Source organism: Henckelia pumila, unplaced genomic scaffold (assembly GCF_033568475.1).
Source record: "Henckelia pumila isolate YLH828 unplaced genomic scaffold, ASM3356847v2 CTG_270:::fragment_3, whole genome shotgun sequence".
Classification (NCBI taxonomy): Eukaryota; Viridiplantae; Streptophyta; class Magnoliopsida; order Lamiales; family Gesneriaceae; genus Henckelia; species Henckelia pumila.
Genome location: NW_027331790.1, coordinates 502,713 through 574,801, shown reverse-complemented (window position 1 = coordinate 574,801; position 72,089 = coordinate 502,713). Strand labels below are relative to the sequence as shown.

Sequence of the window (72,089 nt, the reverse complement as noted above, 5' to 3'; positions counted from 1 at the left end):
CAACTATCTGCATTGACTACACAAGTGGCTGCATTGAACAAGTAAGCATAGTAGATTCAGCAGGTGCATCAGTTGCCATGGAGGAGTCTCATCCTCCGAAAAAAGTTAACTACGTCAATCCTAATGGCTACAGAGGATATCGAGGTAATCCTGTTCCTAATACTTATTATCCTGGCTTGCGTAATCATGAGAAATTTTCTTATGCTAATGATAAGAATGTGTTGAATCTTCCCCCGGGGTTTAATACAAATACTGGTGAGGGAAGGCCATCTTTGGAAGATGTAGTGAGCACGTTTGTCACAGAATCTGGTAAAATAATGACGATAACTGAGTCTCGTCTCGATAGCTTGGAGATACATATGGTTAATATGGGTGCTATGATGAAATCTATGGAGACACAAATTGGGCAACTAGCGAATGCATTGAAAGATGATGACAAAGGTCAGTTCCCAAGTAATACTGAGGTGAATCCAATAGAGCATTGTAAAGCAATATCATTGAGTGGAAAAGAAGTTGGAATCCATGAATGTAAAACTGAAGTTGAGGAGGAAAAATTGAAGAGGCTGAAGTTAGTGATAGCAAACCTATGGAATTGAAGGGTGAATCTGAAGAGAAACCGTGTTTAAGCAAAAACTTCCATACCCGCAGAGATTCAAAAAAAAAGTGTTGGATGAATAGTTTGTAAAATTTATTGAGATCTTCAAAAAACTTCACATCAATATTCCGTTCTCCGATTCTTTGCTGCAAATGCCGAATTAAGCTAAATTTTTGAAGGAGTTGTTGTCTAAAAAGCAAAAGTTGGAAGGATTTGAGACAGTGAATCTGAATGAGGAGTGCAGTGCGTTACTTCAAAAGAAGCTACCATAGAAATTAAAAGATCCAGGAAGTTTTAATATTCCTTGCACTATTGGTTCTTCTTATTTTAATAAAGCATTATGTGATCTAGGAGCTAGTATTAATCTAATGCCTTTGTCTGTTTTCAAGAGTTAAAGACTTGGCGAGGTGACATCCACGACAATGCATTGTAGCTAGATGATAGATCTATCACATATCCACGTGTAATCATCAAGGATGTTCTGGTAAAAATAAATAAGTTTATTTTTCCTTCGGATTTTGTTGTGCTAGATATGGAGGAGGATGAAAAGATGTAATTGATTTTGGGGAGACCATTCGTGGCTACTGTTGATGCTAAGATATATGTCGAGAAAGGTGAGCTGACGATGGGTGTAGATGGTGAGAAGGTGATTTTTAATGTGTTCAAGGAGGCTGAAAATCCATCTAATAAGAAGGTGTTCATGATCGATCAAGCAAAATGGATGGAAAGCTGTCGTGCAGATGTTAGTGTTGTAGAATTTCCAAGAGAGAAGGATCCTCCGGTGCTAAAAAAAAATAAAAAAAAGAAATCAAAGTTTAAGAAGATTGTTGAGTATGTCTGGAGGGTGAAGGAGAAGGAAAATTCCTCCAACAAAGTGGCAATGGGCTAGAATCGAAACATAGTCGGGCTATGGACTTTAAAAAGCGCTTTTTGGGAGGCAACCTAAGCTAGTATTTTTATTTGATTTTTATTTGATTTTATTTTAGTTGTTTTGTTTTTTATTTTTATTTTTTATGATGAGACTAGACATCAATAATTATTTTGAGTTGTTTAGGTGGAAAATGTAAAGCGGTGAGAGTTTAGGCGCGACCCTGAAAGAAGAGCTATGCATGATCAAGATGATGCCGAGTACTGATGCTCGGTGTCCAAGGTACGTGTCCTTGTTTTTATTTAATACTGTACATTGAGGACAATGCACATATTTATGTTTGGGGGTGTGTGAAAATTTGAAGAATTTTTTGATGAGTTAGTTTGAGTTAAATGCATGATGTTGTAATTGTGTTGGCCTATGATGAAAAAACAAATTTGTGAAAAAAGGTCAGTTTTAGCCATATTTGATATTGAGTTTTCACATATATGCATGAATGCCATGATTTTTTATGCTCCTAGAAATTAGAGAAAAATTATGTGGATTTGTGATGTGGATTAGAGGAGTTGATTCTTAACTCTTGTGATTTTTGTTTGAAACTGAGGTAGATTTTTATGAACGCAGATGTGATTTAAGCAATTGTTTTTGAGTTCATTGAGTCTTTTTAGCCATTATTCATTTGTTAGCCTTGATATGGAAAATCCAAAATTAAAATGAACAGCTAAAAAGTTCATAGTTCAAAGAAAATGAAAAAGAAAAAGTAATGGTGGAGAAACTAAGGTGAGGGAAGTCCTTGAAAAAAAATACGAGACAAAAATATGGAGAATGTATGTAGTAGAGGGAAGCCAAGATAAATATCTGGCAATTCAATAGAAATAATATTTTTAGCTACTTAATACTGCTCAAATTGAAAAATATTCATTCTATTTGCTTGAATCTTGAGTTCTTGATTACCGTTGATACACATCTGGATACTTACCTCCTGCTAATATGCTCGTGCCTAAAAATTCACTGATAAATTCCTTCTGATCTGTGTAAATAAATATTGAACTTGGTTGAGAGTATTTTGAAACTTGAGGGCGGAGTTAATGATTTTTTTAAGCTTATGGATTGCATGATTTTATCGAAAGTTAGGTGGGTAGATAAGATTGGAAAATCACATACACACTAGAACTCTTGAGAAAATTAGCCGACATGTGGATTTAATTGTAGAATATAAACTTCGGAGTTCGACATATTACTTATTATTGTTTTGCTCGGGACTAGCAAAAGTCTAAGTTTGGGGGGATTTGATAAGTGAAATTTATGCACTTAATTTATATATGATTTGACTTGGCTTGTGTGATATATCGAGTGGATTTTATGCGTATTTGTTGTTGTTTTTGTGAGATGCAATTATTGGAGGAAAAGTACCGAGATGAAGCAAAAATATGAATTATAGAGCAGCAAACTTCAGAAAATTACTAGGGATGTTAAAGACATTTAAATCAAATCTCCGCTGTTCAAAATAAAGTTTAAGATTTTTAAAGTTTCTGTCAAAATTTCAGCTCGATCCGATGGTTAGATTGTGAGATATGATTTTTTGAAAAATGTCGCGCAACTGGAAAAACAATAGTAGCGCATCTGCGCGAGGAAGAAGGGCATCTGCACCTGATGGATGAGAAAGAGAGCAGAAGCACAAGAATTAGGAGCAGAAGCTTTAAAAGTCAGTTTCTTGAAGAAATCCATAGCTCTTCTATGCTTGAAGATGCCCTTCTGCGCTACAATGTGGAGAGGGAAAACACTTTTGTTCTTAATTAGGCTCTTCTGCGCTAGTTGACGAGAAAATCAAAAGACGTAAGCGCTTATGCGCATGATTTCAAGCTTCTGCGCTTCTGCTCTATTTTGGGAAAACATCAAAGTTTGGAAATTTTCAACTTCTGATATTTTGTGGGCTTGATCGATGGGTTTCACTTATATATAAAAGAGAACTTGTGGAACATAATAAGGGGAGAGTCGCACACATAGGGGGCACGCGATCAGAAGCAAAAACACACAACAACACAGCTGGTGCACGTGAAGAGAAGAAATAAGTAAGAGAGAAGATCGAAGACGAAGGAAGCGGAAGCTACTTCGGCTTTGTTTCTGTTTATCTTTTCTTCTTAAATTTTGATTTGATGTCTAGTTTCATAAACATGAATTTTTTTTGCAATATTTTGAGTATGAACTAAATTCTTTTAGTCTAGAGGATGACTAGCTTGGTAGAGACTACTTCTATTCCTTTTTGATTATTTGGATTGAATTCTTTTAGATTAATTATGTTTTCTAGAATTTATTGTCTTTTCAATTTGCTGGCCATAAATTGAATTGTTATATTTATTTAAAATTGTTACTCGGGAGAGGGGATTTTGAATAAGATCATTAGAATATACACTGTTAATATTTTTATAGATCATGAGAGTATATAACTTTAACGAAGCTTTTAAAGAACATAGTTTATCATGTATCATTAAGCCTAGATTTTTAATAGGGATATTGAAATCGAACCTTAATTGATATATTTTATTTGTTGCTCGGGACAGAGAAATAAAAACAATTAAGTGTTCTTGGCTATTAATTGAATGGAATTAATGAAAATAAATTAATTAGAAGTAGTTGTTGTCGAAACCATGTGAAATCAAATCCTCTAGATATTTTTATCTCATTGATAATTTTCTAAGTTGTGTGCGTGCTTTGCTATTTTTATTGCTTAATTAAGTCTGAAAACCAAAATTCTCTTATTTAATTTTCTAAATAAAGTTTAGCCTATTTTAATTACAAGTACTATATAATTTTTCAAAACATACTCCTTGTAAGAATGATACTTTATTCATTATGTATTAAAACTTGACAATCGTGCGCTTGCGAGCAAAAAATACCGCAACAACTACTAGAGTTTCTAGGTTGCTTGAGTAGAGGTATGTACCTACTATCTGCGATATCTTGGTTTAATATGCATGTTCTATGTTTGCATGTTTATATGGCATTTTTATGTGCATATATTATGTCATGATTATTATGTTGCATATATTATCATGTTGAGCCTATACCTTTATATAACCTGTAGTAGGGTCGCCCAACCCCAATTTTTTGAGTGGATAGTTGGACCCATTTGTACGGGATCAGGTCATCGATATCCATAGTTTTATTCTAGTGTGTGAGTCACCAACTGATGTGATGGTCTAGTGTGCTATATACCATGACGCCACTTGATTGAGCAAGAGTTTTATCGTGATAAGTTTTCGATATCCGTACATTTGCATTAGCATAATAGCATGTGTATACTCATAATTTCTTGTTGGGTGTTGTTATCGCTCACTTATTTGGTTTTGTCTTGGACATCCCATTCCACGGGACAGGGCTTAGTGTGGATGGACCCGGAGGTATCGGTCGCTAAGGTTGCAACAGTTCTGCGGTGGTGTTTTATTCAGTATCAGATTTCTGTTGAGGATATTTCAGTATTGTATTCTTCTGGTTGGTTTGTCTTAATACTTTAATTTTGTTTTTATTTTTACCTTTTTTTAAGACTTAATTCATGCTTAAGTATGTTTAGTAGGTCATTATGGAGCGGGTCACTATATTTATGGCATTAGAGCATGAATGAGATTTTGGAATTTAGGAAAACAGTCTGGGGATTAATATCTATTACCTTTTTTAGATGACAAATCTTGGCAATGAGAGTCACGGGTGAATTGGTGGACATTGGGGTGATGAATACAATCGCGAGCACCATCGTCTCCACCATGATGGACGCTGCCGCAACGATATGCGCAAGTTTGTTCATATGGGACCTAAGACACTGGTTGGAGGCGAGACTTCAGAGGATGTCGAGAACTGCTTAGAGAAGATGGATATATGTTTTCGTGTATTCCACTGTATTGAGTGGAAATGTATGGAGGCTGTCAACTTCTTGTTGGAGGGACGTGCTCGCAAATGGTTGAAGTCCACCTCCTCACCCATGTTGTACAACGCGGTGCAGCTACTTAGTGAAAAAATCACCATCTAGTTCTGGTTCTTAGGATTTAGTACCATAAAAGTCATAGGGACATTCGATGGGGAGACTAATATGAGACCTCATCTTCTGGGGCAGGTTTTAGTCAAGATCAGGCTCAAGAGGAGAACGAGAGGGTCATTGCAAGTACATTTATTTTATGTGATATTATTGCATTTTTTCTCATTGATACATGTGCATCACAACACCAACTGGCCATTCAGCTTTGGCCAAGTTTCTAATGATGGGTTACTCTTCAACATTCGAGTGTTTGAGTTGGCAGCAAATCTGATGATCTTAGAGATGGAGGATTTTGACTGTATTTTGGGTATAGATATTTTGAATTTGTACCGAGCTATTGTGTACTGTTACCAGAAGATTGTTTAGTTTCGTCCGATTGAGGGTGATAGTTGGTTTTTCTATGGTGAGGGAGCACGACCCCCTATGCCTTTAATATCAGCTCTGAAAGCTTTTAGAGCTTTGGAGATGGGCGGGGAAGACTACCTTATTAATTTAATTGAAACCTCAACAAAGAGTAGGGCTCTTGAAGAGTTACCCGTTGTTTTTAGTATCCTGATGTTTTCCTTGAAGAGATCCCAGATTTTTCTCTATTCAGAGAGGTTGAGTTCGGGATTGAGCTTGTGCCAGGTACAACTCTGATTTATCGTTCACCTTACGTTTGGCGTCGTCAGAGATAAGAGAGTTGCAACAGTAGTTTCAGGAGATATTAGACAAGAGACACTTCTCCCGAGAGTTTCATCTTTGGGAACACTAGTTTTATATTCAAGAAGAAAGATGGTTCCTTGTGTCTCTGTATTAATTACAGACAGTTAAACCAATTGAAGATCAATAATAAGTATCCTTTACTGTGCATTGATGATTTGTTCGATTAGCTCCAGGGTACTTCAGTGTAATCCAAGATTGACTTGAGGCCAGGTTATCATCAGTTGCAAGTCTGTGAATAAGACATTTCGAAGACTGTGTTTCGTACGAGGTATGGTCACTATGAGTTACTAGTGATGCCTTTTGGATTGACGAACTAACTTGCGGTCTTCATGGTTTTGATTAGCGGGGTTTTATGGAATTATTTATATAAGTTTGTCGTGCCGTTTATCGATGATATTTTGGTCGATTCAAATAGTGTTGATGAGCATGCGCAACATTTCAGGGTTGTACTGCAAATTCTTCATGATACGCAGTTGTATGCCAACTTCAGCAAGTGCGAATTTTGGATTGACCGAGTAGTGCTTCTTTATGTAATTTCTCGGGATGGTGTTTTAGTATATCCAAGCAAGACAGAGGCTATTCTAAGCTGGTTGCGTCCGATGATAGCTTCAGAGAATCATAGTTTCTTTGGCTTTGCCGGGTACTATTGAAAGAGTGGGTGCCCGGTGAGCCAACTTGTGGCTAAGGGCTTTGATGACTCTTTGTATAAACAATCTTTTGTTTAATATAATTTACACTTTTATTAATGGCAATGACTTTATCTTTCTTCATATTGTTATATTGTGATATACTATTGTTGTTTTGATAAAGACCTTGAATATACTATAGTGTATGTAAGATGTGGTAGAATATGGAGATGTCTATCATGAAACACATCTTATAGTCACTGTATATTCTAAACTGTTCCTAGTCGATTGAGCCGTCCGATAATAAGGATAAGGATCGCTCGAGTTTGAGACTAGCATTTGCGATGCAGAGTACCACGTTTCATTGGTAAGGAACATAGAGATGTTCGAAGCATGCAAATGGATATTCATGTGATGAATGATCGAACTACCCTATCCGGACTTTCCAAGTGGTTATAACTTATTTAGGGAGTGATAAAGTCCGCGGTTTTGGTTGTACACCATTAGTCCTTACTACTTGAAACATCATTGAGACTCTATATGCTAGTACTGTGCTTTGACTCGTTTACCGACTCTATTGGGGTCATCAGGTGTCGGGATTGGGTACAGTTACAACACATATAGGAGTCGATGCTTTGTTGTCAAGGATTCACCACATACTTGCGAGTGTGGATATCCTATGCGATCTGAGGAGATATTAGTGTGACGAATCTCTGGCCAGAGTACATGATGTGATTTAAGAAATGGTTTCTTAGTAGCACATGCGATGTCACTATTTGATCTTCAAGATGTATTGCATAGTTATCGAATCTCGAACGACTCTCGATATACCAATGGTTGTTGATTCGATCGGGATATATGGATGAAGGGACCGTACTGTACGCTAACCAAAATCTATTGGTTCTTGCAGGCACTATCAGTGATACCTAGGGAATCATGGGGCGATGTTGCTAGACGCTCTTACCATGATTCGATGGGCAAGTCGGAAATTGTTGTTACGAGTCACAAGGAGTTGTGAGCCCACGGCTAGCTGTATCCCTGAACCATTGAGGGTCACACAGAGTAATGTATTTTTAATCTCCGTTGAGATAGTTAAATTTAAAGAGTTAAATTTAATGATCAAAGAAGTTGGACTTCTTATTTAAGAGTAGAGGAGTAAGATTTCCTAAAATGACATAGGGATGGACATTTTTGGAAATCACTGAATTCGGATTCAGAAAAATTTATCTTGACTTTAAAAGGTGTAGAAATGGTTTCTGTGCACATTGGTGAAATCGGTTTATCAATCGGAGTCACGATGAATTTTATATTAATTTCTGAACATGCGGGCTTTGCTTGTCGGGCTTGAACTTATGACTAATGGGCCCTAAGCTGTTAGTGGCCTACATTATAAATAAGTTATTGCAGTACAGAAATTACATACAACAGGTCACAATTTTCGAAAAAACCCTATTTTTCTCTTAGTAGTGGCCGCCCCCCTTCTCCCCTCTGCTCGGAAAATCCAGTCTGTGAATTTTGAATTGCAGTCTGGTTTAACGGATCAAATTCGTTAATCTCTTCGTAGAAACTTCTGATAGATTTTCTAGTGCAATCTATCAGAGGGATTAAATATCCGTTCGTGGACCTGATTGAAGAACAGTTCGTCCATCAGTTCCAGGGATATACAACAAGAGCAGAGCAATCTGTTGGTGTCCAAAATCTCGATTCGAGATTGAAGGTAAAAATTTATAATTGTTATTTAATTTTTACACACACAATTTAATCGTAAGGTTTTGATACCCACTATGGAATCGTTCCATATAAAATTTTTAAACTTCCGCTGCAACGGGTATCAATCCTGATTGATCTGATCGCCGCGTTCTCCAACAGTGGTATCAAAGCCAGGTTGCTCAGATCAAGCGATTAAATTAATCGATTGTACAAAAAATTTTTGAGCCTCGGTTTTTGAAACAAAATAAATATTTTAAAAAAAAAAAAATTTCGGGCAAAAACCCGGGCAGCGATTGGATCGCTGCCCGGGGGGGGGGGGGGGCGCGCCCGGCGCTGCCCATGGGCAGCGATCGTCGCTGCCCGGCCCGACCCCATTAGGGCGCGGGCAGCCCGGGAATGTCCCGGGCGGCCCGCGGGAAAAATTAATTTTTTAATTTTTAAATTAAATTTTAATATGTTAAAATTCTATTTTTGGTCCGATCGAAAATTGTTTTTGATTGGTCCACGAGGCGTCGGATCGAATTGTTCTAGTCCGAAAATTTTAAAATTGATTTTTGGATAAATTTGAATTTTTGGAAAATTTAAATATTTTATCCGTTAAATTGAATTTTGAAATTAATTATTTTTGGTACAATTGATGATAAGATATGATCTTATGGATATATTGAGTAAAATATGATTTTATGTATAAAATTGGATTTTATAGATAAAATATGATTTTATTTGATAAAAAGATAAAATATGATTTTGTATGTAAAATAAGATTTTATATATGAAATATGATTTTATCCTTTTAAATTTAAATTGCCATTGCATGTTATCCAATAAATTAATTTTGAATTAAAAGTTATTGGATAAGGATGATCGATTACCATGACCAATTTTGTAGGTGTATGTTAGGAATTTACATTTGTTTTTATTGTTGTTGGATTTATTAATGAGCCTGGTTATGGCCCAATATGAATTGTCATATGTAATAAAAGTGGGCTTGGTTTATGGCCCGTTCCCACCCCTTAAAAATGTATCCCCTATTTGTCATTGTTATTTATTGTAAATACATTAGATTTATTGGGAGATCAAGATTTGAAGATGGAGGTGGGCCCAGCAGACAATAAAGACAGAAGAAATGTAAATTGGAAGCACAATGTAATAGGATTGCATTGCATACTGCATATTACCTAGGATTGGACTAAGACTCGTGATTGGCAACCACGGATCGATTAGAAATGGAATCGATCATCCTAAATAATATGTGATATTATTGTTGTATGCATGTTTTAGACAAAATTGTGTGAATCCGGCAAGCATACAAAATTTTAAAAATGATGAGACAAATTTTCATAATTGAAATCCCTCATTTTAAATATGATTTAAAATTGATATCAAGATAAATAAAGGAAATTTAAATTTGTTTAAATGTTCCTACCTTCCATCAACGATCAATGTATGAGATGCTACCCGCGGTCCGGCTCATATTATTGGGGGGGCCCGTTTTTCGGAAAGCTGTACATTGGATTGACACATGTTGTAAGTTGGGTGGAACTCCCATGGGATCGGCTCATATTATTGGGGGATCCACATGGCGACCGTCCATCACAACTTAATATTGATGGGTCATCTTGACATGTCACAATAAACGGCGTCATATTATTGGGCCCTTATTGGACATGAGGTAAAAACATGGAGGTTGCTTTGGAAGCAATTGGGCTCTACCTTTTGAAAATTATGGTTGACTGATATTATTCGGGACCATAGATTGTCAATTGGACTCCATGTTCTCACTAAGAAAAACAGTTTCCCATTTTCACTAGAGGGTAGTGAAATCGTTAAAATAGTGGGAGTGAGATTCATAAAATAAATTTCGCCTATTTTATGTCTTAGTAAATTACTTAAACAATCACTGATATTTGTCTGTTTCTTTTCAGTATTTCATAAAGATGAATTCGCGTAATCCACTTTTCTCGATCCTCGAACAAAATAAACTGACTGGCGCAAATTATACGGAATGGTTCCGTAAGTTGAAGATTGTCTTGACTTCGGAGAAGATGCTCTACGTGTTAGAAAAATCTCCTCCGAAGGAAGCACCAGCTGACGTAAGTCCGGAAGAGTTAGCCAAACTTGATACATGGTGGGACCATGATATCAAGGCCAAATTCTATATGCAAGCCTCGATGTCTGATGAACTCCAGAGGCGATTTGAGGACACCGTGAATGCTGCTGACATTCACGTACAACTCAAGGAACTTTTTGGGGCTCAATCGAGGGCTGAAAGGTTCGCTACTGTAAAGGAGCTAATGACGTGTCGCATGCGTGAAGGGACTTCGGTCCGTGATCATGGGGTACGAGTGATTTGGCTCATACAGAAGTTGGTAACCCTTGATTTGGTGTTGGAGCATGAACTCAACGTGGACTTACTACTTCTGTCTCTTCCTTCTTCGTTTGACGGATTTGTGGTGAATTTCAATATGAACAAGATAGAGGCCTCCCTTGAAGAGATGGTCAATATGCTTTGTTACATATGAATCCACATTAAAGAAGGATAAACCGGCTTTCTTGGTGGGCTCCTCTTCTTCTGCTAAGAAGGGGCCAAGCACAAAGGGTATGAAACGTTCTGCCCCACCCAAGAAAATCGAACCCGAGAAGAAGTACAAGACAAAGGCTTCAAACATGGAAAAATCCAAAGATGTTTGCCATTACTGCAAGAAGCCCGGTCATTGGAAGCGTAGCTGCAAGGAATATCTAGAGCAGTTGCGAACTGCGAAGGGTATGTTCTATATTGAAATAAATGTTTCACTTAATACTACTTCTTGGGTATTGGATACCGGATGTGGATCTCACATTTGCAATGATTTGCAGGTGATGACAAGAAGTCGCAGGCTTAGAATGGGTGAGACCCAGCTGAGGCTCGGAAATGGTTCCAGAGTTGAAGCTAAAGCTGTGGGAGATGTTTATTTATTTTTGCAGAACGGTTTTAAGTTACTTTTGAGAGATGTTTTATTTGTTCCGGATTTGATTAAAAACATTATTTCTGTTTCTATGCTTGATAGAGATGGTTATTCTTGCAATTTTGTGAATGGGATTTGCAATATTTACAAGAATGAATGTTTGATTGGAAATGGACAACTTGAAAATGATCTATACAACTTAAAACTAAAAGACGTTCCAATAAATTATGTTGATAAACCGGAAACAACAAACAAAAGGAAAATCGATAGCCAAAACCCGGTAAACCTTTGGCATGCTAGGTTAGGTCATATTTCCTCAAGGAGGATGAACAAGCTAGTGGGAGAGGGCATGTTTGATATGTCTGATATTAACTCTCTACCTACTTGTGAATCCTGCCTAAAAGGAAAAATGACTAAATCTCCTTTTAAGGGGAAACCTGAGCGTAGTCAAAATCTGTTGGATTTGATCCATACAGATGTTTGTGGTCCATTTAGAGTTGGTACTCAATATGGCCACACCTACTTCATTACCTTTATTGATGATTATTCTAGGTATGGGTATTTATATTTAATGAAATATAAGTCTGAAGCATTTGAAAAGTTCAAAGATTTCAAGGCTGAAGTAGAAAACAAGATAGGTAAAAGTATTAAAGCACTTCGATCGGATCAAGGTGGAGAATACTTAAGTACCGAGTTTTTGGACTATCTGAAAGAGAATGGGATTCTCTCTCAGTGGACTCCTCCTATGACACCACAGCTGAATGGTGTATCGGAGCGTCGTAATCGAACTTTGTTGGACATGGTTCGATCCATGATGAGCTTCACTGAGCTTCCACCTTCGTTTTGGGGCTATGCGCTTGAAACAGCGGTATTGTTGTTGAACAACGTCCACACTAAAGCAGTGGACAAAACACCATACGAGTTATGGAATGGCAAAGCTCCTAAGTATTCGTACTTGAGGATTTGGGGATGTCCTGCTTACGTGAAGCGGACAGTGGGAGATAAGTTGGATAGTCGATCCAGCTTATGTTATTTTGTAGGGTATCCGAAGAATTCAATCGGATATTATTTCTATTATCCTGCTGAAACAAAGGTGTTTGTTTCAAGGAATGCCACCTTCTTGGAGAAGGAGTTCTTATTGGATAAGAAAGGCGAGATGATGGAACTCGAAGAAATTCGAGAAGAACCCGAAATATAAAATAACGATCCTACACCTCAGGAACCATTGATAGACACGCCTGTACCTAGAAGATCCGAGAGGACTTCTAGACCTCCTATTCGATATGGTCTTCTTCTTGAAGGGGATCAAGATGAACCCGATGTTGGATGTGATCCAAGAAACTTCAAAGAAGCAATTTCTAATGCGAATTCAAATTTATGTCTTGAAGCTATGCAGTCGGAAATAGATTCGATGCATACAAACCAAGTTTGGTCTTTAGTAGATCCTCCCGATGGAATTGTTCCAATAGGGTGTAAATGGATCTACAAGAGAAAGCGTGGGCCTGATGGTAAGGTATTGACCTACAAGGCGCGATTGGTGGCGAAAGGTTATACTCAAAGACAAGGAGTTGACTATTATGAAACCTTTTCACCAGTTGCAATGTTCAAGTCCATAAGAATCCTTATTGCCATAGCTGCGTGGTATGACTATGAGATATGGCAAATGGATGTGAAGACTGCTTTTCTTAATGGAGACATTAAGGAAGAAATCTATATGAAGCAGCCTGAGGGGTACACATCCATGGGAAGCGAGCATAAGGTATGCAAGCTTCAGAGATCAATTTATGGTCTAAAACAAGCATCAAGAAGTTGGAACCAGAAATTTGATGAAACAATAAAGGATTTTGGTTTCATCAAGAACCCGGAGGAACCATGCTTGTACAAGAAAGTAGTTAAGGATGTTGTGACATTCTTAGTACTTTATGTTGATGACATCCTACTCATTGGGAATGACGTAGGGATGTTGCAGTCAACAAAGATATGGTTATCAGGTAGATTCTCGATGAAGGATTTGGGTGAGGCATCCTATATTCTAGGGATACAGATCTATAGAGATAGATCTAAGAGAATGATAGGACTCACTCAATCAACCTACATCGACACCATATTGAAACGGTTTTCAATGGATGGGTCCAAGAGAGGACATCTACCCATGTGTCATGGAGTTTCTCTATCCAAGTCTATGTGTCCCAAGACTGATGAAGAGATAGAGAAAATGACACATGTACCATATGCATCAGCCATAGGTAGTATCATGTATGGGATGATATCTACCAGACCGGATGTAGCATTTGCTCTAAGTGTCACGAGCAGATATCAAGATAATCCCGGTCAAATGCATTGGAAAGCCGTGAAGGACATTCTTAAGTACTTACGAAGGACTAAGAATATGTTCATGGTATATGGAGGAAGAGAACTAAAATTGGAAGGCTATACCGACTCTAGCTTCCAAAGTGACGTGGATGACTCGAAGTCAACCTCTGGATTTGTGTTCATGCTCAATGGCGGTGCTGTCTCTTGGAAGAGTTCCAAGCAGGACACCACAGCGGATTCCACCACAGAGGCAGAATACATTGCAGCATCAGCTGCTGCTAAAGAGGCTGTTTGGATGAGGAATTTCGTCCAAGAGTTGGGCGTCATTCCTGAAGTTGTTGGTCCAGTCCGGTGTACTGTGACAACACGGGTGCCGTTGCTCAGGCAAAGGAACCAAGGTCTCATCAAAGATCCAAACACGTACTGAGGAAATACCACATCATCCGGGAGATTGTGGAAAGAGGAGACATCACTGTCGAAAGAGTGGCCTCTACAGACAATATCGCTGATCCACTTACTAAGCCCTTGCCAGGACCATTATTTGACAAACATCGCGAAGCAATGGGTCTACGTAGTATGACTAGTTGGCTATAGGGCAAGTGGGAGATTGAAAGAGTGGGTGCCCGGTGAGCCAACTTGTGGCTAAGGGCTTTGATGACTCTTTGTATAAACAATCTTTTGTTTAATATAATTTACACTTTTATTAATGGCAATGACTTTATCTTTCTTCATATTTTTATATTGTGATATACTATTGTTGTTTTGATAAAGACCTTGAATATACTATAGTGTATGTAAGATGTGGTAGAACATGGAGATGTCTATCATGAAACACATCTTATAGTCACTGTATATTCTAAACTGTTCCTAGTCGATTGAGCCGTCCGATAATAAGGATAAGGATCGCTCGAGTTTGAGACTAGTATTTGCGATGCAGAGTACCACGTTTCATTGGTAAGGAACATAGAGATGTTTGAAGCATGCAAATGGATATTCATGTGATGAATGATCGAACTACCCTATCCGGACTTTCCAAGTGGTTATCACTTATCGAGTGGATAAAGTCCGCGGTTTTGGTTGTACACTATTAGTCCTTACTACTTGAAACATCATTGAGACTCTATATGCTAGTACTGTGCTTTGACTCGTTTATCGACTCTATTGGGGTCATCAGGTGTCGGGATTGGGTACAGTTACAACACATATAGGAGTCGATGCTTTGTTGTCAAGGATTCACCACATACTTGCGAGTGTGGATATCCTATGCGATCTGAGGAGATATTAGTGTGACGAATCTCTGGCCAGAGTACATGTTGTGATTTAAGAAATGGTTTCTTAGTAGCACATGCGATGTCACTATTTGATCTTCAAGATGTATTGCATAGTTATCGAATCTCGAACGACTCTCGATATACCAATGGTTGTTGATTCGATCGGGATATATGGATGAAGGGACCGTACTGTACGCTAACCAAAATCTATTGGTTCTTGCAGGCACTATCAGTGATACCTAGGGAATCATGGGGCAATGTTGCTAGACGCTCTTACCATGATTCGATGGGCAAGTCGGAAATTGTTGTTCCGAGTCATAAGGAGTTGTGAGCCCACGGCTAGCTGTATCCCTGAACCATTGAGGGTCACACAGAGTAATGGATTTTTAATCCCCGTTGAGATAGTTAAATTTAAAGAGTTAAATTTAATGAAGAAAGAAGTTGGACTTCTTATTTATGAGTAGAGGAGTAAGATTTCCTAAAATGACATAGGGATGGACATTTTTGGAAATCACTGAATTCGGATTCAGAAAAATTTATCTTGACTTTAAAAGGTGCAGAAATGGTTTCTGTGCACATTGGTGAAATCGGTTTATCAATCGGAGTCATGATGAATTTTATATTAATTTCTGAACATGCGGGCTTTGCTTGTAGGGCTTGAACTTATGACTAATGGGCCCTAAGCTGTTAGTGGCCTACATTATAAATAAGTTATTGCAGTACAGAAATTACATACAACAGGTCACAATTTTCGAAAAAACCCTATTTTTCTCTCAGTAGTGGCCGCTCCCCTTCTCCCCTCTGCTCGGAAAATCCAGTCTGTGAATTTTGAATTGCAGTCTGGTTTAACGGATCAAATTCGTTAATCTCTTCGTAGAAACTTTTGATAGATTTTCTAGTGCAATCTATCAGAGGGATTAAATATCCGTTCGTGGACCTGATTGAAGAACAGTTCGTCCATCAGTTCCAGGGATATACAACAAGAGCAGAGCAATCTGTTGGTGTCCAAAATCTCGATTCGAGATTGAAGGTAAAAATTTATAATTGTTATTTAATTTTTACACACACAATTTAATCGTAAGGTTTTGATACCCACTATGGAATCGTTCCATATAAAATTTTTAAACTTCCGCTGCACCGGGTATCAATCCTGATTGATCTGATCGCCGCGTTCTCCAACAACTATCGGTGGTTCATCAAGAATTTCTCACAGATTGCTAGAGCATTGACACATTTGACAAGGAAAGATGTTATTTTTGTCTGGTCGGCTGAGTGTAAGCAGAGCTTCATCGAGTTGAGGAGACATCAAACTACCTCTTTTGTTCTTGCTTTTCCATATGGTTCTGGAGGTTACGTGGTCTATACAGATGCATCTCTTCAAGGGTTGGGTTGTGTGCTGAGACAGAATAGACAAGTGATTGCCTATGCTTCCAGATAGTTGAAAACCCATGATGAGAATTTTCCACTGCATGATTTAGATCTTGCATCAATTGTTTTTGCACTCAAGATGTGGTGACATTACTTCTATGGTGAGCTCTTTGAGATATACTCTGACCAAAACAGTTTGAATTACTTGTTCACTCAGGCTGAGTTGAACATGAGGTAGCGTCGTTGGATGGATCTTCTCAAAGATTATGATTGCGAGATCAAGTACCATCCATGTTCGGTGAATCCAGCAGTAGACGTGCTTAACCATAAGGTGTATGTCAGTGCTCTTCACACCAATGCAGTGTCCAGTGCAATTCAAGAGTGGTGCTCTTTGGGTTTCACTTTTTGCCACAATAAATAACAACAAGGGATCCAAGTCTTTTCATTGTTATTTGAGCCAACATTGTTTGCCCGCATCCAGCAAGTGAAATTTTCAGATCCTAAGACGCTAAATTTATTCAAGCTTGCTCAAGGACACAACACCTCTAGTTTCCATTTCCAGTTGGATGGATTGTTGTATTTTTTAGCAGAGTAGTTGTGCTTGATGATTCAACTTTGCGTGAGGAGATTCTATCTCAGGCCTATCGTAGTAGATTCACTGGGCATCCAGGCCTAGAGTTTACTTTTGATTGTGTGACCCGATTGTACATTTATGAGATTGTACGACTGTATGGGATACCTCTGAGTATAGTTAGTGATAGAGATCCAAGGTTCACCTTACGGTTTTGGGGTAGATTTCAGCGAGCCTTGGGCACTACCTTGAGTTGAGTAAAACATATCATCCAAAGACTGACAGTCAGTTAGATAGGAATATTAGAACATTAGAGGATATGTTGAGGGCTTCAGTGATTGATTTTGGATTATCCTGGCAGGATCAATTGCCGATGATAAATTTTTCTTATAATAATAGCTTTTATCACAGCATTGGAATGACACCATTTGAGGCTCTCTATAGTCATCGTTGTCAGACACCCTTGTTTTGGGATTAAGTAGGGGAACGACTGGTTGAGGAACTAGAGTTTATTCAATGAATTGTTGACAAATTCAAATTGATCAAGAAAAGAGTTAGAGACGCGCAGGACAGACATGACAGTTATGCCAACACCAAGCGCAGACCTCTGCATTTTGAGCCAAGATTTTTTCGCGAGTTTCACCTTTTTGGAAGGTGATGATGTTTGGTATGAAAGGGGAAGTTAGCATCGAGATTCATTGGTCCGTTCGAGATCCTAGAGAAATTCGTAGATTTTTCTTACCATTTAACATTATCTCTGTATCTCTCCAGCATTCACAATGTGTTCCACATATCTCTAATTCGTCAATATATGGCAGACGAGTCACATGTACTACATCCGAAGAAAGTCAAGTTAGAGCTCGACTTGTCATATGTGGAGAGACCGCTCAGGATTATCGACGAGAAAGAAAAGGTTCTTTGGAAGAAACTTATTCCCCTAGTAATTGTTCAGTGGTAGTGTCGAGTGAAGAGGTGACTTGGGAGTTAGAGAGTCGTATGCGTTCTGAGCATCCTGAATTATTTTGATTGTGTTTTCATTTGAACTCAATGATGAAGTTAGAAGTGTATGGAGAGAATTCGTCTACTCATATGTAGGTGCATAAATGGATCGTGCATGTTGGGATAAATCTTTGTTTTTTCCTCCTGGATTATTGTATTTACTTGTGGATACACTTTTAGTTTTGTCGAAATACTTGTGGATAAATGCATTTTTGGGTTATACTTGTGGATTTGTTGATGCATAATTGTGGATTGGTGGATTTATGGATGTTGGTCGTTTTTTTGGATGGATAATTTATGAATTTATTTAATGTATTTTATTTTTTTATATATATATTTATATATTGTTGTATTATTGTATATAAAAGTGTTTTAATAATTTTGATGTAGTGAAACATATGTTTTACTTCACTATTTCAATAATTGTGAAGTCATTACTTATGAATTGCTACACTACCGTACAAAACAATGAAGTCTTTTTGAGCAATTACTTTGTCAATAAATGTAAATTGTAAAGTAATATAACACCAAATACTTCGACAAATACAAACTGAGGTAAAGTTATAGAATAAATTTACTTCACCACAATACATAACCTGTGAAGTTGCATAGAAAATTTACTTCATCAGTCATGTAATGGTGAAGTCATATATCTTCTATGACTTCGTCACTTAATAAAATTGATTAAGTTAAAGACATTCTTTTACTTCGGAATCGGTCCAATTTTGAACCGATTTTGGATCCGTGAACCGACCAAAGACTTTGGTAATTTTTTGGCTACGACTTCGGTAATAACAAGAAGTAAAACAGTACCTTATTACTTCACGTGCGTCTAATTCGGAATTTATCTATAACGACTTCAGATAAATGCGAATTAAATCAAGGAAATTATACTAGTGTTGATTACATCAAGGAACACATCATACATCGATTTGACATCCCAAAGTCTATCTTTACAATCCAAGGAACTATGTTTTTGGGATCTGAGGTGAAATATTTTGCGGCGGATTATGACATCAAATTACATTGTTCTTCACCATATTATCCTCAAGCCAATGGACAAGCAGAAGCTTATAATAAGGTGCTAATCAAAATCTTACAGAAAATGTTGGATGATAATCAAGGGATTGACCTAGATTATTTTCTGAGACACTATGGGCATATAGAACCTCAAAAAGAAGTGCTACTGGGGTAAGTCCTTTCACATTGGCTTTTGGACATGAATTTGTTTTACACATGAAAATCATGGTTCCGTCTCTAAGATTGGCCATGCAGAACCACTTGATCCCAGAATTGTACAATGAGTCCATGATCACAGTGCTAGAGGATCTAGATGATATGAGAATACAAGCCCTTAACAGCCTCATGATCCAGAAAAAAAAAGGTGGCTCGGAGTTACAAAACAATGGTGAAATTAAAATCATTCCACGAAGTGGATCTTGTTTGGAAGGTATATTACCCATAGGAGCAAAAGACAAAAAAACTAGGTAAATGGTCTCCAAACTGAGAAGGACCATTCAAATTTCATCGAGTTCTCTAAGGAAATGCCTACTGGTTGGTAAGTGTTGAAGGGAAACTACACAAAAGATGCATCAACGGTAAATACTTGAAGCATTATGTTCCCAGCGTGCATGAAGAACATGAACCAAAATCAACGTAGATGGCTATGAGGGCCATCTTTGTAAATATTAAGACAAAAAATGTCTATGTAAACCTTATAAATAAATAAATAAAAGTAGGCTAATAGCCACTTTTGGTGCTAGTGTGCACATGATGATCCACTCCTAGCCTGTCTTGGTTCCAAGTATGCGCAGACCCAATACACTCCACAACAAGCCCAACACAAATCTAATTATTTGTTTAGTCCAAAATTAGAATTATTTCCCCGGCCAAATTAAAATGAGTTCCTTCGGCCCAGTTCCTGAAGATCATGCAGCCCAACCATTTTGGCCCATAAATAAATGTCCAAGTTTGAAATTTGTAGCAGAAAATTGAAATTGGCAGCACAATGTGATTCCAAATTGAAGACCAATTCAAATTAGATCATGTGATAGTGGAGAGAAAGGTGGCCCATATGAGAGGTTGGAGTAGTGGGTAGTTACGCAAATTTTCAAGGAAAATGGACGACAAATTCATTCAAGAGATACACACACAATCAAATCACAACAATCTCAAGCTCCAAAATCACTGATTTTACAAAAAATATTTATGCATATTTTTTAGAAATTCATCGTATACTTCTTATTTTTTCAGAATTCCAGTACATGTTTTCAGCTTATATTTCGTAGTTCCTCGAACATCCTTGCACTATATTTTTCTATTTTTATGGAAAGAATTTGTCATTTTCAAGTTTTTAGTAGCAAGGTTAAAATTCCGATTGCTATTAATAATTTTTTTTCATTATTCCTTGTGTTCTTCAGTGTTTAATTGGTGGAATTGAGACTGATGACGAAATCGGGAATCAAATTTCACTTGGTTTAGAAGTTAGATTTTACTTTCATTTTTATTTTATCTCATGACACGTACGTGCCTAGCATGACCGCAACACAACACCAACTCGAGCCATTTTTGTGTACAAACAACTTCGTATTGACACGCTGTTACTGATACATGACATCTCATATTGAAATACTGCACTGATATTGTAAAGTTCAAAAATCCATTAAACTTGCTCACGATTATTTAAAAATAAATTTTTAATGATTTTATGCCTTAAATTGTTTAAGTTATGATTTAATGATTATGATTTCATGATTATGTTTATCTTACATTTAACAATTTTGATTAAGCAAATGATTCCAGGTAGAGTTCGATTCTGGACTCGCGGGATGAGGCTAACCTATGAACGCGATAATAGAGTACATTTTTACGAGTATTTTAAGTATGATATTGTTGAGTTTTTTTATAAACGAGTCAAAATATAGCATTTTTATCAGACGAGTCGAGATGTGTTTCTTTGACTGCATTTTAAGCAATCAATACACGATGTGAATTAATTGTGAAAACTACACTTAACAACCTTATACCCTACATGTTAGTGATTCCCTTGACATATTCTATCAGATTTCTCCATTATCCTCCTATCCCTTACACGTTTTTCTCCTCCCCCTCACTATTCATCATCTCCTTCATCAAATCCTTCAAAATTCAAGTGAGTTTTTGGTACTAGTTTTTAGTTCGTCCAAGGTTTAGCTCGACACCGAAGTTCCGGATCAACTACTCCTCCATTCAAGGAAAGTTTTTAAAGAATTTTTAAACCACCATTCAAGATATATATTTTTTGATAAGAAATTATGTGTGTTGATGAGTTTTATGCATGATTTTAAAGATTTGAGAAACATAAAAGCATGATGTTTATGATATCGTAATATGTAAGTCGTTCTTGTGAAATTATTGATAAATAATGTGTGTTGATAGATTATTATGGTTTAGAGTTGGAAAAGGACTGATTTTAAGGTGTGTGTGAAATTTTAAAGCGTTGAGTTAGTTTGAGTTAAATCTTTGAAATGTTGCATGTGCTAGGTTGTCTTGGATTAGAGACACTTGTTGAAATTTTGTTGATTAAGCCTATTGTATTAATCCAAATGCAATGAGGCCAATTTTATTTTAAAGAAAGCTTATTTATCTACAACTTTCATATTTTGAGTTTTGTCAAAATCATTTTGGAAGATTGGCCAAAATTGCCCCGAATTGTGTCAAGTGGTTTGCATTTCCGATAGTGACACATCTCGGGAGAATGAGCATAACGTTTTACTGAAAAATACAATTGTGGTTAAGTTTTTGGAATTAGAAATCCAAGATCAAGGGCTACAACTTTTATGTTTACCACTCTTCCAAATTCCGAACGACAAATATAGTTTCAGCGCATACAACATGCTTCTCCAGAATAGGTCTCGCTCGAGCGAGAGTTAGTGCCGCTTGAGCGAGGATGGTTCTATCCAAAAACTATTTCCATGCATGTTTTAAGTTCTAAATGCATGATTATGATGTATTAAGGTGTTTTAAGTATGTTTAAGAGTTCTTATGCAAACAGTTTCAAGTTTTACGTCAAGAACGAAAAGAACGACTTACATGGACCGATTACGTTATGTGATGCATGTACATGTTTATGTTCATTCATGAAAGCTATATTCAATATGCAAGTATGATTTTAATCATGTATGATATACATGAAGTTATTGAGTAAGTTTTTAAGATCACGACATAAAAGTTTATGAAAGGAATCATGATGTTATGATGAATGTTTTATGACATACTTGTCATACGAAGATGGAATGTTATGATGAAATGATAATGATATGATATGAAAAATGAATGATATGTCAATGCATGAAAATATTTTGATGTCTTATGTGTCTTTGTGGTGGCAATACAGGAACGGTACTCCGGTTTGGGCTCCGGAGGGGCCCTCCCAAATACGGCTCAATGTACGGGTTAGGTCCTCTGGGATGAGCTCCGGAGGTGCCTCCGAAAATGAATGAACGAATGTTACGAGGCGTAATGCCATATGATTTTTGATCAAGAAGAAAAGATGAATGTGCCCATTATGACGGTTGCCACAATTTCGCATAATTCGTCACCAAATGATAAGTTTATGTTATGTTATGTTACGTTTAAATGATAATTGAAATCTCATGATTTTTACTGCATACTCTTGCTGAGTCTTTAGACTCACTATATTTGAATGGTGCAGGTAATGAGGATGACATTTATGAATATGTCGACGAGTTCAATGCCGGGCATGAAGAAGAGCAAGGAGTCGGACCGGCGGGCGATGCATGAGTGTGTTGGTGTCAAGTTAATGAACTAAATGTTGTTATGTTGATTGAAGAAAAAACGCTTTATGTTTCAAATTGTCATGATTTGGTTTGTAATCTATTCTGAAATGTTTTAAGTAAGGTTTGATGTATGCATACATCTTTCAAAAATTTTCTTTTCCGAACTAGTTTTAACGTCATGTTAGTTTGTAACATCTTCATCGGTTGAGTGTGTTACAGTTAGGTATCAGAGCAGTTCGCTCTGGGTTTTCTTGAAACACTCATGCATACTCGCCACGACTCCAATGCTCCGTCTTCATGTCTTTAAGTTATGTATCTTATGTGATTATGTGTATGATAATGCGATGAGATTTATGTATCCATATTCTATGTTAAATTATATTTACGTTTTGAATCATGACTGAGCGGTGTGGATAATATTGGACTTTAGGATTATGGCATCACGAAGGGAAAACAGCACCAACACCAATGCCAATTCCTCAAACAACAACCATAGTGATTGCGGACCCGATAGTGAGAACAATCAAAACAACCAATTTTTGGCTGGATTAACTACTCTGCTTCAAGAGCAAAGCCGTGCTCAGGGAGCTCAAATACAATAGTTGCTTCAAGCCCAGACAGCTAATGCTGGAAATAACCATCCTGCAGTTAATCAGAACCCTATCTACAAAAGGTTCTTAGAGTTGGGACCACATGAGTTCAAAGGAGAGACTGATCCTTTGATAGCGGAACAATGGTTACAAGCTATGGAGACTGCTTTTGAATTCATGCAGATCACGGATGCGGATAGATTGAGATGTGCTACCTATATGTTCCGCGATGACGCTCGTGTTTGGTGTAATGGAGCCAAAGCAGCGTTGAACCTAACCACCCTTACTTGGAATGGATTCAAGGATGTGTTCTACGGCAAATATTTCACAGTGAGCACCCGAACCCGGTTGGCCAGAGAGTTTTTGGAGATCCGTCAAGGAAACATGTCGATTGCGGAGTATGTGAAGAAGTTTGAAAGGGGAAGATACTTTGTACCGATGATTTCTGGTGATTCTGCTGAAGAGTTGAAACACTTTACAGAAGGATTGAATGCCTTCATCAGAAAGGATGTTAGACTAAGTGGAGCAAAAAATTACAAAGATGCGGTGGATCAGGCCATGCTGTCCGAAAAGGACAGAAACAACATTATCAGAGAGTCACAGGCAAAGAGGTCTAGTTATCAGAGTCGGGACCAGCAAGGAAGTTCTAGCAGAAAGAGACCATACCAAGCCCCACCCCAACACCGACCGTACTAATAACAGCAGCCTCGACCTCAGGGGCAGAAACAATTCGCTCTACCAGCACCAAAACCGGCAAGTGCACCAACAGCTTGTCAAAAATGTGGAAAACTTCACTCAGGTCAATGCATGGCAGGGACTGGAGTATGTTTCCTTTGCAAAAAGCCAGGGAACTATCGAAAATATTGCCCTCAATCCAAAGAACCGATAAGAGGACGAGTTTTTGCAATGGCATATGATCAAGTGGATCCGAATACAGCTATAGTTACAGGTATGATTAATGTTTCCAGTAATCCCGCTCATGTCTTAATTGATACTGGATCTACACATTCATTCATATCTTTTGAATATGTTAATAAATCGGGTTTAGTACCGGATAAGTCAATATCAGGATTTAGTATATCCTTGCCTTCAAGGGAAGAATTGAGTAGTGATTTGATTATCAGAAGATGTAGTGTACAAATGCAGAGTCATGAGTTACTTGCTGATCTTATTATCCTGAATATGTCTGACTTTGATGTGATATTTGGGATGGATTGGTTGTCTCGATACGAGGCTACTATAGACTGTAAACGGAGAACGGTTTCCTTGAAAACTAAGGATGGAGAACCGTTTCTATTCCATACCACACCGAAACATAATTCATCTCTTTTAATTTCAGTGGGTAAGGCATGGCAACTGTTGAATAAAGGATGTGCTGGTTTTCTTGCAATTGTCACTTGCAACCAAGAATTACCTCGACCAAAACTTGAAGACGTCGAAGTAGTGATAGATTTCCCAGAAGTATTTCCTGATGATATTGCAGGATTACCTCCAGCTAGGGAGGTAGAATTTGGAATTGAATTAATGCCTGGAGCCCAACCAGTTTCCAAAGCACCAAACAGGTTAGCACCGACTAAAATGAAGGAATTGAAGGAGCAACTACAAGAGCTACTCAATAAAGGATTTATTAGACCGAGTGTATCGCCTTGGTGTGCACCGGTATTGTTTGTCAAGAAGAAAGATGGGTCTATGAAACTGTGCATCGATTATAGAGAGCTGAATCAAGTAATAGTGAAGAACAAATACCCACTGCCAAGGATAGATGATTTGTTCGATCAGTTAAAAGGGGCAGTAGTGTTCTCCAAGATCGATTTGAGATCAGGTTATCACCAATTGAAGGTGAAAGATAAAGATATTCTTAAAACGGCTTTTAGGACTCGTTATGGCCACTACGAGTTCTTAGTCATGCCGTTTGGAGTTACCAATGCACCGGCAGTATTCATGGATCTTATGAACAGAGTGTTCCATCCTTTCTTGGACCAGTTTGTCATAGTATTCATAGATGACATACTGATTTACTCTCGTAGTTTTGATGAGCATCGTCAGCATCTAACTACAGTCTTGCAGATTCTGAAAGAAAAACAATTATTTGCTAAATTCAGTAAGTGTGAATTTTGGCTGGAACAGATTGCATTTTTGGTTCACCTAGTTTCGGCAAAGGGAATAGAGGTTGATCCAGCAAAGATAGAAGCAATTAAAAATTGGGTTACTCCAAAAAATGCTACAGAGGTACGGAGTTTCTTGGGATTAGCGGGTTACTATAGGAGATTAATTCAGGATTTCTCCAAGATAGCGTTGCCACTAACATCATTAACTCGCAAAAGTGTGAAGTTTGAATGGTATAATCTGTGTGAGAAAGGCTTTTTAGTGTTGAAGAAAAAGTTGATGACAACACCAGTACTAGCCATACCAGAAGGCACAGATCGATTCGTAATTTATACAGATGCTTCCAAGAGTGGATTAGGGGCTGTCTTGATGCAAGATGGAAAGGTAATAGCATATGCTTCACGACAGTTGAAGATTCATGAAAATAATTACCCTACCCATGACCTCGAATTGGCAGCAGTTGTCTTCGCACTGAAACTGTGGATACATTACCTTTATGGTGAGAAGTGTCAGATTTTCACCGATCATAAGAGTCTAAAGTACTTCTTCACCCAGAAGGAGTTGAACATGAGGCAGAGAAGATGGCTCGAATTGGTGAAAGATTATGACTGTGACATTAGCTGCCATCCGGGTAAAACTAATGTAGTAGCAGATGTTTTAAGTCGTAAATCTGCAACTTTGAATAGAATGACAACTCAACAAGAGTTGATTGTAGATTTTGAACGACTCAGATTGAAAGTAGTTGAGCCGATGGAAGTTTGTGTCTTATCAACCTTAACAATGGTTCCAAGTTTGCTCGACAAGATTCGAACAGGTCAGGCTTCAGACCAGCAATTATTAACTTGGGAACTTAAAGATGAAGCTAAAGGGGGTGCATTGCATACAGTGAAGGATGGGATCGTGCACCACAAAGGGCGAATGTGGGTACCAGCAGTAGATTCACTGAGGGAAGATGTGATGACTGAGGCTCACACTGTACCATATTCAATTCATCCAGGGAGTACAAAGATGTTCAAGGATTTACAGATGCTATACTGGTGGCCAGGTATGAAGAAAGACATCGTTAAGTTTGTTAGAGAATGTTTGACATGTCAACAGGTGAAAGGTTAACATCAAAGGCCAGCAGAACTTCTGAAACCATTACCCATTCCCACTTGGAAATGGGAAGATGTCACTATTGACTTTGTGATTGGACTGTCAATTACACAACGAAGAATGAATTAAATATGGATAATAGTTGATAGGTTGACAAATTCAGCTCACTTCTTACCAGTTAGAAACAACTTCTCGATGAATCAATATGCAGAGTTGTATATTCGAGAGGTAGTTAGATTGCATGGAGTTCCAGCAAGGATAGTCTCTGATAGGGATCCTAGGTTCACTTCAAACTTTTGGAAGAATTTACATCATGGATTGGGAACAAAGCTAGCTTTTAGTACAGCTTTTCATCCGTAGACAGATGGACAATCTGAGCGAGTGATTCAGATATTGGAGGATTTACTCACGGCTTGCATGATTGACTTTGGAAATAATTGGGAATCAAAAGCCTTTAGTGGAGTTCACATATAACAATAGTTATCAAGCTACTATTGGAATGGCTCCTTATGAGGATTTGTATGGTAGAAAGTGTAGGACTCCATTGCATTGGGATGAAGTGGGAGAAAGAGCAGTATTAGGGCCAAAAATAGTGCAACAGACAGTCGATATGATAGCAAAAGTCAAGAACAGAATGTTGACAGCTCAAAGTCGACAGAAAAGCTATGCCGATCAGAGGCATAGAGAGTTGGAGTTCCAAGTAGGTGATCACGTGTTTTTGAAGGTATCACCTTGGAAAGGAGTCTTAAGATTTGGAAAGAAAGGAAAGTTGAGCCCAAGATAAATAGGACCTTTTGAGATCCTAGACAAGGTTGGAACAAGAGCTTACCGAGTAGCATTGCCTCCAAACTTGGAAGGTGTACACAACGTATTCCATGTCTCGATGTTGAGAAAGTATATCTCAAATCCTTCCCACGTCATTCGCCACGAGCCAGTTCTATGGACACCAGACTTGTCTTATGAAGAAATACCTATCCAAATTTTGGATACACAAGTTCGGTAACTGAGAAACAAAGAGATCAAGATGGTAAAGGTCTTATGGCGCAATCAATTAGTGGAAGAGGCTACTTGGAAGACCGAACAAGATATGCGTAGCCGATACCCAGAATTATTTGGTAAGTCGAATTTCGAGGACGAAATTCTTTTAAGGAGGGTAGAATTGTAAAGTCCAAAAATCCATTAAACTTGCTCATGATTATTTAAAAATAAATATTTAATGATTTTATGCCTTAAATTGTTTAAGTTATGATTTATTGATTATGATTTCATGATTACGTTTATCTTACATTTAACAATTTTGATTAAGCAAATGATTCTAGGTAGAGTTCGATTTTGGACTCGCGGGACAAGGCTAACCTATGAACGAGATAATAGAGTACATTTTTACGAGTATTTTAAGTATGATATTGTTGCGTTTTTTATAAAAGAGTCAAAAGATAGCATTTTTATCAGACGAGTCGAGATGTGTTTCTTTGACTGCATTTTAAGCAATCAATACACGACGTGAATTAATTGTGAAAACTACACTTAACAACCTTATACCCTATATGTTAGTGATTCCCTTGACATATTCTATCAGATTTATCCATTATCCTCCTATCCCTTACACGTTTTTCTCCTCCCCCTCACTATTCATCATCTCCTTCATCAAATCCTTCAAGATTCAAGTGAGTTTTTGGTACTAGTTTTTAGTTCGTCCAAGGTTTAGCTCGTCACCAAAGTTCTGGATCAACTCCTCCTCCATTCAAGGCAAGTTTTTAAAGAATTTTTAAACCACCATTCAAGATATATCTATTTTGATAAGAAATGATGTGTGTTGATGAGTTTTATGCATGATTTTAAAGATTTGAAAAACATAAAAGCATGATGTTTATGACATCGTGATGTGTAAGTCGTTCTTGTGAAATTATTAATAAATAATGTGTGTTGATAGATTCTTATGGTTTAGAGTTGGAAAAGGACTGATTTTTAAGGTGTGTGTTGAATTTTGAAGTGTTGAGTTAGTTTGAGTTAAATCTCTGAAACGTTGCATGTGCTAGGTTGTCTTGGATTAGAGACACTTGTAGAAATTTTGTTGATTAAGCCTATTTTATTAATCCAAATGAGATTAGGCCAATTGTATTTGAAAGATAGCTTATTTATCTACAACTTTCATGTTTTGAGTTTTGTCAAAATCATTTTGGAAGATTGACCAAAATTGCCCCGAAGTGTGTCGAGTGGTTTGAATTTCCGATAGTGACACATCTCGGGAGAACGAGCATACCGTTTTACTTCAAAATCCAATTGAGGTTAGGTTTTTGGCATTAGAAAGCAAAGATCAAGGGCTACAACTTTCATGTTTACCACGTTTCCAAATTCCGAACGAAAAATAGAGTTTCAGCGCATACAACATGCTTCTCTAGAACAGGTCTCGCTCGAGCGAGAGTTAGTGCCGCTCGAGTGAGGATGGTTCTATCCAAAAAATATTTCCATGCATGTTTTTAAGTTCTAAATGCATTATTATGATGTATTAAGGTGTTTTAAGTATTTTTAAGAGTTCCTATGCAAACAGTTTCAAGTTTTACGTCAAGAACGAAAAGAACGACTTACGTGGACCGATTACGTTATGTGATGCATGTACATGTTTATGTTCATTCATGAAAGCTATATTCAATATGCAAGTATGATTTTAATCATGTATGATATGCATGAAGTTATAGAGTAAGTTTTTAAGATCACGACATAAAAGTTTATGAAAGGAATCATGATGTTATGATGAATTTTTTATGACATACTTGTCATACGAAGATGGAATGTTATGATGAAATGATAATGATATGATATGAAAAATGAATGATATGTCAATGCATGAAAATATTTTGATGTCTTATGTGTCTTTGTGGTGGCAATACGGGAACGGTACTCCGGTGTGGGCTCCGGAGGGGCCCTCTCAAATACGGCTCAATGTACGGGTTAGGTCCTCCAGGATGAGCTCCGGAGGGGCCTCCGAAAATGAATGAACGAATGTTACGAGGCGTAATGCCATATTATTGTTGATCAACAAGAAAAGATGAATGTACCCATTATGATGGTTGCCACAATTTCGCATAATTCATCACCAAATTATATGTTTATGTTATGTTATGTTACGTTTAAATGATAATTGAAGTCTCATGATTTTTACTGCATACTCTTGCTGAGTCTTTAGACTCACTATACTTGAATGGTGCAGGTAATGAGGATGACATTTATGCATATGTCAACGAGTTCAATGTCGGGCATGAAGAAGAGCAAGGAGTCGGACCGGCGGGCGATGCATGAGTGTGTTATGTGTTGAGTGTGTTGGTGTCAAGTTAATGAACTAAATTTTGTTATTTTGATTGAAGAAAAAACGCTTTATGTTTCAAATTGTCATGATTTGGTTTGTAAACTATTCTGAAATGTTTTAAGTAAGGTTTGATGTATGAATACATCTTTCAAAAATTTTCTTTTTCGAACTAGTTTTAACGTCATGTTAGTTTGTAACATCTTCATCGGTTGAGGGCGTTACAGATATCTTTTGTCTTGTTATAAATGTATAAGCCTGGTTTATTATCTCACTAAGTCCTTAATAACTTAACCTCTTTTTTCTTTCTATTTATTGTAAATTCCATATAATGGATTACATTATCTCAAATAAGATCGACATTATGAAAGTGATGTTGGATTAGCACACCTATTATGACACGAGTTCCTGTGGTTCTATTAGTATTTTGGTTTTCAGTTGGGTAGAGTTAAGAATTTTTTACACTTCCGCTACTGTATGTTTGATATAATGATTTTATTTCAAGATGGGTCCCATAATAATAGTGCGAAAATTTTTTTAACAAACCGAATTCATGTCGTATAAAGAGTAGAAAGTACTAAACAAGATTTGAAAATATTATGAATGGTAGAATTTTAAGACATACATATTCTTTTAAAATACAAAGTCCACTTACCAAAAATTCAGTAAACTTTCAGAAAGGTGAAAGACATATCGAACAATCGGTTCAAAATAAAAATTTGGTCAGGATATTCATAAGAACGTTATCTAAATTGTGAATAATGAAGATTAGGTTTCGAAGTCATTTGAATCCCTTTCTGGTCCACGGACAGATGCTGCTTTTTTGAACTTAAGAAAATATCTGCAGTGTTTTACCCATTCTTCTCACCTACCTCACTCAAAAATTGAGAGAGTTTGTGGTGTGATTTTTCTCATGGTTTGAGAATCTATTTATAGTCACAAACAGTTCTCAAGATCAACTAGGATACTTAGGTTTCAAAGTTTGAATACAAATATCTCATCAGATTTGACTCCTTAGTTGGAGATGACTTAATACATCCAATTTGCTTATCTTGCATATATTTTATCTGGAGGTGCAAATTTCAAAAAAACCAATCTTTTATATTAATTTCTCTCGGTACAATCACCTTAAAGAAAATCAAAATTATCAAGAATATCAAGAAAAAATATTTCATTAGCTTTTAGTCTTTAAAATAAATCCGGGGTTTCACAATAATCCTTGAGATGATCCATCCAACTACGATGTCCCATGTTTAATACACCATGAGTGAACAAGTATTTCAAATTCTTGTGGACAAAGTAGATCTCATAACACTAACCATATAAGAAGTGATGCCAGATTTTTAGCGCAAAAGTAATAGCTACAAGCTCTAAATCATGCACGGCGTAATTGTCCTCGTGAGTTTTCAACTTTTTGGAGCCATAAGCAATCACATGTACATATTGTTTCAAAACACACCCCAAACCCTGAAGAGAATCATATGTATAGACCACATAGCCACCAGAACCAGATGGAAAGGCTAGAACATGCGTGGTAGTTAAACATCATCTCAACTAGTGAAAGCTCTATTCACAATCGGCTGACCAGACGAAAGGAAAATCCTTTCTCGTCAACCTTGTCAATGGTCTAGCAATCTGTGAAAAATTCTCAATGAATCGATGATAGTAACCTGCTAAACCCCAGAAACTACGAATCTATGAAGCTGTCGTTGGACGTGTCCAGTTCAGAATAGCCTCTATATTTCTAGGATCAACTAAAAAAGCATCACGGGAAATCACATGACCAAGGAAAACCACTCGATCAATACAGAACTCACACTTTCTTAACTTGGCATAAATTGTTTTTCTCGCAGAGTCTGCAACACAATCCTCAAACATTGTGCATGATCATCAACACTGTGTGAATAGATCAAAATATCTTCGATAAACACCATGACAAACTTACCCAGATAATCCCGAATAAATCTATTAATCAGATCCATGAAGACTACAAGTGCGTTATTCAACCCGAAAGACATCACTAGAAAATAGTGACCATACATCGTACGGAATGTTGTATTTAGAATGTCCTCATTACGGACTAGAAACTGATGGTAACCAGATCTCATATCGATCTTGGAATACATTGACGTTCTATGAAGTTGGTCAAACATAACATCAATGCATGGTAAAGGGTATTTGTTCTTGATCGTCACTCGGTTCCACTGTTTGCATTCGATACATAGACGTAATGGACCGTCTTTCTTCTTGAAGCACAACATTGATGCACCCCAAGCTGAAATGCTCAAACGTATGTATCGTTTATCCAACAGATCCTGCAACTGTTGCATCAAATCCCTCATCTCTGACAAAGATAGACGATAGGGTACATGGGAAATAGCGGTTGTTCCCGGCAGAATCTCAATCCTGAACTTAACCTCTCTAACAAGAGGAACACCTGGGATACCATTAGAAAACACATCTGGAAACTCATTAACGATTGGAAGATCATCGATACCGATACCACTTTTGGAATCATCAATTGCATAAATGAGGTAGCCTTCTTCGCTCGACTCTAAAACACGATAGGATTTCAGAGCCGACACCAAGTGCTTCGGAGGTCGCGCTCCTTCATCGTAGAAAGACTAACTATCATCTCCAACCTAATGAAACTGAACAAGTTTTTTGTAAAAATCCACAATATCTTTATAATTAGTAAATAGATCTATACCAAAGATATAGTCAAAATCCTCCAATGCTATGATGAACAAATTCGCTATCAACTCATTAAACTTGAATTCTAAAGAACATCCCAATACTAGAGGCTAGGCAAAAACTGAATGGACTATCGGGGTAGACACAAAAAGTACCACATCTAGAGAAACATAGGTAAAACTATGACACTTAACAAATCGTGTAGAAATTAAGGAATGTGATGCACCAATATAGTGAGAACCAAAGCAGCTATACCACATAAAAGAAATGTACATGCGATGACCCTCTCATTCTCCTCAAGAGCTTGATATTGATTCAGAGCGAACATCTGGCCTTGGACACGGGGTTGAAGATTAGAGCCTCCAAATTACCGTCCTTAAGGCCTCTGGTTAACGATACATAACCTGGGAACCATAACCGGACGTTGATCTTCCACTTGCCTACGAACAATTCTTCTTAATATGGCCAATCTCACCACACCGTAAATAGACTCTTACATCTTTATGTCACTTATCATATGGAAGATTCTTGTTACAATGATCACACTGGCCTTTCTTTATACCAAAATGGAAAACACCTCCATCTACTACTCCTCGGTGCAATGGAATACTCGGAAGCATCCCTCTATGTGCTCCAACCAATCCTCTGCAACCCCGACAGTATCGCCTCCGACCAACAGTTTTGGTCCCATGAAAGTCCAATCGGCGGTGACCATCATGATGGTGATGGTGTCTTATACGGTGTCCATGATCATCCTCTTCACCCTAGCATCCCACACTGCCATGACTCTTGTAGCCATGGCCCGCCGCCTACAAGATAAAATAAAGATCAACCTAAAAAGAAATTTCCTAGATCCCAAAAATCTCATGCATGCTCAGATACCATAAATTTAGTGAACCGTCTTGGATCATCTACTAAAAAAATCTAATGACATGCAATTAACTTATAGAACTGTAAATACCCAAATGTTATACAACCAAATAGAAATGAGTATGATAAACCAAGTCAGCGAAGATCACCACTCTCCGTAAAGCTGTGACAGATTCATCAACAACCACTCTCGTTTGGTCTGTTCAACCTAAGATATGTCCCGTTGAATGGGGTGACAAGACAAAAGAAAAGGACATTAGCGATGAAAGAAATCAATAATAATGTATAAGTATACACAACTATGAGTGCAAATATACGGGATATCGAGAAACTATCTCAGTAAAACTCTGTTGGTCGAGGGGCTCCATGATATGTAGAACTTTGTGCCATCACACTAGGAGGTGGATTCAACACCATCAATCTATGGATATTGGTGACCTTACTTTTACAAACTGGTCCAACCATCCACTAAAGAACGAAGGGGCTGAGCGAGCCCAATACAGGCTATCTCAAGGATACAAGCTCAACATGAAAATTTATGCAACATAATATTCCTGACAATTAATAATATATGAACATAGAAAAATGCAACACATAGAACATAAATACTCTCAATCAGGATATCTCCGATAGTACTTTTGTACCTCTAACAAAAAACCTAGCAGCACCAGGTCAAAAGTACAAGTGTAGTGACCCGCTCTGGAATCACCAACTAATCAAACTTAAGCATGCATTAAAAATATTAAAGAATAATAACTCAATAAATAACCAACAGAATCTCAAACGGTTAAACAAGCCAACCGGCGGAATACAACCGATACTAAAATCAACTAAAGTAACTATTATATAACCAGATCAAAAAACAATACTAAAATCCACAAATGGAATCCTGATATAGAACATCCCACGGCACTGCATCAACGCAACGATCGCTACCTCCTTGTCCATCCGACCTAAGCCCTACCCCGTGGAATGGGGTATCTAAAACCAAAAACTGAGGACAAGAGCTAACCACGCTAAATAAAATACTATGAGTATAAACATGATATGAACTCTAATGAAAATGAACGGGTACCGGAAACCTGTCACGATAACAACACTGCTCAAACAAAGGCCCCATGGTATGTAACACGCTAGGTCATTGCATCAGGAGGTGACTCACACACTAAAAGAAAAATGTGGATATAGGTGGCCTGATCCCGTAATCCAATGGGTCCAACAATCCACTCAATAACCGTGGGATGAGCAACCCCACTACGGTTTATATCAAGGTGCAGGCTCAACATGATAATGCATGCAGCATAATAATCATGACATAATATATGCATATAAACCATGCCATATAAATATGCAAACACAGAATATGCATACTCAACTATGATATCTCGGATATTACGTCTGTACCTCTACTCAAGAAACTCAAGCAGCCTAACAACTCGGGTACTCAAGTCTAAGCCTATAAGCAGATAATCAACATATCACTTATTTCTCAATAAAATCCTTAACTAGACTAATAATACTCATTGAAACTATTCATAATCTAGACTTATATATGCGTCCGTTGTTAGCACTATGATGGTGATGGCCTCAAACTTTAGGCACAAGTTTGCTACGATCTTGGTAGCACCTCGCTATTGACTGTCCCTCAAAAAGACGCCCAAAAGCCTTCAAAGAGAGAGAGAGAGAGAGAGAGAGAGAGAGAGAGAGAGAACGAGAGTGAATTGGAAATGGAAAGTGAAGCTCTCAGTGCCTATTAATAGGCCAAGATGGGACCTTCCGATCCCTGGTTCGGAGTTTCAAAACTGACTTCGGATATTCCGATCTCTCCATCAGAGCTTCCGATTACTAGGCACCGAATGCGTGTCCCTGATTAGACAACAGACTGTTGTTGATGCAATTCGGAACTTCCGAACTGGGGTTCGGAGCTTCCGAACTCTCTCGAGTCAGTTCACCAATCAGAAAGCCCATAATTTCTTATCCAAAGGCGATCAAACCTTTCGATTGAGAGTTCGGATCTTCCAAACTCACCCTCTGCCTCCAAAGTACATCGCTGCTTCCGAACTGTCCAATAACTTGAAGCCCTCAAAACCATTTCTAATAGTATTGATTCCTATTTCAACATCTTAAATCAAATTGGAAATCCCTTAATCATGTTTATAAATTTGATTAACTTAATTAGGAATATGGCTACTACATTCTCCCCAATTTATGAAATTTCTTCCTCGAAATCAAGACTAGGAAAATCAGAACAAAATATCACTAAAAACAAGTTCTCAATACAATACTGAAGTTTACAATTACTAAACTATGCAAAAGAAAATACAATCAAAAAAACTAAAGATGTTCAGAACACATATGACTCTCTATCTCCCAAGTCTCCTCTTCAGTTCCTCGACGCTTCCACTAAACCATGTCTAAAAGAATGCGCTTATTCCAAAGAACCTTGTTTTTTATTTCAATAATCCCGAGCGGTCTTTCCATTTATGAAAATCAGGCTCTAACTGAACCTTCTTCGGATGCAAAATGTGCGACTCATCTGCAATATAGTAACGAAGTAAAGATATGTGGAACACATCTTGAATGCTTGAGAGATATGATGGTAATGTCAAGCGGTTAGCCACATCTTCGTATTTCTCTAGTATTTTAAACAGACCAATGAACCTCGGTGATAACTTGCCCTTCAGACCAAACCTCACCACCTTTCAAAAGGGTGATACTCGCAAGAAAACATTTTCCTCTAGATCAAAATGAAACGGTATGTGCTTGGTGTTCGCATAGCTATCCGATCTATCTTGTGCAACCCTGATCCTTTTCTTGATCAACTGACTTTATCCACGATCTGTTAGATCAACTCCGGTCCCTCAACATGTCTTTCCCCTACTTCATCCTAGAATAATGGTATCCGACAACGGCGACCATAAAGAGCCTCAAACACCATGACAATACTGCGATGATAACTATTTTTATAAGAAAACTCTATCATCGACAAATGATCCTTCTAGGATAAAACAAAATCTATCACTAAAGTTTTCAGTATATCCTTTAATAGTACTCTCGGACTTACTGTCACTCTCTGGATGATATGATGTACTCAAACTCATAGTAAAACCCAAGGCTCGCTAAAAGATATGCCAAAATCGTGATGTGAACCTCGAATATCTATCACTGACTATGCTCAGCGGTACTCCATGAAAATGCACAATCTCCTGAATTTAAAACCTCGCCATGTGATCAAAAGTGAACTCGCGGTTGTACAGAATAAAATGTGCAGACTTGGAGAACCTTTCCACAACAACCCAAATAGAATCACACTTCCTGGAGGACATTGGAAAGTGGGTGGAAAAATATATCGTCACATGCTCCAACTTCCAATTTAGAATCTCCAAACACTGCATCAGACCACCAGTCCACGATGCTCATCCTTGACCTCTTGACAAACAAGGAATCGAGATACATACTGATAAACATTTTGCTTCAAACCTTTCCACCTAAATCTCATACGTAGATTCTTGTACATCTTTGTTCTAGCTAGGTACACGGTGAATCTACTACAATGATTCGGAGAAAAAATCTCATCACGTCAAAGTAAAATTTTCAGGCACAACTACTCTACCAGACGAACACAACAATCCATCTGTCTGAAAATAGAAACCAGAGGTGTTGTCTCCCTGAGGAAGCCTGGCTAACTTTTATGTCTTCTAATACAAACTCTAAACTTTTCGGATACGGGTAAACAACATTGGCTCAGTTAACAATAAAAATACTCGGATCCCTTGTTGTTCTTTCTTGTGGCAAAACGTGAAACCCAAAGAACACAACTCCTGAACGGAACTAGACACTACACTGGTGTGAAGATCACTAACATATATCGTACGGCTAAGGACTTTTGCAGCTGGATTCGTAGAACCTGGATGGTAATTGATATCACAATCATAATCATTGAGAAGTTTCATCCAATGACGCTGCCTCATGTTCAATTCATCTTGAGTGAACAAATAATTTGAACTATTAGGGTCAAAATAGATCTCTAAATGCTCACCGTACAAGTAATGACGTCAAATATTGAGCGCAAAAACAATCGCTGCAAGATCTAGATCATGCACTGGATAATTCTTGGGTTTTCAACTGTCGAGAAGCATAGGCTATCACATGCCCATTCTGTGTCATCACACAACCCTAACCCTGAATAGATTTATCTATTAACACCACGTAACCTTCGGAACCAGATGGTAAAGCAAGTACTGGCGCGGTAGGCAGTCGACCCCCTCAACTCATCAAAGATGTCAGTACCTCTACTAAAAAACTCAAAAAACCTAGCAACTTGAGTACTTGAGTCCAAAACTATAAGCAGATAATCAACATATCAATTATTGCTCACTAAAAACCTTAACTAGAATAATAAATACTCATTGAAACTATTCAAAATTTAAACTTATACCTCCTTCCATTGTTATCCCTTTGATGACAATGACCTCAAACTTTGGGAAAACTTTGCTATGATCCCGGTAGAGCCTTGCTATCGACTGGCCCTCAAGGCGATGCCTCAAAGGCTTTAAAATAAATAAGAAATAAGAGATAATAATGAATTGAAAATGGAAAGTGATGCTCTCGGCCCCTATTTATAGGCGAATATCAGACCTTCTGATCCCTGGTTCAGAGCTTCCGAACCAACTTCATAGCTTCCGATCTCTCCATCTGATCTTGCGATCACTAGCCACCGAACGCGTGTCCTTGATTGAATAACACATTGCTGCTAATGGAGTTCAGACCTTCCAAAATCTCTCGAGTCAGTTCACCAATTAGAAAGCCCATACTTTCTTATCCAAAGGCGATCGGACCTTTCGATCCTGAGTTCGGAGCTTACAAACTCACCCTCTACCTCCGAAGAATATCGCTGCTTTCGAACTGTCCAATAACTTGAAGCCCTCGTAACCATTTTTGATTGTCCTGAATCTGATTTCAACATATTAAATCAAATTGGAAATCCTTTAATCATTTTTAGGAAATTGATTAATTTAATTAAGAATCGGGCTACTATAACAAGCCTATAATCAATGAATACCATATCACTTGTAGCTTACTAAAAGCCTTAAATATACTAATAGCTACTTCCAAAAGCTATTAACAGTTTATACTTACATCTGCGTTGTCGGCCCTTTGATTTCGAAGGCTCCACTTCTTGGTAACAACTCTGCCTTAAATCCAGAAGCGTCCCGCTAGCGCCCGACCTCAAGAAGGCATAATGGAAGAGAGAGAGAGAGAGAGAAGTGAATTGGCAAGAAATTCATCCAGTCGAGATACTAGGAATTCTGGGAAAGGCAGTTGAGTAATTCCAATTCTTGGATTGGGGTGTTACAAGTTTTTTTAATACTCAAAATCTTCTAGTGGAATCCTTCTAAGAAAAAAAGGGATGATGTAAGAGTTTTCATCTTCGAACATCCATAAACAAACACTCGAGCTCTTACATTTCAGTCAAATTTTTACGCACTAGCTTAGTAATTTTGATACATTGTTCTAATATGTTAGTTGACATCTTTCCGTAAACTTATATATATTTGTTGATCAATTGATATAGACAGTCGAGAAAGTAGCAGTTCAGTTGCCAACCACAACTGAACTCAGTTTAGAAAGATTATGCATTGGTGTCTACACAGATTTTTTATCCTAGAAATATGGTCTAGTGTTTTTGTGGTACCCATCCAAGAAATTTCTCATGAAAACCTTTCTTGCTTTATGAATTGGTGGTCTCCCCAATATGCTTCCTTGATTTCATCTCTTTTTACGCCTCAAGGAAATATATCTCACTCATTGGCTATGTACTTTAATATGATATTTCTTTCACCATTCACATTGGAAGGTCTGATGAGCTGATCGGAGCTTCCAAAGTCAACTATTCGGAACGTGGCAGTCATACAGGATCAAAACATACGATTCTGAGATTGGAGCTTCTGATCATCGCCTATAAATAGGCCATGAAGAATCAGGTTTTCTTGCCAATTCACTTGTCTTTATCTCTCTCTCGTCCCTTGTGCTTTCTTGAGTGTTCTTAGCAGCACCTCAATATATAGCACAAATTGATCCTACAGTTGATCAAATATATTCTATGAAGTGTGTGCTTGATCAGTTGACTAGGAATGGTTATGGTTGGCGGAAGTGATATGGATGGTTGGTTCTTGTGTTCACTCAACTGCGCTCTCCCATTTTTGTTAGCACGAATGATCTTCTATTTATAGCTTCCAACGGTAACTTGATTCAAATTCTAGCCGTTGGTTTGACTTGTCTGCTACCTTGTACCTTTTCTGACACAAAGTACACTAATGCATCTGTAGCTCGATGGTCTCAGTCTTGTACGGATAAATTTATCCAATAACTTAATGTAAAACTGAGTGATTTCCGTTTTACCAAAAGTTATAGTTGGTGGTAATGTTGCAACTCAAGTCTTTTAAACCGCACAGCAGCCCAAGTGTCATGGTTAAACCGCACAGCAGCCCAACCATCATGGTTCGATCTCTCTACCTAGCAGAGAAAATTATTGCACCCCAACAATCTCTCTCCCAATAATTATACTACATATCAATAGTAATCGAACTCTTGACTCTGATACCAATTTTAGGACCGAGGGCATGCCACTTTACCAAAAGCTATAGCTGGTGGAAATAGTGAAACCAAAATATTTTAAATCCCACAGCAGCCCCATAGTCATTGTTAAACCGTACAGTAGCCCAACCATCATGGTTATCTCTCTCTATCCAGCATGGACAATTATTGCACCCCAACACTGAGGTAGACTTATGACTTCAGTCGTAGTTTGGTCAGCTTATCAGCTTTCCTAAATGATCAGTTTAGGTGGCTATCCAGTCTTGTTAATATATTTTAGCCTTGCACGATTGAATCCAATTAGATTTGCTAGTCCAGTTGTGGTTCTAGCTCAGAGACTGATTAGCTATCTCCAATTGACTTGTCCAGTTTATGTCTTCAATTTCAATCGTAGACAAAGTCAGTCGCCTGATGATTTTGACTATGCGTTTTATCAACAAAGATACTATGAATGTTCCAACACAGATAATGTTGAGCTTTGCAGTGGCCAACATAATTTAAGATTCACAATTTCACCCCACATATCATCATCAAAAGGATAAGGGAAATAGAAACTATATCTTGGAACTTTGGGAGGGAAATCAAATTGACGGAGAAAGAGAAGGGGATTGTAAATTTCAAATGGAATATTGACATTTGATGAAGGAAGGTTGTTCTCACATCATCCACAATTTGAGAAAAAACTTGTTTTTGTGAGACATAAAATGAGGGATTCACAAATACTCAAACATGTTTAGGTGCACAGGAAGATAGTAACATCTCCCCTCGTCAAGAGTGTGAAAAAAAGAAATCAAAAGGATATTAGACAATGTGGTGGTACAATGTGCTAGATTCTTGCTATCTGATGGACCTATACTGCTGAATGAGGGGCTCTTGATATCTGAGTAGGAGAAAAACGGAATTGGAAGGAACCAGGCCACCCCTTAAAGCTTACGCAAAGTATCTTTTAACACACGTTTGTTCAAACCACGGTACACTGAACCCAAAAACATAACTACCAGGTCAAGAGCATTCCTGATACTCAACGAACGAGCTAGAGTAAATAATCAGCGAAAGGACGAACAGACGCAAGGAAGAATAAAAACTTGCAAAAAAGAACCCATAGAAATAAAATTTGTTTCTCATAATTCGGGGTCCCGGAAGTAGTGTAAGTGTTCTCCTTGAAAAGAGAGGGAAGATATTTATATGGAATCAATCCTTTCACATCCAAACCTAAGACAGGAAGCGTCAGAAATCAGAGGATATCATGAAGGGTGATTGACATCGGAAGACTAGCAAATAAAAAAGATTTACTAAGGGGAGCCCAAAAACGGAGAATACTTCAAAAATACTCATTTGTATTAGGAAAGGGGCTTTGATGAGTTGAACTAAGTAGTACAATTCCTAGGTTTTCCACATAGTTCCAAAATGAGGTTCTAGCCTATCTACCCAAGTAACCCATTCAACAGTAAATTAAACAAGGACAAGGCTTGAATTTTTCAACCTTGGAAGGTGACTTCAAGGATCAATATAGACACAATGAGATTCAAAAATAGATGCAGAGGGAAGAGATTAAACACGGGCCCAGGGAGAGTAACCTATACATGTGGAGGGTGGATCATAGTGGCCAGGACTTCAGTGAACTCAAGCTTGTTAGAAGATAGATTCAAGGGTCTAGAATAAAATCATTCAATAAATTCTCATACCCAAATGAAAACATTGCAAATAAAAGCAAGGGGAAACCATACTTGATCACTTCTAGGGTTTTTGAGACATGAAAAGAACTGTTCGTAAGAACAGAAACCGTGGACAAATGGCGGACCAACTACAACAACAAAAGGAGGGTAAATGAAAATTTTTGTTCACTATTATTTATGTTTTATAGGACTTCTAAAAAAAAACTCTTTTAAAAAGGGAAGGAGAACGAGAGGACCATACTTGAAAAAGAGAGCAGAAGAAACTTCGAGGGAAATTTCACGAGTCAGCGATATGCAAAAAGCGAAGGAAGGAGAAGTTAGAAGATGAAAGGAGAGAGGAGTGACACGAGAAAAGAGGAAGAAATGATAGCAAGAACTCTGATTGATGGAATTGAAGCTGGCCAATTTCTTGGGAACGTGAAGGGAGGAAGTAAAATTTTGAAAAGAAGATAACATTATCTACTCAAGGCCTACAACAGTTCCTGGTACCCGAAGACCCAATATACTAAAATACAATCTCAACTTATAGGATCAAAAACAGTGTGTAGAGGGGGGTGAATACACACATTTTAAATATTTGAGATACAATAGCTCGGTTCTTTAAATATTGAGCATCGATGAATTAAATCGAGTTTGGTTTTCAAATCAAGCAAAAGACACTCAAAATAATCCTTCGTAGAAACTGATTTAACATTTTGGAAATCATTTTAAAAGGATACAAGTTGAAATAATGAAAACGGTTTGGTTGAAAAATTTTATCAAACACTTTGTATGTTATGAAGAACACATAAAATGCTTCAATAATGCATCTTAAAAATCAGTAGCATAAGTAAAATAAATGCGATAATTAGACTCGGATTTGTTTATGGATGTTCGGAGATTTCAACAACTCCTACTTCACCCCTTATTATTCCTTGGAAGGATATCACTAGAAGACTTTGGTTTATACAACTTATTTGTACAAACCCACTCTGGTTTAGGACTTACCAACTGCCTAAACAAGAACTCCTAGCCATACTCGATTGTAGGCCGCAACCTCATAATTCGCATAATGTTTAGCGTCTTTATGCCAAGATTACAAACACAATCTTTAACGTCTTTGTGTTAAGACTCTTACTCAAATAATCTATGAATATATCTCTCGAATATGTGACTGAGTTGCGTTTTCTTCAACTGATATACAAAGATTTCGGACAAGGAAGAGTTTTCTATAAACTTGGTTTGGTGTGAAGAAATTGGCAGTGAACGCTCATATTTCTTCTTGTTCTTCACACCTTGGGCTTTGCTCTCAATTATCTTGATGAATCTGATTTCGATTCCCTATTCCTTAAATCTCTCTTCCAAGACTTGTTTTTGAACTCCAAGATGTTTTATTTATAAGCTCCAAAAATAATATAGCTGTTACACACAGAAATAGAGCCGTTAGAATGCTTTTATATTGTTTCTGTACTTTTTTTGGAGTGCTTGACCGCGTTAATCGGTGTGAATAAATTCAACTGGCAAGCGTACCAGGTCAAGTAATAATATAGTGGACAAAGGTCCAAGTGTCGAACCCACAGGGACTGTATAAAAATGATTACCAAAATCTATTTATTTCTACTTAATCTAGACTAATGAAAAAGAAGGATTTCAGATTTTAAACTAATGAATAAAATTGCAAATAAAATTAAATTAAATAAAAACGCAGCAGAAAACTTTGGATTACTTAAAATTTGGGAAAAACTTCGATCAAGGACACACGTAGGTACCAGACAATTCGTGTAACAAGCAGTCAATCTAAGATATCAGACTTAATCGTAATTCACTGGAATTTTCTTAATTTGTTCGAAGGACTATTTCTAGAACAATCAAACCTATTCAAATATTGATGAACTAATCTTTCGTAATTCTAATCAAATTTAAATGCATAAATTGCTGTGAAAATTCAGTAAAAACCTAAACCGCATAATGAAACCGAATTCTATTTCTAGTCAGTTTTACACTATGTTGATTCTATTTCTAGTCAGTTTTACACTATGTTGATTATCGAAGTGATCAAAATCGAGACCTCCTCTGTCGACTTGGAATCAATTAACAAGCAAACAAATAACTGGCCAAGAAATTTGTAAGACAAATATAAATTCGATAATTAATAAAATCAAATCAAGTCTAAAAATTTCAAATAAACAAACGAGTTTTCTACATAAATTGTCTGGCCCAATCACGTGGCCTTGATCAAAAAAGAAAAACTACTCACAATTCATAATTCAAAACCAAGTTTTAATCATGAATTGACAAATAAAATAAAATAAAATAAAAGAGAAGAGAAAAAACTCCCAAGCCTGTGCCGTAGCCGCCTCTCGAATTCTCCTCTAAAATTCTGGAAAAATTTGTGGAACCCTTGTAAAATAATAAAAACTCCTATTTATAGTGTTTGGAAAGCCTTAAAAATTAATTTCCTAGTTGAAATATAATTTTTGGAATTTTCTGGCCCGTCGACACGCGCGCGTGCGCCTTGGAGTCCTCGGGCGCGCGCAATTATATAAAACAGTGGCCCAAACTTCCTCTCTCGCGCGCGCGAGAAATAGTCCCGCTCGCGCGCGCTCCACTCACGAATCTCTGGAATTTTCTTCTGCGCGCGCGAGATAATGCCGCGCGCGCGTTATTTATTTGCTGAACATGCGCGATAGCGCTGCTTCTTGCGCCAACCACAGCCATAAAGCGCGATAGCGCTAATTCTTGTGCTAACAACTTGTTTCTCAGCGCGTTAGCGCTTCTCCCATGCTTATCAGCGCCTAGACAAGGGCAAACGCGCAACAAATCTCATCATCAGCGCAACCTTCAACCTGCTCCGAGCGACGATTGTGAAAAATTCATATCTTGAGTTATAGCCGTCGGATTGACCTGAAATTTGGACTGCAGCCTCAAAACATCTTGAACTTCATTCTGACTGGTGGAGATCGGATTTGGATTTCTCAAAAATTAAATATGATTTTTAGATCAAGGCTGCTCCGTTATTCGCTCTTCAAAAATATAATTTCCTACAAAATTAACCGGGGAAGTGAAATACACACACATGAACTAAAACACATAAAAACACATAAAAATAATATGAATGCACACAAAAATATATATAAAAATATCACAAACTAATGCATACAAACCGCACTTATCAACACCCTCATACTTAACTCTTGCTCGCCCTCGAGCAAGACATGCAAAAACAAAATGCAAACAAAAACATAAGTAAGGACAAGTCATGAATGTGCACAGCCTCTGAGAAGTTCAATTACCAACAAAAATCACAGACATGCTCTCAACTTTTTATAATACACTTTTGGTTTTACGTAAACGCGTGTGTGTGAAATGTCATTCCAGTTTCATACAACTTAGACCGAATTCGTCTCAAATCTGCTTAGCAACCTATGACAAATCAGTGCAAGTTTCACTTTTCAAGTGTCCATTCATTCCAACGATCTCTAGACATACCCACCTCCCTTGAGATAATGAATTACACACCTCCGGATTTTGCACCCGGTATTGCATTAGCCCCAATAATTACCCGCTGACTTAGCTACAACTGGATAGGATATGAAAAATCATTCTATTTTTTCTTTCTAATCCCCTCATCTATAGCCCGGATGGAGCATCAATCCCATTTAACCCGCATACTTAGCCTTAAATTTAATCTTTTATAGGATTTTAATCCTTTCAAGGCCCGGATGGAATTGTATAAAACTCTTTTTTTTTTCTCTAGGTGCGCCCAAGATCTTAAGTGTAAACTAGAGCCTCATCAAAATTCATAGTACACAATCAAGATTCACAAACCACCTATTGCCGTGCAATGGTCAAACAGACAAAAACTTCATCAAATCTTTTATTACAGTCCACTGGTCTAACATTAGTGCTTAAAAATATTCACGGTTCAACCTACAGATTCTCATGTCAAGCCAAGAGCAAAATTTTTCAAAAATATTTTTTTTTCAACATAACTTCATCATCATTGGCTATCATGACTCATCCTACTCATGCAATGCAAACAACAACAAAAACACACTATATGCAAACAACAACGAAACACGACAAATGCAAAACAAACACACAAATGCTATAAATTAGTCTACCCCCCCATACTTATCCAAAGCATTGCCCTCAATGCTTCAGAACAATAAACAGAATGCAAACAAACACACAATGTAATGAAAAACAAAAATAACACTCCCCTGGTTTTCGATGCATTCTCTTCCTTCTTGACAGTATCCTCTAGGACGATATCAGTAGTCTAGATTATCAGCGGGAACGACCAACTGGCATGGGAAAGAAACAATAATAAAATAAAAACAAAAATAAAAACCAAAAACATAATAAAAAAAACAAAAACACTGGGTTGCCTCCCAGTCAGCGCTAAATTTATAGTCTATAGCCCGACTATACTCCTCTTTGAGTGGTGAAATTCAAGGTGGTTTATCCACCGTCTGTGAAAAACTCGAATCATTCCTGCACTTGCATGCTACATCATTAAAGAACTTGTGCAAGGGATTAATTCCTGTACACAACTGCACCTGCAGATATGCACCAACATCATGCATCTCATCAACCAAACGAATAACAGAACAAGATTTCAAAATTGGGCTCTCAGTAGCCGACTTAGACATAGTAAAAACTACTTGTTCATCGTTCAATCTCAGAACCAACTCTTCCTTCTCAACATCAACTAGGGCTCTACTAGCAGCAAGAAAAGGACGCCCTAAAATCAGTGGAACCTCACAGTCCTCATCCATGTCAAGAATAACAAAATCTACAGGGTATATAAAGTGTTCTATCTTGACTAGAATATTTTCCACTACTCCTCTTGGATATTTAATAGAACCATCAGCAAATTTAAGAGAGATAGCAGCAGGTTCTATATTTTCAACTCCTAATTTTCGAGCAATAGAATAAGGCATTAAATTAATGCTCGACCCAAGATCACACAACACATTCTCAAAAGACAAACTTCCAATATGACAGGGTATAGAAAAACTCCCTGGATCCTGAGATTTTGTTGGAAGCTTCTTTTGCAATACCGCCGAGCACTCTTCCTTCATTGTGACTTGCGTAAGATCATTCAGCTTCTTTTTATTTTTCAGCAAGTCTTTCAGAAACTTTGCATATCTCGGCATCTGAGCTAAAGTATCTGCAAAAGGTATGTTAATATTCAGTTTCTTGAAAATTTCAAGAAACTTCTTAAATTGAGAATCAAATAATAGTTGCTTAGCTCTAAGAGGGAAAGGTAAAGTAGATAAATCAACATTTTTATTAACTTCAAATTTTGAAGTCTTACCTTTCTTACCTGTCGTGGAGGATTTTTCTGTACGCACCTCCTCTTTTTCTTCATCAATTTTCGGCCCTTCCACAGCCTTCTCGTCTTCCGGTTGCTTCTCAGACTGTTCAGATTGTGATCTCGTCACTACCATAATTGCATTCACGCTTTTGGGATTGAGCTCAGTGTTGCTCGGTAGAGATCCAGTAGGACGATTTGACAATTGGGAAGCAATTTGACCCATCTGACTTTCCAACCTCTGCATCATAGCTTCTTGATTTTGTAAACGAGCCTCAGTACCCGCCACATATTTCATCATTATTTCCTCGAAGCTCGGCTTCTTCTCTTCTTGCTTGGACTGCCAGTTCTGATTATAATTATTGTTGTAGGATTTGTACGGCTGCCGTCCTTGATTTCCCATAAAATTTACAGCATCAACTTCAAACAACTGCTGATCCTCTTTCAGATTCCCTTGTGTTGGCGCTGTTTTCATGAGTGCCACTTGATGTGTTAGAGAGTCGATCTTAGCGTTCAGGGCCATCAAAGCATCGACCTCTAGAATTCCACCCTTCTTTTCCTTCTTTACATCCGGCCACCCAATATTACTCTCTGCCATGTTGCCAATGATCTCCCAAGCTTCAGCTGGCATCTTCCTGAATAAGCATCCATTGGCGGCAGCATCCAGCATAGATCGAACCGACTGATCGGCTCCGTTGTAGAACGTCTGGGTCTGCTGGCTTTGAGTAAGATTATGCTGAGGACATGTCCTCAACATCTTTTTGAACCTGGTCCACGCCGCATGTAGAGATTCTCCCTCCTTTTGCTTGAAAGATATAATATCAGAGAATAACTTAGCCATCTTCGTAGGAGGGAAGTATTTCTTTAGGAATTCTTGGACAAGACCCATCCAAGTAGTAATACAACCAGTCGGCAGGTCATCAAGCCACTCCAAGGCTTCGCACTGTAGAGAGAATGGGAATAACCGCAGTCTCACTGCATCAGAGGTTACCCCATTAAACTTGAATGTGTCGCAAATCGACAAGAATCGCTCCAGATGAGCGTAAGGATCCTCAGTAGAAGTGCCTCCAAATCGTGCTTGAAGTTGGATCATCTGAATAGTTGAGGGTTTAAGCTCAAAGCTGTTCGCCTCAACAGCGGGGCGAACGATGCTGGATCCATAACCTTCAACCGGAGGCCTAATAAGATCCCAAACAGTGCGGTTGTCAACTTCTTCTGCCATTTCTTCCTCAGACTCAGAATCAAGCTCCAAATTAAGATCTTTCCTAGCTCTCCGAATCCTACTAAGCGTGCGTTCTATCTCCAAATCGAGTGGTAGGAGATTTTTGAATAGTCGAGATCGATGCATGCACTAGCAGATGAGTACCTGACAAACACAAATAAAATAAAAAAAATTCAGAAAGCAGATAAATAAAAAAAAACAGTCTAATCTCAAGAGAAATAAAAATTTTGATATCAAACAGTCCCCGGCAACGGCGCCAAAAACTTGACCGCATTAATCGGTGTGAATAAATTCAACTAGCAAGCGTACCAGGTCAAGTAATAATATAGTGGACAAAGGTCCAAGTGTCGAACCCACAGGGACTGTATAAAAATGATTACCAAAATCTATTTATTTCTACTTAATCTAGACTAATGAAAAAGGATGATTTCAGATTTTAAACTAATGAATAAAATTGCAAATAAAATTAAATTAAATAAAAACGCAGCAGAAAACTTTGGATTACTTAAAATTTGGGAAAAACTTCGATCAAGGACACACGTAGGTACCAGATAATTCGTGTAACAAGCAGTCAATCTAAGATATCAGACTTAATCGTAATTCACGGGAATTTTCCAAATTTGTTCGAAGGACTATTTCTAGAACAATCAAACCTATTCAAATATTGATGAACTAATCTTTCGTAATTCTAATCAAATTTAAATGCATAAATTGCTGTGAAAATTCAGTAAAAACCTAAACCGCATAATGAAACCGAATTCTATTTCTAGTCAGTTTTACACTATGTTGATTATCGAAGTGATCAAAATCGAGACCTCCTCTGTCGACTTGGAATCGATTAACAAGCAAACAAATAACTGGCCAAGAAATTTGTAAGACAAATATAAATTCTATAATTAATAAAATCAAATCAAGTCTAAAAATCTCAAATAAACAAACGAGGTTTCTACATAAATTGTCTGACCCAATCACGTGGCCTTGATCGAAAAATAAAAACTACTCACAATTCATAATTCAAAACCAAGTTTTAATCATGAATTGACAAATAAAATAAAATAAAATAAAAGAGAAGAGAAAAAACTCCCAAGCCTGTGCCGTAGCCGCCTCTCGAAATCTCCTCTAAAATTCTGGAAAATTTGTGGAACCCTTGTAAAATAATAAAAACTCCTATTTATAGTGTTTGGAAAGCCTTAAAAATTAATTTCCTAGTTGAAATATAATTTTTGGAATTTTCTGGCCCGTCGACACGCGCGCGTGCGCCTTGGAGTCCTCGCGCGCGCGCAATTATATAAAACAGTGGCCCAAACTTCCTCTCTCGCGCGCGCGAGAAATAGTCCCGCTCGCGCGCGCTCCACTCACGAATCTCTAGAATTTTCTTTTGCGCGCGCGCGAGATAATGCCCTCGCGCGCGCGCGTTATTTATTTGCTGAACATGCGCGATAGCGCTGCTTCTTGCGCCAACCACAGCCATAAAGCGCCATAGGGCTAATTCTTGTGCTAACTTCTCCCATGCTTATCAGCGCCTAGACAAGGGCAAACGCGCAACAACTCTCATCATCAGCGCAACATTCAACCTGCTCCGAGCGACGATTTTGAAAAATTCATATCTTGCGTTTTAGCCGTCGGATTGACCTGAAATTTGGACTGCATCCTCAAAACATCTTGAACTTCATTCTAACAGGTGGAGATTGGATTTACATTTTTCAAAAATTAAATATGATTTTTAGATCAAGGCTGCTCCGTTATTCGCTCTTCAAAAATCTAATTTCCTACAAAATTAACCGGGGAAGTGAAATACACACACATGAACTAAAACACATAAAAATACATAAAAATAATATGAATGCACACAAAAATATATATAAAAATATCACAAACTAATGCATACAAACCGCACTTATCAGTGCTAAACTGGTTTCCACTAAACTGATCTTGGTAAACTGAATTTGGTGCAAAACTGGTACTGTAACAGTTTCGATACTGTAGAAGTTGAGCGATCTTTGTTTGGGTAGGTAAACTGATCTTGGTCAACTTCAATTTAGTTAGCAGTTTAGCAAGCAGAACTGAGTTGTTAAACTGGATGCATGTTGGCATGATCCATTGATATATGGGCAACGTGCATGAATACAAAAGTTGTAGTCCTTGATCTTATCTTTCCAACTCCACCATAATCAATCAATTTGAAGTTCATATGCAAAAGTTATGCTTGAAATACCAGAGCTGCTCAAACTTCGGTTGAGCACATGTGTAGCCCTTGATCTTATATTTACAACATATATAAATCGTTGTTGTAATATCCAGAAAACTCATAAATCTATTCATGATTTATTAAAAGAATTTTAAATGAGTTTTAAGTTATTTTATTTTATTTTATTTAATCAATATTTAATACTTATTCTTAATTAAATGATTTCATGTGTTGTGTTAAATGATTTTTAAGTTATTTCATTTTATTATTTATGATTTAAAAGAGTAATATTGATTAAATGATTTTATATTCTTAATTGTCTTAAATTATTATTATGCATATGATTTTATGAATGAAAGAGTAGGTGCCCGGTGAGCCAACTTGTGGTTAAGGGCTTTGATGACTCTTTGTATAAACAATCTTTTGTTTAATATAATTTACACTTTTATTAATGGCAATGACTTTATCTTTCTTCATATTGTAATATTGTGATATACTATTGTTGTTTTGATAAAGACCTTGAATATACTATAGTGTATGTAAGATGTGGTAGAACATGGAGATGTCTATCATGAAACACATCTTATAGTCACTGTGTATTCTAAACTGTTCCTAGTCGATTGAGTCGCCCGATAATAAGGATAAGGATCGCTCGAGTTTGAGACTAGCATTTGCGATGCAGAGTACCACGTTTCATTGGTAAGGAACATAAAGATGTTCGAAGCATGCAAATGGATATTCATACGATGAATGATCGAACTACCCTATCCGGACTTTCCAAGTGGTTATCACTTATCGAGTGGATAAAGTCCGCGGTTTTGGTTGTACATCATTAGTCCTTATTACTTGAAAAATCATTGAGACTCTATATGCTAGTACTGTGCTTTGACTCATTTACCGACTCTATTGGGGTCATCAATTGTCGGGATTGGGTACAGTTACAACACATATAGGAGTCGATGCTTTGTTGTCAAGGATTCACCACATACTTGCGAGTGTGGATATCCTATGCGATCTGAGGAGATATTAGTGTGACGAATCTCTGGCCAGAGTACATGATGTGTTTTAAGAAATGGTTTCTTAGTAGCACATGCGATGTCACTATTTGATCTTCAAGATGTATTGCATAGTTATCGAATCTCGAACGACTCTCGATTTACCAATGGTTGTTGATTCGATTGGGATATATGGATGAAGGGACCGTACTGTACGCTAACCAAAATCTATTGGTTCTTGCAGGCACTATCAGTGATACCTAAGGAATCATGGGGCGATGTTGCTAGGCGCTCTTACCATGATTCGATGGGCAAGTCGGAAATTATTGTTCCGAGTCACAAGGAGTTGTGAGCCCACGGCTAGCTGTATCCCTGAACCATTGAGGGTCACACAGAGTAATGGATTTTTAATCCCCGTTGAGATAGTTAAATTTAAAGAGTTAAATTTAATGAACAAAGAAGTTGGACTTCTTAATTATGAGTAGAGGAGTAAGATTTCCTAAAATGACATAGGGATGGGCATTTTTGGAAACCACTGAATTCGGATTGAGAAAAATTTATCTTGACTTTAAAAGGTGCAGAAATGGTTTCTGTGCACATTGGTGAAATCGGTTTATCAATCGGAGTCATGATGAATTTTATATTAATTTCTGAACATGCGAGCTTTGCTTGTCGGGCTTGAACTTATGACTAATGGGCCCTAAGATGTTAGCGGCCTACATTATAAATAAGTTATTGCAGTACAGAAATTACACACAACAAGTCACAAATTTTCGAAAAACCTAGTATTTTTCTCTGACAGTGGCCGCCCCCCTCCCCTCTGCTCGGAAAATCCAGTCTGTGAATTTTGAATTACAGTCTGGTTTAACGGATCAAATTCGTTAATTCTCTTCGTAGAAACTTCTGATAGATTTTCTAGTGCAATCTATCAGAGGGATTAATTATCCGTTCGTGGACCTGATTGAAGAACAGTTCGTCCATCAGTTCCAGAGATATACAACAAGAGCAGAGCAATCTGTTGGTGTCCATAATCTCGATTCGAGATTGGAGGTAAAAATTTATAATAGTTATTTAATTTTTACACACACAATTTAATCGTTAAGTTTTGATACCCATTATGGAATCGTTCCATATAAAAATTTTAAACTTTCGCTGCACCGGGTATCAATTCTGATTGATCTGATCGCCGCGTTATCCAACAGTGGTATCAGAGCCAGGTTGCTCAGATCAAGCGATTAAATTAATCGATTGTACAAAAATTTTTAAGCCTCGGTTTTTGAAACAAAATAAATATTTTAAAAAATAAAAAAAAAATTTCGGGCAAAACCCGGGCAGCGATTGGATCGCTGCCCGGGGGGGCAGTGATCGTCGCTGCCCTAGGGGCAGCCGGGCAGCCCGGGAGTGTCCCGGGCGGCCCGCGAAAAATTATTTTTAATTTTTAAATTAAAATTTTAATATGTTAAAATTCTATTTTTGGTCCGATCGAAAATTGTTTTTGATTGGTCCACGAGGCGTTGGATCGAATTGTTCGAGTCCGAAAATTTTAAAATTGATTTTTGGATAAATTTGAATTTTTTGGAAAATTTAAATATTTTATCCGTTAAATTGAATTTTGAAATTAATTATTTTTGGTACAATTGATGATAAGATATGATCTTATGGATATATTGAGTAAAATATGATTTTATGTATAAAATTGGATTTTATAGATAAAATATGATTTTATTTGATAAAAAGATAAAATATGATTTTGTATGTAAAATAAGATTTTATATATGAAATATGATTTTATCCTTTTAAATTTAAATTGCCATTGCATGTTATCCAATAAATTAATTTTGAATTAAATATTATTGGATAAGGATGATCGATTGCCATGACCAATTTTGTAGGTGTATGTTAGGAATTTACATTTGTTTTTATTGTTGTTGGATTTATTAATGGGCCTGGTTTATGGCCCAATATGAATTGTCATATGTAATAAAAGTGGGCTTGGTTTATGGCCCGTTCCCACCCCTCAAAAATGTATCTCCTACTTGTCATTGTTATTTATTGTAAATACATTAGATTTAGTGGGAGATGAAGATTTGAAGACGGAGGTGGGCCCAGCAGACAATAAAGATAGAAGAAATGTAAATTAGAAGCACAATGTAATAGGATTGCATTGCATACTGCATATTACCTAGGATTGGACTAAGACTCGTGATTGGCAACCACGGGTCGATTAGAAATGGAATCGATCATCCTATATAATATGTGATATTATTGTTGTATGCATGTTTTAGACAAAATTGTGTGAATCCGGCAAGCATACAAAATTTTAAAAATGATGAGACAAATTTTCAAAATTAAAATCCCTCATTTTAAATATGATTTAAAATTGATATCAAGATAAATAAAGGAAATTTAAATTTGTTTAAATGTTCCTACCTTCCATCAACGATCAATGTATGAGATGCTACCCGCGGATACGGTCCGGCTCATATTATTGGGGGGGGCCGTTCGTCGAAAAGCTGTACATTGGATCGACACATGTTGTAAGTTGGGTGGAACTCCCATGGGATCGGCTCATATTATTGGGGGATCCACATGGCGACCGTCCATCACAACTTAATATTGATGGGTCATCTTGACATGTCACAATAAACGGCGTCATATTATTGGGCCCTTATTGGACATGAGGTAAAAACGTGGAGGTTGCTTTGGAAGCAATTGGGCTCTACCTTTTGAAAATTATGGTTGGCTGATATTATTCGGGACCATAGTTTGTCAATTGGACTCCATGTTCTCACTAAGGAAAACAGTTTCCCGTTTTCACTAGAGGGTAGTGAAATCGTTAAAATAGTGGGAGTGAGATTCATAAAATAAATTTCGCCTATTTTATGTCTTAGTAAATTAATTAAACAATCACTGATATTTGTCTGTTTCATCTCAGTATATCATTATGATGAATCTTCGTAATCCACATGTTTCAATTCTCCAACAAAACAAACTAACTGGCGCAAACAATACAGAATGATTCCATAAGTTAAGATTGTCCTAAGTTCGGAAAAGATTTTCTAAGTGTTAGAAAAGGCTTCTCCGAAAACAGCCCCGGCTGATGTAACTGCCGAAAGGTTGGCCGAACTAGAGAAATGGTTGGACCATGATCTCAAGGCCAAATGTTACATGCAAAATTGTACAAGTCTAAACAAGTTTGCCATCACTACAAGAAACCCGGTCATTGGAAACGTAACTGCAAGGAATACCTCGAGCAGTTGCGAACTGCAAAGGGTATGTTTTACATTGAAATAAATGTTTTTCTTAATACTACTTCTTGGGTATTGGATACCAGATGTAGATCTCATATTTGCAATGAGTTGCAAATGATGACAAGAAGTAATAAGCTTAAGATGGGTGAGACCCAGCTGAGGCTCGGAAATGGTTCTAGAGTTGAAGCCAAAGCTGTGGGAGACGTTTATTTAATTTTGCAGAACGATTTTAAGTTACTTTTGAGAGATGTTTTATTTGTTCCAGATTTGATTAAAAACATTGTTTCTGTTTCTATGCTTGATAGAGATGGTTATTCTTGAAATTTTGTGAATGGAATTTGCAAAATTTACAAGAATGAATGTTTGATTGGAAATGGACAACTTGAAAACGATCTATATAACTTAAAACTAAAAGACGTTCCAATAAATTATGTTGATAAACCGGCAACAACAAACAAAAGGAAAATCGATAGTCAAAACCCGGCAAACCTTTGGCACGCTAGGCTAGGTCATATTTCCTCAAGGAGGATGAACAAGCTAGTGGGAGAGGGCATGTTTGATATGTCTGATATTAACTCTCTACCTACTTGTGAATCCTGCCTGAAAGGAAAAATGACTAAATCTCCTTTTAAGGGGAAACCTGAGCATAGTCAAAATCTGTTGGATTTGATCCATACAGACGTTTGTGGTCCATTTAGAATTGGTACTCAATATGGCCACACCTACTTCATTACCTTTACTGATGATTATTCAAGGTATGGGTATTTATATTTAATGAAATATAAGTCTGAAGCATTTGAAAAGTTCAAAGAATTCAAGGCTGAAGTAGAAAACAAGCTAGGTAAAAGTATTAAAGCACTTCGATCGGATCGAGGTGGAGAATACTTAAGTACCGCGTTTTTGGACTATCTGAAAGAGAATGGGATTCTCTCTCAGTGGACTCCTCCTATGACACCACAACTGAATGGTGTATCGGAGCGTCGTAATCGAACTTTGTTGGACATGGTTCGATCCATGATGAGCTTCACTGAGCTTCCACCTTCGTTTTGGGGCTATGCGCTTGAAACGGCGGTATTGTTGTTGAACAACGTCCACACTAAAGCAGTGGAAAAAACACCATACGAGTTATGGAATGGCAAAGCTCCTAAGTATTCATACTTGAGGATTTGGGGATGTCTTGCTTACGTGAAGCAGACAGTGGGAGATAAGTTGGATAGTCGATCCACCTTATGTTATTTTGTAGGGTATCCGAAGAATTCAATCGGATATTATTTCTATTATCCTGCTGAAACAAAGGTGTTTGTTTCAAGGAATGCCACCTTCTTGGAGAAGGAGTTCTTATTGGATAAGAAAGGCGAGATGATGGAACTCGAAGAAATTCGAGAAGAACCCGAAATACAAAATAACGATCCTACACCTCAGGAACCATTGATAGACACGCCTGTACCTAGAAGATCCGAGAGGACTTCTAGACCTCCTATTCGATATGGTCTTCTTCTTGAAGGGGATCAAGATGAACCCGATGTTGGATGTGATCCAAGAAACTTCAAGGAAGCAATTTCTGATGCGAATTCAAATTTATGGCTTGAAGCTATGCAGTCGGAAATAGATTCGATGCATACAAACCAAGTTTGGTCTTTAGTAGATCCTCCCGATGGAATTGTTCCAATAGGGTGTAAATGGATCTACAAGAGAAAGCTTGGGCCTGATGGTAAGGTATTGACCTACAAGGCGCGATTGGTGGCGAAAGGTTATACTCAAAGACAAGGAGTTGACTATGATGAAACCTTTTCACCAGTTGCAATGTTCAAGTCCATAAGGATCCTTATTGCCATAGCTGCTTGGTATGACTATGAGATATGGCAAATGGATGTAAAGACTGCTTTTCTTAATGGAGACATTAAGGAGGAAATCTATATGAAGCAGCCTGAGGGGTACACATCCATGGGAAGCGAGCATAAGGTATGCAAGCTTCAGAGATCAATTCATGGTCTAAAACAAGCATCAAGAAGTTGGAACCAGAAATTTGATGAAACAATAAAGTATTTTGGTTTCATCAAGAACCCGGAGGAACCATGCGTGTACAAGAAAGTAGTTAAGGATGCTGTGACATTCTTAGTACTTTATGTTGATGACATCCTACTCATTGGGAATGACGTAGGGATGTTGCAGTCAACGAAGATATGGTTATCAGGTAGATTCTCGATGAAGGATTTGGGTGAGGCATCCTATATTCTAGGGATACAGATCTATAGAGATAGATCTAAGAGAATGATAGGACTCACTCAAGCAACCTACATCGACACCATATTGAAACGGTTTTCAATGGATGGGTCCAAGAGAGGACATCTACCCATGTGTCATGGAGTTTCTCTATCCAAGTCTATGTGTCCCAAGACGGATGAAGAGATAGAGAAAATGACACATGTACCATATGCGTCAGCCATAGGTAGTATCATGTATGGGATGATATCTACCAGACCGGATGTAGTATTTGCTCTGAGTGTCACGAGCAGATATCAAGCTAATCCCGGTCAAATGCATTGGAAAGCCGTGAAGAACATTCTTAAGTACTTACGAAGGACTAAGAATATGTTCATGGTATATGGAGGAAGAGAACTAAAATTGGAAGGCTATACCGACTCTAGCTTCCAAAGTGACGTGGATGACTCGAAGTCAACCTCTCGATTTGTGTTCATGCTCAATGGCGGTGCTGTCTCTTGGAAGAGTTCCAAGCAGGACACCACAGCGGATTCCACCACTGAGGCAGAATACATTGCAGCATCAGCTGCTGCTAAAGAGGCCGTTTGGATGAGGAATTTTGTCCAAGAGTTGGGCGTCATTCCTGAAGTTGTTGGTCCAGTCCCGGTGTACTGTGACAACACGGGTGCCGTTGCTCAGGCAAAGGAACCAAGGTCTCATCAAAGATCCAAACACGTACTGAGGAAATACCACATCATCCGGGAGATTGTGGAAAGAGGAGACATCACTGTCGAAAGAGTGGCCTCTGCAGACAATATCGCTGATCCACTTACTAAGCCCTTGCCAGGACCATTATTTGACAAACATCGCGAAGCAATGGGTCTACGTAGTATGACTAGTTGGCTTTAGGGCAAGTGGGAGATTGAAAGAGTAGGTGCCCGGTGAGCCAACTTGTGGCTAAGGGCTTTGATGACTCTTTGTATAAACAATCTTTTGTTTAATATAATTTACACTTTTATTAATGGCAATGACTTTATCTTTCTTCATATTGTTATATTGTGATATACTATTGTTGTTTTGATAAAGACCTTGAATATACTATAGTGTATGTAAGATGTGGTAGAACATGGAGATGTCTATCATGAAACACATCTTATAGTCACTGTGTATTCTAAACTGTTCCTAGTCGATTGAGCCGTCCGATAATAAGTATAAGGATCGCTCGAGTTTGAGACTAGCATTTGCAATGCAGAGTACCACGTTTCATTGGTAAGGAACATAAAGATGTTCGAAGCATGCAAATGGATATTCGTACGATGAATGATCGAACTACCCTATCCGGACTTTCCAAGTGGTTATCACTTATCGAGTGGATAAAGTCCACGGTTTTGGTTGTACATCATTAGTCCTTATTACTTGAAACATCATTGAGACTTTATATGCTAGTACTGTGCTTTGACTCGTTTACCGACTCTATTGGGGTCATCAGGTATCGGGATTGGGTACAGTTACAACACATATAGGAGTCGATGCTTTGTTGTCAAGGATTCACCACATACTTGCGAGTGTGGATATCCTATACGATCTGAAGAGATATTAGTGTGACGAATCTCTGGCCAGAGTACATGATGTGTTTTAAGAAATGGTTTCTTAGTAGCACATGCGATGTCACTATTTGATCTTCAAGATGTATTGCATAGTTATCGAATCTCGAATGACTCTCGATTTACCAATGGTTGTTGATTCGATCGGGATATATGGATGAAGGGACCGTACTGTACGCTAACCAAAATCTATTGGTTCTTGCAGGCACTATCAGTGATACCTAGGGAATCATGGGGCGATGTTGCTAGGCTCTCTTACCATGATTCGATGGGCAAGTCGGAAATTGTTGTTCCGAGTCACAAGGAGTTGTGAGCCCACGGCTAGCTGTATCCCTGAACCATTGAGGGTCACACAGAGTAATGGATTTTTAATCCCCGTTGAGATAGTTAAATTTAAAGAGTTAAATTTAATGAACAAAGAAGTTGGACTTCTTAATTATGAGTAGAGGAGTAAGATTTCCTAAAATGACATAGGGATGGACATTTTTGGAAACCACTGAATTCGGATTCAGAAAAATTTATCTTGACTTTAAAAGGTGCAGAAATGGTTTCTGTGCACATTGGTGAAATCGGTTTATCAATCGGAGTCATGATGATTTTTATATTAATTTCTGAACATGCGGGCTTTGCTTGTCGGGCTTGAACTTATGACTAATGGGCCCTAAGCTATTAGCGGCCTACATTATAAATAAGTTATTGCAGTACAGAAATTACACACAACAGGCCACAAATTTTCAAAAAACCTAGTATTTTTCTCTGACAGTGGCCGCCCCCCTCCCCTCTGCTCGGAAAATCCAGTCTGTGAATTTTGAATTACAGTCTGGTTTAACGGATCAAATTCGTTAATTCTCTTCGTAGAAACTTCTGATAGATTTTCTAGTGCAATCTATCAGAGGGATTAATTATCCGTTCGTGGACCTGATTGAAGAACAGTTCGTCCATCAGTTCTAGGGATATACAACAAGAGCAGAGCAATCTGTTGGTGTCCATAATCTCGATTCGAGATTGGAGGTAAAAATTTATAATAGTTATTTAATTTTTACACACACAATTTAATCGTTAAGTTTTGATACCCATTATGGAATCGTTCCATATAAAAATTTTAAACTTCTGCTGCACCGAGTATCAATTCTGATTGATCTGATCGCCGCGTTATCCAACAATGAATTGTGTCTATATTATTTTAACGATTTCGATTGAGTTGATGGTTTCAGGTCGAGTTTGATTTTGGACTCACGGGACGAGGCTAACCTACTCACGAAGTGTTAGAAAATAATTCTATGAGTGTTTTGAGTATAATATTACTATGATTTTATTTTAATCATCGGGAGGAGAAAATCTCACTAATCTAGTTTGAGGTGTGTTGGACTGACTACGTTTTATGTAGAAAACACCCACATGGTATTAATTCCTCTTCACCCCACTTATCTACTCCCTACCCCATCCTTAATACCCCTTTTCCCCTTTACTCTTTCCCGTCCCATCATTCTTCACGTTTCTTTCTTTCCTTCATCATTCTTCTCATTTCTCCTTTGTTTCTTCCCCTGCGGTTCTACGAGATTTAGAAATTCAAAGCTTCATTTCTCGTTCATCTTGTGGTTAGATCGTTACCAAGAATTTGGATCAACTCAATCTTCGGTTAAGGCAAGCTTTTCAACAAGTATTTTAAGATTTTGAAATCCATTCAAGATTATAATTATTTTAATATCAAAATGTATGTTGATGTGCATGTTTTAATGGTTTATGATTTTGAAGAAGCATGAAATTATGAGTATCAAGTTATGAAGTGTTGAAATTGTGAAGCGTTGTCGTTTTTGATAAGTTTTTGATAGATGTGTAGAAAATAATGATTCTTTTGAAGATTATGATGTTATTGAAAGTTTTAAAGGTGAGAAATTGATGTTTAATTGAAAGAAAATGAATTTTTGAGATTTTGAAGAAGTTGAGCAATTTTGATGCTAGTTACGGTTAAAAGTTTTGAAGCAAAATTATTTAAGATTTTAGTGTTTTGAAGTTAGTTAATCCATGTTCAATTTATTGGAACACGGTCGTTCTCCGGTTCGAAAAAGAAAGTGATACCCGGTGCAGCAGAAGTTTTAAAATTTTATATGGAACGATTCCATATGGGTATCAAATTCCTACGATTAAAATTGATAATATAAAATTTAAACAATATAAATTTTACCTTAAAATCTCAAAGCGAGATTATGGACACCAATAGATTAATCTGCTCTTGTTGTATATCCCAGGAACTGATGAACGAACAATTCTTCAATCAGGTCCACGAACAGAAATTTAATCCCTCTAACAGACTGCACTAGAAAGTCTATCAGAAGTTTCTACGATGAGATAGAACAGATATGATCTGTTAAATCAGTCTGCAAATTCAAAAATTCACAGACTGAATTTTCGAACACAGTAGGGGAGGGGGGCGGCCGAATTCTCTAGAGAGAGAGCTCTAGGGTTTTCCAAAATTATGACCTATCTTGTGTAATTTCTGCACTACAATAACTTATTTATAATGTGGGCTGCTAACAGCTTAGGGCCCATTAGTCATAAGTTCAAGCCTGACAAGCAAAGCCCGCATGTTCAGAAATTAATATAAAATTCATCGTGACTCAGAATGATAAACCAATTTCACCAATGTGCACAGAAACCATTTCTGCATCTTTTAAAGTCAAAATAAATTTTCTGAATTCGAATTCAGTGGTTTCCAAAAAAATGTCCATCACTATGTCATTTTAGGAAATCTTACTCCCTCTACTTTTAAATAAGAAGTCTCACTTCTTTATTCACTAAATTTAACTCTTTAAATTTAATTATCTCAACGGGGCTTAAAAATCCATTACTTGTGTGACCCTCAATGGTTCAGGGATACAGCTAGCCGTGGGCTCACAACTCCTTATGACTCGGAACAACAATTTCCGACTTGCCCATCGAATCATGGTAAGAGCGCCTAGCAACATCGCCCCATGATTCCCTAGGTATCACTGATAGTGCCTGCAAGAACCAATAGATTTTGGTTAGCGTACAGTACGGTCCCTTCATCCATATATCCCGATCGAATCAACAACCATTGGTAAATCGAGAGTCGTTCGAGATTCGATAACTATGCAATGCATCTTGAAGATCAAATAGTGACATCGCATGTGCTACTAAGAAACCATTTCTTAAAACACATCATGTACTCTGGCCAGAGATTCGTCACACTAATATCTCCTCAGATTGCATAGGATATCCACACTCTCAAGTATGTGGTGAATCCTTGACAACAAAGCATCGACTCCTATATGTGTCGTAACTGTACCCAATCCCGACACCTGATGACCCCAATAGAGTCGGTAAATGAGTCAAAGTACAGTACTAGCATATAGAGTCTCAATGATGTTTCAAGTATTAAGAACTAATGGTGTACAACCAAAACCGCGGACTTTATCCACTCGATAAGTGATAACCACTTGGAAAGTTCGGATAGGGTAGTTCGATCATTCATCATATGAATATCCATTTGCATGCTTTGAATATCTATATGTTCCATACCAATGAAACGTGGTACTCGGCATCGCAAATGCTAGTCTCAGTCTCGAGCGATCCTTATCCTTATTAACGGACGGCCCAATCGACTAGGAACTTTTTAGAATATACAGTGACTTTAAGATGTGTTTCATGATAGCCATCCCCATGTGCTACCACATCTTACATACACTATAGTATATTCAAGGTCTTCATCTAAACATCTTATAATATGTCACAACATAATAATATGATAAAAGATAAAGTAAATGCCATTATAAAAGTGTAAATTATATTAACCAAAAGATTGTTTATACATAGAGTCATAAAATCCTTTAGCCACAAGTTGGCTCACCGGGCACCCACTCTTTCAATCTCCCACTTGCCCTAAAGCCAACTAGTCATACTACGTAGTCCCATTGCTTCGCGATGTTTGTCAAATAATGGTCCTGGCAAGGGCTTAGTAAGTGGATCAGCGATATTGTCTGCAAAGGCCACTCTCTCGACAGTGATGTCTCCTCTTTCCACGATCTCCCGGATGATGTGGTATTTCCTCAGTACGTGTTTGGATCTTTGATGAGACCTTGGTTCCTTTGCCTGAGCAATGGCACCCGTGTTGTCACAGTACACCGGGACTGGACCAACAGCTTCAGGAATAACGCCCAACTCTTGGACGAAATTCCTCATCCAAACGGCCTCTTTAGCAGCAGCTGATGCTGCAATGTATTCTGCCTCAGTGGTGGAATCCGCTGTGGTGTCCTGCTTGGAACTCTTCCAAGAGACAGCACCGCCATTGAGCATGAACACAAATCCAGAGGTTGACTTCGAGTCATCCACGTCACTTTGGAAGCTAGAGTCGGTATAGCCTTCCAATTTCAGTTCTCTTCCTCCATAAACCATGAATACATTCTTAGTTCTTCTCAAGTACTTAAGAATATCCTTCACGGCTTTCCAATGCATTTGACCGGGATTGGCTTGATATCTGCTCGTGACACTCAGAGCAAATGCCACATCCGGTCTGGTAGATATCATCCCATACATGATACTCCCTATGGCTGACGCATATGGTATGTGTGTCATTTTCTTTATCTCTTCGTCAGTCTTGGGACACATAGACTTGGATAGAGAGACTCCATGACACATAGGTAGATGTCCTCTCTTGGACTCATCCATTTAAAACCTTTTCAATATAGTGTCGATGTAGGTAGCTTGAGTAAGTCCTATCATTCTCTTAGATCTATCTCTATAGATCTGTATCCCTAGAATATAGGATGCCTCACCCAAATCCTTCATCGAGAATCTACCTGATAACCATATCTTTGTTGACTGCAACATCCCTACATCATTCCCAATGAGTAAGATGTCATCAACATAAAGTACTAAGAATGTCACAGCATCCTTAACTACTTTCTTGTACACACACGGTTCCTCCGGGTTCTTGATGAAACCAAAATCCTTTATTGTTTCATCAAATTTCTGGTTCCAACTTCTTGATGCTTGTTTGAGACCATAGATCGATCTCTGAATCTTGCATACCTTATGCTCGCTTCCCATGGATGTGAATCCCTCGGGCTGCATCATATAGATTTCTTCCTTAATGTTTCCATTAAGAAATGCAGTCTTCACATCCATTTGCCATATCTCATAGTCATACCATGCTGCTATGGCAATAAGGATTCTTATGGACTTGAACATTGCGACTGGTGAAAAAGTTTCATCATAGTCAACTCCTTGTCTTTGAGTATAACCTTTTGCCACCAATCATGCCTTGTAGGTCAGTACCTTTCCATCAGGCCCAAGTTTTCTCTTATAGATCCATTTACACCCTATTGGAACAATTCCATCGGGAGGATCTACTAAAGTCCAAACTTGGTTTGTATGCATCGAATCTATTTCCGACTGCATAGCTTCAAGCCATAAGTTCGAATCCGCATCAGAAATTGCTTCCTTGAAGTTTCTTGGATCACATCCAATGTCGGGTTCACTTTGATCCCCTTCAAGAAGAAAATCATATCTAATAGGAGGCCTAGAAGTCCTCTCGGATCTTTTAGTAATAGGCGTGTCAATCAATGGTTCCTGAGGTGTAGGATCATTATTTTGTATCTCGGGTTATTCTCGAATTTCTTCTAGTTCCATCATCTTGCCTTTCTTATCCAATAAGAACTCCTTCTCCAAGAAGGTGGCATTCCTTGAAACAAACACTTTTGTTTCAGTAGGATGATAGAAATAATATCCGATTGAATTCTTCGGATATCCTACAAAATAACATAAGGTGGATCGACTATCCAACTTATCTCCCACTGTCTGCTTCACGTAAGCAGGACATCCCCAAATCCTTAAGTACGAATACTTAGGAGCTTTGCCATTCCATAACTCGTATGGAGTTTTATCTACTGCTTTAGTGTGGACATTGTTCAACAACAATACCGCCGTTTCAAGCGCATAGCCCCAAAACGAAGGTGGGAGCTCAGTGAAGCTCATCATAGATCGAACCATGTCCAACAAAGTTCGATTGCGACGCTCCGAGACACCATTTAGCTGAGGTGTCATAGGAGGAGTCCACTGAGAGAGAATCCCATTCTTTTTTAGATAGCTCAAAAACTCGGTACTTAAGTATTCTCCACCTCGATCCGATCGAAGTGCTTTAATACTTCTACCTTGTTTGTTTTTTACTTCAGCCTTGAATTCTTTGAACTTTACAAATGATTCAGACTTATATTTCATTAAATATAAATACCCATACCTCGAATAATCATCAGTAAAGGTAATGAAGTAGGTGTGTTCAAATTTAGTATCAATACTAAATGGTCCACAAACATCTGTATGGATCAAATCCAACAGGTTTTGACTACGCTCAGGCTTCCCTTTGAAAGGAGATTTAGTAATTTTTCCTTTTAGGCGGGACTCACAAGTAGGTAGAGAGTTAATATCAGACATATCAAACATGCCCTCTCCCACTAGCTTGTTCATCCTCCTTGAGGAAATATGACCTAGCCTAGCATGCCAAAGGTTTGCCGGGTTTTGACTATCGTTTTTCCTTTTATTTATTGGTACCAATTTATCAACATAATCAACTGGAATGTCTTTTAATTTTAAGTTATATAGATCGTTTTTAAATTGTCCATTTCAAATCAAACATTCATTCTTATAAATATTGAAAATCCCATTCGCAAATTTTCAAGAAATATCTTCTCTATCAAGAATAGAAAAAGAAATAATGTTTTAATGAAATCTTGGTACAAATAAAAACATCTCTCTCAAAATATAGCTTAAAATTGTTTTTGCAAAATTAAATAAATGTTTCCTATAGCTTTTTGGATTCAAATCTGGAACCATTCCCGAGCCTTAACTGGGTCTCACCCATCCTAAGCTTACGACTTCTTGTCATCATCTGCAACTCATTGCAAATGTGAGATCTACATCTGGCCTTGAGATCATGGTCCAACCATTTCTCTAGTTCGGCCAACTTTTCGGTAGTTACATCAGCCGGGGCTATTTTCGGAAAAGCCTTTTCTAACACTTAGAAAATCTTTTCCGAACTCTGGACAATCTTAACTTATTGAACCATTCCGTATAGTTGCGCCAGAAAGTTTGTTTTGTTCGAGAATTGAAACATGTGGATTACAAAGATTCATCATAATGATATACTGAGATGAAACAGACAATAATCGATGATTGTTTAATTAATTTACTCAGACATAAAATAAGACGAAATTTATTTTATGAATCTCATTCCCACTATTTTAACGATTTCACTACCCTCTAGTGAAAACGAAAAACATTTTCTTTAGTGGGAACATGGAGTCCAATTGACAAACTATAGACCCGAATAATATCAGTCAACCATAATTTTCAAATGGTAGAGCCCAATTGCTTCCAAAGCAACCTCCATGTTTTTACCTCATGTCCAATAAGGGCCCAATAATATGACGCCGTTTATTGTGACACGTCAAGATGACCCATCAATATTAAGTTGTGATGGATGGTCGTCATGTGGATCCCCAATAATATGAGTCAATCCCATGGGAGTTCCATCCAACTTACAACATGTGTCGATCCAATGTACAACTTTCCGACGAACGGGCCCCCCCCAATAATATGAGCCGGACCGTATCCGCGGGTAGCATCTCATACATTGATCGTTGATGGAAGGTAGGAACATTTAAACAATATTTAAATTTCCTTTATTTATCTTGATATCAATTTTAAATCATATTTAAAATAAGGGATTTTTAATTTTGAAAATTTGTCTCATCATTTAAAATTTGTATGCTTGCGGGATTCATACAATTTAGTCTAAACATGCATAAAACGATAATATCATATATTATATTTTAGGATGATCGATTCCATTACTAATCGACCCGTGGTTGCCAATCACGAGTCTAAGTCCAATCCTAGGTGATATGCAAGTATGCAATGCAATCCTATTACATTGTGCTTCCAATTTACATTTCTTCAGTCTTTATCATTGTTTGCTGGTCTCACCTCCATCTTCAAAATCTCCCACTATTTCTAGTGAATTTACAATAAATTACTATGACAAATAAAGGGATACATTATAGGGGTGGGAACGGGCCATAAACCAGGCCCACTTTTATTACAAATGATAAAATCAAATTTGAGCCATAAACCAGGCCCATTAATAAAACCCAACAATCAATAATAAAGCCAAATGTAAACAACCTAACATACACCTATAATATTGGTCATGGCAATCGATCATCCTTATCCAATAACTTTTAATTCAAAAATTAGTTTATTGGATATCATGCAATGACAATAAATATATATAGATAAAATCATATTTCATACATAAAATCTTATTTTATACATAAAATCATATTTTATCTAGTTTATCCATAAAATCATATTTTACATATAAAATCCAATTTTATACATAAAATCATATTTTATTATCAATTGTACCAAAATTAATAATTAAAGATTTAATTTATTGGATTAAATTTATAAATTTCCAAAATTCAAAATTTATCCAAAAATTAATTTTTCTTAAAAAATTTTGGGCTCAAACAATTTTGACCCATTGCCTCGTGGACCTACTGACACAATTTTCAATCGAGCCAAAAACTGGGCCCAAACCATTTTGGGCTAGAATTCATAATTCACGAAAAATTTAATTTTTTTAATAAAAAATTTAATTTTTTTAATAAAAAATTTCTGGGCAGCCCGGGACAATCCCGGGCTGCCCGCCCGTCGCTGGGCTGGACTCGTCCAGCCCAGCCGCTGGGCCGCTCCATGCGGCCCAGCTGCGCGGGCTAGGGCAACGCTTGCCCTAGCTCGCGCAGGGCTGCACGCGGCCGAAATTTTTTTTTTTTTTCTTTTTCGTTTTATTTTTCTGAAAAATCGAGGCTTTGTACAATCGATAAAATTTTAATCGTAAAATCCGAGAACAGCCTGGCTCTGATACCACTGTTGGAACACGGTCGTTCTCCGGATCGAAAAAGAAAGTGATACCCGGTGCAGCGGAAGTTTTAAAATTTTATATGAAACGATTCCATATGGGTATCAAATTTCTACGATTAAAATTGATAATATAAAATTTAAACAATATAAATTTTACCTTAAAATCTCGAAGCGAGATTATGGACACCAACAGATTAATCTGCTCTTGTTGTATATCCCAGGAACTGATGAACGAATAATTCTTCAATCAGGTCCATGAACAAAAATTTAATCCCTCTGACAGACTGCACTAGAAAGTCTATCAGAAGTTTCTACGATGAGATAGAACAGATAAGATCTGTTAAATCAGTCTGCAAATTCAAAAATTCACAGACTGAATTTTCGAACACAGTAGGGGAGGGGGGCGGCCGAATTCTCTACAGAGAGAGCTCTAGGGTTTTCGAAAATTATGATCTATCTTGTGTAATTTCTGCACTGCAATAACTTATTTATAATGTGGGCTGCTAACAGCTTAGGGCCCATTAGTCATAAGTTCAACCCTGACAAGCAAAGCCCGCATGTTCAGAAATTAATATAAAATTCATCATGACTCATATTGATAAACCAATTTCACCAATGTGCACAGAAACCATTTCTGCATCTTTTAAAGTCAAGATAAATTTTCTGAATCCGAATTCATTGGTTTCCAAAAAAATGTCCATCACTATGTCATTTTAGGAAATCTTACTCCCTCTACTTTTAAATAAGAAGTCCCACTTCTTTATTAACTAAATTTAACTCTTTAAATTTAATTATCTCAACGGGGATTAAAAATCCATTACTTGTGTGACCCTCAATGGTTCAGGGATACAGCTAGCCGTGGGCTCACAACTCCTTGTGACTCGGAACAACAATTTCCGACTTGCCCATCGAATCATGGTAAGAGCGCCTAGCAACATCGCCCCATGATTCCCTAGGTATCACTGATAGTGCCTGCAAGAACCAATAGATTTTGGTTAGCGTACAGTACGGTCCCTTCATCCATATATCCTGATCAAATCAACAACCATTGGTAAATCGAGAGTCGTTCGAGATTCGATAACTATGCAATGCATCTTGAAGATCAAATAGTGACATCGCATGTGCTACTAAGAAACCATTTCTTAAAACACATCATGTACTCTGGCCAGAGATTCGTCACACTAATATCTCCTAAGATTGCATAGGATATCCACACTCGCAAGTATGTGGTGAATCCTTGACAACAAAGCATCGACTCCTATATGTGTCGTAACTGTACCCAATCCCGACACCTGATGACCCCAATAGAGTCGGTAAATGAGTCAAAGTACAGTACTAGCATATAGAGTCTCAATGATGTTTCAAGTATTAAGAACTAATGGTATACAACCAAAACCGCGGACTTTATCCATTCGATAAGTGATAACCACTTGGAAAGTCCGGATAGGGTAGTTCGATCATTCATCATATGAATATCCATTTGCATGCTTTGAACATCTCTATGTTCCATACCAATGAAACGTGGTACTCGGCATCGCAAATGCTAGTCTCAGTCTCGAGCGATCCTTATCCTTATTAACGGACGGCTCAATCGACTAGGAACTGTTTAGAATATACAGTGACTTTAAGATGTGTTTCATGATAGTCATCCCCATGTGCTACCACATCTTACATACACTATAGTATATTCAAGGTCTTCATCTAAACATCTTATAGTATGTCACAACATAATAATATGATAAAAGATAAAGTAAATGTCATTATAAAAGTGTAAATTATATTAACCATAAGATTGTTTATACATAGAGTCATAAAAGCCCTTAGCCACAAGTTGGCTCACCGGGCACCCACTCTTTCACAATTACAAGAAAATGAGTTTTGATGATTTATGTAGTTAGGATTTTGGGTAAAAGAATTTTATGCTTGAAGTTTGTAGTGTTGAAGTTGTGTTCGGTGGCACCGAATTACCGATACTTGTTATGATTTTGAGAATACAAATTAGTGTATTGATCCAAATGGTATGAGGCCAATTCTATTTGAAAAACAATTTATTTATCTACAACTTTTGTGTTTTGAGTTTTGTCAAAATCATTTTGGAAGATTGGCCAAAATCACCTCGAAGTGTGTCAAGTGGTTTGAATTTCCGGCAGTGACACATCTCGGGAGAATAAGCATCACTTTTTACTGAAAATTTTAATTAAGATGGGGTTTTCGGAATTAGAAATAAAAGATCAAGGTCTACAACTTTCCCGTTTACGATTTTTCCAAATTCCAACTGCAAAACAGAGTATAAGAACGAACAAGCAGACCCATCAGCAGAGCATGCGCGCCCGCGCCTGAAAGGTGGCACCCCCGCGCATGGCCTTCTGATTTGAAGATTTTTTTATGTTATTTTAGGGTCCTAAATTCATGGTTATGATCTTTTCAGGCCTCTAAAATATATTTAAGAGTTATCATGCAAAAAGTTTCAAGTTTTAACCCAAGAACGAAAAGAACGACTTACGTGGATCGATTAAGTTACGTGATGCATGTACATGTCTAAGTTTCATTCATGAAACCTATGTTCAATATGAAAATATGATTTTTATCATCTATGACATGCATGAAGTTATTGAGTAAATTTTTATGTTTATGAATGAAAGTTATGACGAAAGTTACGATGAAACAATGATGCTTCATAATGAATGAAATGATATGATGAATGATGAAAGTTATGATGAAATGAAAGATGATGAGACATGAATGAATGATGTTAAGATGACGCATGATATGACATGTTGATGCATGAAAATATTTTGATGTTTTATGTGTCTTTGTGGTGGCAATACGGGACTGGTACTCCGGTTTGGGCTCCGGAGGGACCTTTCTAAATATGGCTCAATGTACGGATTAGGTACTCCGGGATGAGCTCCGAAGGGGCCTTTAAAAATTAATGAACGAATTTTATGAGGCGTAATGCCATATGGCTCAATGTACGGGTTAGGTACTCCGGGATGAGCTCCGAAGGGGCCTCTGAAAAGAAACAAATGCTTGTTGATCAACAGGAACTACGAATGTGCCCATTATGACGGTTGCCACAATTTCACATAATTCATCACCCCAAAACGATAAGTTTTTATGTTATTTTCATGGTTTATGTTCACGGTTTGATGTTGTCCAAGTTGCATGATTTTATTTATTAGATGTTAAATGCAAATGTTTATTTAAGAATGAAATGGTAAAGTTTTGAGGAAATGCATGAAGTCTATTTTCAAGATTAAAATTAAGTAAGTTGATGTCTATGTTTAAGTTTCTTGCATCCTTTAAGAGTTTTGAATTTCATGTTTAAGATTTTAAGTTTAAAGTTGCATGATGTTTACGATAAAATTCTTTGAGTTCAAGGTATCATGTTATGTATGTTCAAGTCATTAAGTTTAAATTATTTTGAAGCTATAATGACATCGAGATGTATATTTTAATCTTGCTGAGTCCTTTAGACTCACTATACTTGAATGGTGCAGTTGGATTAGCAAATTCGATTTAAAAGCTTTGGTAGCATGGCTGAAGAGTCCAAGAGGCGAAGACATTGCATGGCACGACAATTCAGAAGCTCTGATGTATTTAAAGCAGAAAGATTTGATTATATTTATTTATGTCATGTTGTTATAATATTTTATGTACTATGTTTAAGAGTAATGATTTTATTTATTTAAATTGTCAATCTTTTAAAGATGAGTTTTGAGGATTTCAAATGGTTCGTCTTTTAAATATTCATTTCAGTTTGATAGTTGTTAAGTGAGTTTCTCAATTGCTTTCAAATGTATTTTATTTATATAATAATTAATTGAACTCACATTCTCTTTTTACTATTTAAATGTTAGTAGTAAGTTTTGACGTGCCGTATTTTAAATGGTCTTTGTTATTGAGTTGTATCAATGTTTATTAGACTTCGTGTACACGGAGTCACGAGTTTTATTCTTAAAGATTTAGAATTTAAATTCTTTTGGAATTGGTGTGATGCACTCGCTGTATGGCTTTTAAGTTTAGAAAAAAATTTCCAACCTTTTCCGCAACTATTTTATTAAATATTCTAAAATACGGGACGTCACAGTTGGTATCAGAGCAATTGGCTCTGGGATATAGTTCGTGCATGAAATCTCGTCAAGGACTCGAATGCTCCTGCCTCCATGACTGTAAGTTTAATGTTTGAAATTTTCAGTTTGTGTTTTCTCTTACAGTTATGATCATTTGTGATTTTCAACAGAAAATTTTCCTATGTTTGATGGATTTTTGGATTGGAATTGTAATAAGTCTGACTTGATTAAGAGTATCTTGGGGAAGTAATGATTTGTTGATGAAAATTTTCTTCTTCGGCATTACAGTTAAGATTATTCTCTGAGGATGTTATACTTTCACCATGAGGAATGTAAGATGATAATTTATTTTCTGTTGGAATACTCTTGTTGTATAGAATAGGTTCGATGAAAAATAATTTTATCGGTGATTGTTTCTTTGGGATATAAGAATAATGATTTAGGATTAAGCTGTGACACAAAAATTTGTTGACATGTGAAATTACTTTTGGAGTATTACAAGGTTAAGTTTGCTGGAACAAGCTTATTTTCGAAATTAATACTTTGAATGCTATGTTTTAGCAGATGAATTTAAGAATTTGATTGGGTTTTATTAAGCTCTATT

At 37.4% G+C, this 72,089-nt stretch overlaps 1 protein-coding gene across 1 annotated transcript; it reads left to right on the top strand.

The window, feature by feature from the left end:
* Positions 1-24,275: 24,275 nt before the first annotated feature.
* Positions 24,276-26,585, top strand: LOC140870884 (uncharacterized). The gene is made up of 4 exons (XM_073273290.1): positions 24,276-24,931; positions 25,397-25,981; positions 26,096-26,450; positions 26,574-26,585. Exons 1-4 carry the CDS (start codon positions 24,276-24,278, stop codon positions 26,583-26,585), a joined length of 1,608 nt encoding a protein of 535 aa, XP_073129391.1.
* The last annotated feature ends 45,504 nt before the right edge of the window (positions 26,586-72,089 follow it).

Excerpts from the sequence above, each read along its gene's own strand:
- LOC140870884 (XM_073273290.1), top strand. The coding sequence starts at position 24,276 with ATGGCATATGATCAAGTGGATCCGAATACAGCTATAGTTACAGGTATG. Across the intron at positions 24,932-25,396 it reads GTTTCCAAAGCACCAAACAG|TTTTGATGAGCATCGTCAGC; the intron begins GTTAGCACCGAC and ends TTACTCTCGTAG. Across the intron at positions 25,982-26,095 it reads CATTACCTTTATGGTGAGAA|CTGCCATCCGGGTAAAACTA; the intron begins GTGTCAGATTTT and ends CTGTGACATTAG.